This window comes from Anopheles gambiae, chromosome 3, assembly GCF_943734735.2.
Source record: "Anopheles gambiae chromosome 3, idAnoGambNW_F1_1, whole genome shotgun sequence".
Taxonomy (NCBI): Eukaryota; Metazoa; Arthropoda; class Insecta; order Diptera; family Culicidae; genus Anopheles; species Anopheles gambiae.
Window position 1 is genome coordinate 15,453,008 of NC_064602.1, and position 64,286 is coordinate 15,517,293.

General features: G+C 41.1%; 2 protein-coding genes across 5 annotated transcripts; both read right to left on the minus strand.

The window, feature by feature from the left end:
- Positions 1–424: 424 nt before the first annotated feature.
- Positions 425–44,914, minus strand: LOC1275552 (trissin receptor). 4 transcript variants are annotated; one of them, XR_009766068.1, is made up of 10 exons: positions 44,122–44,914; positions 21,200–22,046; positions 15,005–15,149; positions 11,388–11,547; positions 8,217–8,414; positions 7,950–8,111; positions 7,525–7,736; positions 5,229–5,430; positions 4,550–4,905; positions 425–3,087 (listed from the first exon to the last, which is right to left on the minus strand). XR_009766068.1 is itself a non-coding variant. In XM_061657500.1 (9 exons), the coding sequence occupies exons 2-9, from the start codon at positions 21,645–21,647 to the stop codon at positions 3,027–3,029; spliced, it is 1,554 nt and encodes a 517-aa protein (XP_061513484.1). In that variant the 5' UTR covers positions 21,648–22,046; positions 44,122–44,913; the 3' UTR covers positions 425–3,026. The 4 variants fall into 4 exon arrangements, 3 of the variants coding, with proteins under 3 accessions (XP_061513484.1, XP_061513483.1, XP_061513481.1); XM_061657500.1 differs by lacking the exon at positions 4,550–4,905 and having other exon boundaries at positions 425–3,053; positions 44,122–44,913; XM_061657499.1 differs by lacking the exon at positions 4,550–4,905 and having other exon boundaries at positions 44,122–44,913.
- Positions 44,915–59,217: 14,303 nt separating this feature from the next.
- On the minus strand, positions 59,218–60,928 carry LOC1275553 (uncharacterized). Its single transcript, XM_314809.4, has 2 exons — positions 59,809–60,928; positions 59,218–59,735 (listed from the first exon to the last, which is right to left on the minus strand). Exons 1-2 carry the CDS (start codon positions 60,598–60,600, stop codon positions 59,478–59,480), a joined length of 1,050 nt encoding a protein of 349 aa, XP_314809.4. The 5' UTR covers positions 60,601–60,928; the 3' UTR covers positions 59,218–59,477.
- Positions 60,929–64,286: the final 3,358 nt, after the last annotated feature.

Here is a 64,286-nt window from a genome sequence, read left to right on the forward strand (position 1 = left end):
CACATAATGAACAACTTCTCTCGTCTATTCATCATTGTCCTGGCCTGGAATGTAGTCTGTTCTATTATTATTGAGCAAATATGTTCAAATATGAAGTAATGTACAGTCGTGTGTTTGTTTATCATTTTAGAGTATATTTTTGGATGCATTTTTATGTTAAGCAACTGCAATCGTTCATCAAAATCCACTAAGCGATCATTTAACAATAAGCCATTGGAATAATCTATCAAGAAGATAATCCCTAGTTAACTCTAAGACAAGAGAGAAAACCAACAGACAGTCGAAAGAGGTGTGAAATTGGAACGATTTGGTAAAATAGTACTAATTTAGTAAATGTTGAATATTCCTTTTTCTTTCAAAGTTGTCTTTAAGTTTATTGTATGAATCACAAAAAAGGAAGATTGAAACAACATGAAAAACAATGTACATATACTTTAGCACTATAATTTTATTAATCTTATTCCTGGGGCATACAATAAATTCTTTCTGGTTTTGATTTTGCATTGAGCCTCACTCGCGCCTCACCTCCAATCGTAGAAACTACAATTAAAATTCGAATTGTTCTATCTCTCGTAAAATCTCTCGTCCCCGCTACACTCTTTCTCGCCTCTTTCCTTAGGGACTCGGAACATTTTGTTAAACAATCGATGCTTTCCCGCCTTTCTCCCCATTCATGTACTTATCTCATCTAACGCATTAGCAAACTCTGGTGTAATGGTTAATGTGTGAAAAAATATACTTCTTTTTATTAAATATAACCTTTATCTTCAGCGACAACATTTCCGTTAGAAGAGTTCATTGTTCAACAATTCGACCTGTTTGGCAAACTTCCATCCGTCTGCTCTCTAGTACCGTGGCTGGGCGTTTGTTCCCCACGTGCTCGGTACGATTTTAAGTACGTCCTAATGCGTATGCGGATGATACTGGATTAAAATATGCTTTGATTTACAGTATTTCTACAGTTTACAGTGCACGCTGTTTGCTTCTATCTCGCAAAATCGGAATCGATTCGATACGAAAACGAACTGTAATTGATTCATCGCTTAACCGTTTCGCTAGCGTCGCCAAGTGGTTTTCTCATACATGTATACATGAGCATCGTTCCATTCCCGTGCCACTTTCGTCCATCGTTTGTTCAGTACTTTATCACAGTATCGTTATTTGAAATAATTTGAGGGCAAATGAAGTATACATAGAGCGTAGCACAATTAGTTTATGTGATTACTTAAATGTTTGCTCAATCAAACATTAGCAAAAGGAGGTTAAACCATTGGGAAGTTTTTTGAAAATCATGGATGTAAATAGTTATCATATCCGCTTTCTTTATTGTCTGTAATTAAAAAGATTGTACTAAAACGTGTGAAGTTTTCAGCACAGTTTAATTAAAAATGACAAAATGTTGGTAAAAAGAAGTTCGATTAATTCAGATCAGACTAATGGCAACGTGCCATAAAGTTAAAACAAATAAATGATTGTAATTATAGTTTTTTTTATGATTGGTTCCATGAACAAACATAAAATGGCGAAACTAATTTTCACAACTTTAGCGAAAATAAAGACTTTTAGAAAATTAAAAAAAAAAAAACATTATCATCTTTTATATTTTATATACTTGATTTCTTATGTGGCATTACCTTAAACTTAATTGTAAAAATTATCCAAAAACAAGCTACAAGTTGTACTCAAACATAGCTCCCAAGTTTAGGCTCAAAATATTTGCTTTTAAATTTTAATTCCTCGTCCTAACTAAGCAGTTCCACAAACATTCAATTCCACAGTCGCTACTGTAAAGCGTACAAAGAGTTTTACAAGTCAAATATTCAAACCCCAGCAGAAAATAGTTCAATGCTCTCAAAAAAAAAAAAAAAAGTGAACCAAATAGTCTGTTCTCAACACATTGCTCTGCTTTCTTTACAAAAATATGTTCCGTTCCGTACGTGATTCCTAATTGGTTTCTGTCTGCATTACATTCTGCCGCCGCGGGACTATGTTTTCCACTATTCTGCTCTGCTAGGAAGATCTACTGTGGTAGTATTGAAATGGTGACTCACTCAACCCTATACGTTCTTTGGTAAAAATGGTGCGGGGAAAATAAACTTTCAGCATTCGGCGGCAAATCTCACTAGCAGCCGGAGGAAACGGTAGTACATCATTGCTATTAAGCGAAACTTTCTATTGTCAGTGCTAACAGCTTCCAGTATTCGGCGGCAGCTACTTAATGCTCTCTTCGCCCCATTTCTTTCGTCTGCAATTTTGGCATCATTTGTTGTCTCGCACTAGCACACAGGCACTCCCTTTCCACGACACGAGTAGCAGGAAGAGTGTGCAAATAAGGATGGCAATAAGCGAATCTAGTAGCAGTCATCATGGGCGTAATTGGGCCAAAAGTTTCCATTCGGAACCAATCACGCACACACATACCAATAGGATTGGGGAGGAAAAACAACTTTTGGACGCGGGTACGCTATACAAATTGGCATACGTTTCGTTGTGGTGTGAAATTGAACCTGGCCGGCTTGCCTACTGCCTTGCACTCAATCGCTTGCTCTATTGATTGACACTCATCTGACTCTGGGATCTCTTTAATTGTTAAGCTTTCGTTGTGCGCCACGCTTGAACAACGCTTCGCTTTCGATGTCGATGGGAAATAACATAGAATACTGTTTGTAACACAGTCGTGGACGTCGCGATGATGACAAACCGCTTTACCGTCCACTGCCCAGCTCGATGACGCTTACCGTCAGCGGTGGAGCCATCGTTGCGGTGGACAGCGTCGTTGCCGGTTCGTTCAGATCGTCCTCATCGTCCTCGTCGTCGTCCTCGTCCCCGTTGCTTACCAGCTCGTTCGTGCGGCGAAATAGCAGCTCGTTGCGCCGGAAGAGCGGATGCTGACGGAAGCGGTGCACCCGCGACCGGGTGCCAGTGGTGCCGGGTGCGTTAGCGGTGCTCTCGGCGGCGGCGGAGGCGGCTGGCCCTACCCGTGTCCCGGCCGCTGCCGACGCACCGACTGCAGCACCCGCGGTCGATCAGGTCGTGGCATCATTGGGGAAATCCTACATGGGTCGAATCGGTCGGTAAAGAATGGTTCTGAGGTTGCGTACCGGTATCGGCAGTCGATCGATTTTGTTTGTTTGATTGGTCGTTTTTTTTTGTTTTTTGTTTGTAATTATTTCAAATTCACGTGCACATACGCATACGAAGCAGCAAAATGGGGCCGAGGGGGAAGTTAGCATCGGCACGCATCGGCAGTCCACAACCAAGGGAATGCCCCCCCGGGGTAACGCATCGCATCGCAACAACACAAACGAGTACGAGCAATGAAACACACCAGAACCAGAAAGAAATGAAAGAAAAAAACAGATGGAAAGAAAACGGCTACAATCAATGCATCAATTTTGTCACTCGCCACTGGTCAGCCATTCTAATTTACACATCAACAAACACACACACACACACATACGTATATTTAAACGGGGAATACATACAGAGGTTTTAATGGATAATACGATATTGGTTAGTGGTTGGCATATAGTACTAAGGCGGCCAATTGATTGCTCTAAATGTTTTCTCACTAAATACTATGCTAAATGAGTGTAGGGGAAGGGAAGGTGATAGTGTTGATGAAGGGTAAAGGTTGTTGGTAGTGAGGTAGGGTGTGGCTATGCAATGCCTTTTGTTTGTGTCGTATTAGTATTGTTTTGTTTAAACAGTATTTACTACGTCCGGAAAGTACTAGTAGTTGATTATTTACGAGAGAATGTAAAAACATAAACAAAATAAAGAAAATTGGGGAAGTAATATAGTGGAGAAAATTTAAATAAGACATTCAAAAAGTAAAATTAATGTAATGCAAATGTTATGAGACGGTCAGCTCATGACTAAAGGTATGCAAGCTGGAATAGTTTTCAAACAATTGTACTTATATTTTGCAAATGCTAGGAATAAAAGCGTCTGAAATGTCGTATTAAAGTTGACAATCTTCTATCTAATTAGAACTATCGACAGGTTTGCATACCTTCAGGCGTACAATTATTGGAACACATTTCAACCAAGGACGACGCATAGTTGTGTCAATAAGGATGTACAAGTCGAAGTAGAAGAGTACATTTAAGAGAAGTAGTAGGAAAGTTTATAAGTAAAATAATTTGTTTACAATAAAGCTAATAAAACCATGAAAAAAGGAAAAAAGCGTTAGAATAAAAGAGTATAGTAGCGAAAAATGGTAGATTAGAGACTCAATATTGAAAACAATAGCATGAAACACAGAGAATAAAAATACAAAGCATAATATATGAACGAATTATGAAACAAAAAATGACTATAACACAAGCAGAAGGATTAAAGAGGGCAAGAAATGAAAAAATAGTATTAAAGTAAAGTATTAAAGTCTTGATAATAAGTTGTAACGAAAACAATAACTTTAAAGGATGTTTAAAGGATGTTTAAACAGGGATTGCTAATATGGTTAGTGCTGGTAGGATATGGAAATCGCTACTGGTGACCTCCGAAGGTACGTTTGCATGCATTTTATTAACTGACACCAATTTACCCGTTCTGTTTTTAGCTCGGTCTCTTTCATGGGTTTAGCACGGCATCAGACACCCTAACCAAGCGGTTCGAGCGACTTTCGAGCGTGATGCCTCTATGCGAGCAAGACAACGAACCAACCGAACCGAGTCAGAGCCGATTCCTACTCCAACCGCGTCCTGGCTTTGGCCTGACACATTCAGTTTCGCCGACTCATCTCATCCTTGACCGGTGCTCCCATCACAGCATCCGCTCGTCGACGCCATCGAGCGAGCGGGTAGTCGGCGAAGGGCAATGCGTCGCCAGGGAGACGGTCGGTTTGTCCGTGGCCCAGCATAGCATGGCATGTCGCAGCAGCACTAGGACGGATCGTGGTCGCTAAGCATTTCGGTGGAGATGGAGAGCGCGAGGACAGTGAGGTGGGGAGAAGGGAGGAAGATTGTGGGATGAATGAAAGAAGATGTTAAGTGAGAAAGCAAAACATGCAGCAGAGGCACAGAGCAGTAACTCAGAACAAAACTCGCAACGCTCGGAATAAACAGGCCGTACAGGCCGGAACGCTAACGCAAATGGCGCTATGTAACGCTTTTCTAAGAAAAATAAAGGATGCGAAAAGGAGCTTGTAAAGGTGCGTGTTTGTGTGTGCGCACAAGAGGGAGAAAGGGAGGGAGTCGAGTCGTGGCTCGCTGGGTGCTACTTACGTGCAGCGGGATACGCTGGTTGAGCGATTTGTTTTTGTTCTTCTTGAAGGAACACAGCAACAGCTCGCGCATGCCTTTGCGAAAGTTGCGGCTCAGGAAGGCGTACAGCAGCGGGTTGACGCCGGAGTTGAAGTACGTCACCAGGAAGGTGAGCGGTGTGAAGAGTGCGTTGAAGTTGGAATCACCCTTGTAGTCGGTGGACCTGGAATTACGAACACGAGCGGCACGAGAGTGTGAACACGAGTGTCTTTTATATGCCGAAAGTTACTCTTTAATGGGTAGATGCTGGAATTAGCGTGGTGGTAAGGTTTAAATGAATAAACTGATCTTGAATTTCGGTAAAACCTACTTTGTGTGTTTTGTCCAACTTAATGCCAGTTACGACACTTATTTGGAAGGCTGCATAGCGGATGTAACGCATAATAAGGACCAAACATCATTACTCATTAATAATACTTCTCAGAACACAAATGATTTGTTCAATTCCTTTAAGTTACCTTCTAGGAAGAGGCAGACTATAGCAGTAGGACATGCTGTTCTGCTGTGCGTTCAGAAGAAGTCTAATAGGAATTTCAAATAACTACTTGGAAAGCTACCTTCACACACAATAAATCAATTTAAAGGATGGAATTTATCTACATTAGCAGCGAGCAATGGTGAATTTTCCTAAAACATATGATAATCTTGTCATACACCTATAGCTCTAAGTTGTCTTGAAAGTTTGATGTAGTAAAATTCTATATCCGTATAATTACATTATTTCCCGCTTTCTCTGAGTATGGCGCAATAATGAAGCAGACAAAGTCCTGTTTTCACTTCTACTATTTATTGGCCTTCAGTGGCGGATCTAACGGTAGGCGGACTAGGCGGTCGCCTGGGGCCCCGCCGACTTAGAGGCCCCGTAGATGGCTAGTCTATAGTATGCCGTATGGACAGAGTACTAGCGACAAGAGCTCCCGGAAGGAGGAACGTTGGGGCCCCGAGGCTGTCGAGTCATTTGCACCCCCCCCCCCCACCCCGCCAGAAAAAAATAGAGCTTGAGACGTATCGTAGGGGCTTCAAGTTTACTGTTCAATCACCCAACCCAAGTGCCGGTACCACTCCCCCCCCCCCCCCCCAACTCCATTTACCATTTACAGGGGGCCTCAACTCGTCTTACCGCCTAGGGCCCCCGATACCCTTAATCCGCCACTGTTGGCCTTACTGTGTTTTATGGAAATAAACCAAAATTAATTCCTGGATTTGGAGAGTTCAATTCAGTCTAGAATAGAACCAGTAATGAACATGTGTCTAGGCCGCACACCTGTATTATAAAATAGGACAGTGTAATCAGAAAAGGTATGTCTACTATTAAATCTAACAAGAACCACAAATTGGGAATTCTTTACTTTAAATTAGTTCTCACAATATTCCTCCAATCAATTCCTGGGTTTGGAGAGTTCGGTTAATTCTAGAATTGAGCCAGCGATGGGCGTGTGGTTAAGCTGCACAGCTTGATGCCAGTATTATAAATCAAGACAGTATAGTGGAAGATAATATGGCTACTGATTACTCCAACAAGTACCACGAATTAGTAATTCTTTACCATATCTCATTCCTCACAACATTTTCAACAAAAAGGGTTTTCCGAAAAATTGTAAACTACTTGTTATATGTGAATTCTTTGCGCTATTCTACTGTGTACCATTCAATACAATTGACTCGAAAATATTTTAGAATCCACGCTGCTTCAGAATTAATTATTTTCATTATCAACTAATTAAATAACACAACTGAACCTTACGGATGCTCCAATAACTTTCTCTAATTTCAATTTTCGAAAGCAGGGACGTAATTTTGGGCACGGTATGCCCCTCGTGCTATCATCAAGCGTGACCGTTAACACGCGTTAAAAGTGTAATTCAATCGACTGGAATCACTTTGAAGGTTTCATATAAAAAGAATCCCACGCAGCCTGCTAGCTTCACACTTGCGTTGCGTTTACTGCTGCAGGGGAAGGCAAGCATTAGACTTTCTTCACTCGCGTGATATTTCAATTAAATGTTCATGATAAGGTCATTTTCTAGGCAGCTTTTGCCACCCTCCAAGGCTGCTTAGTATGTGAAACCAAACTGTGAATGTGGTGTGACTCGCTTCGATACGATACACTTTTAGGCGTATCATTATTCTACCACTGTTCTTCTGCTGCGTTCTTTTCCGTTGACGTCAAAGTGAGTCAGAAGATGAGAACCAATGGTCGATAAAAATGAAATATGAAGTCACTCTCGCTATCCTAGCAAGTGATACCACTACTCACCAATATTGCCACATCTTTCGGGCATGAAACGGTAGGTTGCAGAGGGCAAACGTTAGCACCACCACCATCAGCATGCGAATAACGCCACGGCGCGCCCGTAGCACGTTGTTGGACGAGTGGGACACCTGCGTTAGCTGGGTGCCGTGCCGTTGATGAAAGCTGTTCTGTGCCGGCCACGTTGTTACTACCACCTTGTCCGACTCTACCGACACCTGGGTGGCGAGAATCATGGTCATGAGAAGGTTAGTATTAGAAGTGTGTGTGTGTGTGTGTGTGTGTGTGTGTGTGTGTGTGTGTGTGTGTGTGTGTGTGTGTGTGTGTGTGTGTGTGTGTGTTTGCATTTAAGGTATTTCCGGCATTTAGACGGAAGTGGCGACACCTTACCCATCCCCGGCGGCAATTGAAGGCTTCGGATGGACACTTACCTGGCTTTCGGTGACACCTGTGGTTCGCTTGTCATACTTGCTGCTCGGCTTCCGGTGGAAATTGCTCGAGTAGCTTGACGAGGTCGTATTTTGCAGCGCGATGTGCCGCTCCAGCCCCCGCGAGCTTTTCCACAGCGCTATCGCTATTCGGCTGTACAGGACCTGTGGAAAGGGGGACACGATATGATGGCAGCGGTGGGACAGGAAAAGGAAGAAAGAGAATAGAAAAAAATGGGAAACATTGCTACGCCCGTAATGGACACTTACCGTCATAACCAGCAGCGGAAGCAGGTACAGCAGGGCAAAGTTGATAATGTCGAACAGCTCGGAGTTGAACATTTTCCGGTTGACGATGCAGATCGTTTCCAGCTGGTCGTCGCCCAGGTTGTTCGTGATGGTGCGCACGAAGATAAACTTCGGGATGGAGTAGACGGCGGACGTTATCCAAACGGCAACGATCACGAGCTGGCGAGGGAAGGGCACACATGAAGGTAGTATGGTGGTGTTAGTTTTTACATTTCTGTTGCGTTTCGTCGTGTCATTTTGTTTACTTCATTGTTCCAATTTCATAGCTAGAATCCTTATAAGTGAGCTCAAAGTATAAAATATGATTTAATTAAACATACGTATTTTTGTTGTTGTTATTATTTCATTCCATTTTCTGTTAGGATGTCATAATAAATTTTTTTAATTTCTTTGTTCTTCAACTAATCAATGTCATATATTTATGTCTTAATGAGCTGTTGAATTCCCACTCTACTTTGGAAAATATTGGATATTGAATCAAGGCATCTAAATAAACCACGATAGCTTATCAATTGAGCCGGTCTCGTAGTACAGTCGTCAACTCGTACGACTGAACAACATGCCCGTCATGGGTTCAATCCCCAAATAGACCGCGCCGCCATACGTAGGACTGACTATCCTGCTATGGGGGGAAATCAATTAGTCACTGAAAGCCAAGCCTACAAGTGGGCACAGGCAGGCCGTTTGACCGACATCGGTTGTTGAGCCAAAGAAGAAGCTTATCAATTGGAAACATCAACATTTCATTATCATAAAACAGTATTGAGTTGTATTATTTTTTAAAACTTATGTTTGTGTTTTTTACACACTTGTGAAAAAACTTTGTTTGTTTTGTAAGTTGTGTGTTAAATGTTTTATGGGCTCCTAGTTAATTGGAAAAACATGAAAAAAATATCGAAAAAATATGAAGTTATCTCTAGGAAATATGAAACGCTACAACAAAATATGTTTTTCAATATTGAGTTGTAGCGCTCCTTGAGAGCCCAGCTGTAATTTGACCTTATCCAGCCAAATGCCATAACAATCAGTTTGTGCCCCCTTTGGGCATGCTTGATAAAGGTTTATTATTTTAATATTAGTTAAATATATTTAGTTTATCGATAAGCAGACACAATTGGACATTAAAGATGAAAGAATTGGAGCTTTAAAGTAAAACCATCACCCAAGTGTATACAAAACACCATTAAACGACGGGAATCAAGACAACACAAAGAGATAATCAAAAAGGTTCTTTCCAAAAGCTATTTCCCAAGTATATAATTCTATTATCTGTATTTAATTCAAAGAATCTCTTTAAGTTAGAGCAAAGGCCAAACTTCTCAAGGTACCCCATTTCTTAATAATATCAACACTTATGTGAGAAATATTAATTATGCTGCTAATATTTGCACAAATCCAAACAGTTTGAAAACAAAATTGAATGTTTCCTTCAATATTAGATGTCCTTTTAGGCACTTAGTGGATCCTGAATTCAACGGAAATCTTAAAGTTAAGACACTGTTTATGTTCATTACTATGGCTTTTCAGATGCCCGTGATTAACTTGTTGTACACATATTTTTTTAAATTTTCTATACGTTTTATTTCAATCACTTTTAGACCAAATTATACAAAATGTGTTTTCATTCGGCTTGAACTAGATCAAGTCCCATCGAATTGATAAAACAACTCCTTAATGTTTCAACAAAATCAAAACAACACAAAGCTTCCGAGCAAGCTTTCAAGCGCTAATCAGCTTGCACGGATGTTTGCCCAAAGGCTTGGTACCACTTGTTGCCCTCTGTTCCACAGATTGCTGCAGTGTTGTGCAAAACGTTGCTCGCTTATCTTACGCCTCACCGGTGGCCGCCGGTACACAAAGTGCACCTATGCGAAGGTACTTGCATGTTTGTTGTGCGTGAAAGTATCTCCCCTTGCAGAGCCATCTCTCACACGCTAAAGCAAAGTGCAGCAAAGGAAGCGAGAGGCGTTCATTTTTCATTTTTTTGGCCGAGTGTTCAGTTAAGCGGATTATTTACCCCTAGCTTGTACGGGACGCTCATGCACGCAACGGGGACGAAGAAAACCCGCACAGAAAAGCACACTGTTTGCTGGCGAGATTAAACTTTCGGAGGGAGTAAAACCGGGACCGGGGGTACCGGGGCAGCAAGCAAACAAAAGCCCGTTAGCTGCATCTGGCTGCTGCATACAAGAAGCGGGCAAAGCATTCCGCCAATGGAACATCGCCGAAGCCATATTGTTTGCTCCGCCGCTTATCGATCTACGAACAAAGGCAGCATACGACCCGGTACGCTTCAAGACATCGATGACGTTTTCCTTTTGTGTGTTTGAACGATCGTTTCGGAAGGACAAAGAGTGCTGTTGCTGCTGCTACTGAATGTCCCTTTTGCCACGATATCGATTCCGCTGAATCGTCTGAGTGGATACGCCACGGTATCGACGAGAGAGAGAGAGCGCGCGTGAGGTGCCCTTGGTACTGCTTATTGGTCTTGCGGTAGTTGAATGGGTCGTGCATGAGTGGCTCTTCGAAGGGTAATTAGGGAATGGTTCAAGTCGCATCGCATACACTCGACAGACTGAATAGAAAGTGCAATCGATCGGGAACCGTTCGACAGGATGGTCTTTTCGTGGCAACAGGGCTGTGCTTTTACGGTGGAGCGTGTTCCATAGCGCGTGGTCTAGATTGAAATCGATTGAATTAGGCTGAAATATTGAAGTTAATTTTCGTGTACAAGAAAAGCATAGAAAATGGATTTGAACAAAGAGCATTCATCTTTGTAATTTAATCTACTTTGACATATGCTAAAGCATCTAAACCTTTTAAAGGAAATAATAAAAATCTGAGATCAAATATTAAACAAACAAGATAAACCCACTTCATCTGTTTTACATTGTTGCAGTTCCATTACAGAACTGCTGTCGATGGATGCCTTCAACTAAATGTTTGACAGGTACGCCATACTATCCGGTGAGCTGCAGCTTCCCCTCGGGATAAATCCACTACGGTGTGATTAATCATGCCGTAGCTCGGAGCACCGAACACACACACACGCGTGCGTCTGTGTACATTTACCGTGTGAGTTACAGCCATCATGGGCGTCGGAATGTTTGACATGCCGCCCAGCACACTTACCCTTAGGCGGCGCGAGGTGAGGATCTGCTTGCACGTGATCGGATGGATGATGGCGAAGTAGCGCTCCATGCAGATGACGACCAGGATGAATATCGAGGCGGTGTAGCTGAGCGAATGCACAAACTGGTACATCTTGCACAGGAAGTCCCCAAACACCCAGCTGAAAGGGGAAAGGGAGGGAGTGAGAGAGAGAAGGAGAGTGAAGAAAACGTACTGTTATTGACGGATCGTCAAACGACGTTGGCACGTACCGGAAAGTGAGACGTGTGTGATGTGTGTGATTCGACAGGAGAGGAGAAAGGGACAGTGGGCACGGATGCCATTGGCGGAAAAGTGAAACGACACACGACACATACCGATCGATAGGGGTAATGGGGACTTTATCGTGCCTGAGGATGACAACGAGACTGCCGTCGTCTTGGTCGATTAGATCGAGCGCTAGGGCAAGGAGTTTAACTTTTCGAACTGAATAATGATGTTGTAAACGATCGACGGGTTTTCCTTTTTTTCTCGTTTTCAATGACGCAACATTGCTGTGTGATGTACCTCTTTTCTATTCACTATCATGTAATGGTACAGTTTGGGCAAAACAAATCATCTCAATACCAATGCTCTGTACCAAAGGCGAAGGCAACCATGTGTTTATTAGTTTAAGCATATTGTGGAAAACAGCAGTGCGTGTGTGTTTGTTTGCAATTGTGTATCCTGCTGGTTTTGGATGGGGGCAGTTTCTCATTTGAACGATGGGTTGCTGGCAACATTTTATAACCTGCTGGGAACATAAAACGTATTTTTTTTTCTTCTCAGAGCGAGATTGTTCGATACGGCTAGAAGCTTAGAGTAAACATTTTCCCATAAACATCGCAAAGGAAGGGGAAAAACAATCAACAACATCGATGGACTTCAAGGTTGAAGATGAAGCATTTTTATTGGTTTTAAATTAATTTATTGTTTGTGTCAATTGAATGTATCTTTTGAAGCATTTATGTGAATTTTCAAAAGGAGGTCAACAGATTTAAGTTGAACAGATAGTTGATGTTACAGTACTGTCTCGCTAAACATGTCAACTAATAAGTGAAAGACATTTATTTTTTTTATTGCAAGGCTTTAAGTGAATGTTTACCATTTCCTCATGTTTTTTAACCAGCTTTCTGATATTTTCTTATCGGATTTACGGCTTATTGGGTTAAAGCCAGTTAATATTAGACAAAAGTAAAAGATAGCAAGTGATACTAGAATCAGTCAAATTTGTTTAAAACAAAATCTTTTTAAATTAGGGTTTTCAGTTGTGTTACTTGTTTAGTTTTTCTTCAAAATTGTACTATTTTAATTTTAAAATTATGATTCTAGAAAGATTTTTAACCCATTTTTAACCCAACAGTGAGGCGGGGTGCTCAAATCACTCGGCATTGAACTTGTGTATGTTTTTACCTATAGTGTTTGTGTGTTCGACGTCGCTTTTCCCTTTCACTTACATTCTTTTCGTCTTCTTCATAACCTCATACATTGTTAGTATGGTCTTTTCGGTCGAAATTATATTTTTAGGAGTCAAAAGACAAGCACTTAACTTTTTAACATTGTAAGCGTGCGTTAAACGTTTATTATGATTATTTTTGAGGATATGCTGAAATTCAAATGAAGGATTTTACTGGAAAATAATATGATCCAAAAGTACCTGAATCTGAATTAGAACAATATTTTATACATTAAACTTTACGGGAAGATATAAAAATCATTAACAGGCTCTAGTTTCCTTAAGCGCACTATATTGATAGTTACCAATCAGAGGAATAAACTGAATGTGTTAATTAAAATTTCAAAGTTTTTAAAGTATGCATCTCAGCACCGTGTGAGCTCTTCTTCTCTCCCTCGCTTTCGGTACACTAAGAAGCCAAAGCAACATTCCAATGCCACTGGGAAAAGCATCTTATTTTCCCTTCCTTAAAGACCACAGAGAAGTGGCAGCTTTTGTTGCTTTCTCAAAACGTTCCTCTTACCACACGTTTCCCTACTTCCGAGAAAAGCTCTTCAAGCCTCTGTTGCTCGTACGTCCAGATTGACAGCATGAACCGTCTCGATCGTTATTTTCCTTCACTGCAGCGTAAGCTATCACAAAGAGGTGCTCTTGCGCTGCTGCACGACCATACAGATGCCTCGGCACGACTGCAAAACACATTCCCGAGACACACCCAAACCGCCCATTCAACGACAAACGAGGGAGACTTTGAGAGGCGAGGGTTTTGATTCCACTCGAAAATTTCCCTACCAAGTGCAGTATGCCATCCATACTTGGGGCAGGATTTGGTGGGATTGTATTACGCTTTGGGACAAGTTTTGTCGAAAAATGGAACACGCGCGCGGGCGCGCCTGCTTTGGTGGCAGACGCGCATAAACTTTGTGCGAACATGAAACCCCATCTTGGGTGCGGGAAATTGGATGCCACACATCGAGTTTCTGTTGGTGCAGGAGAAGGGGCTTGGCAGCTGGCAACTAACCCCTTTACGAGGACTTTAATTATGCTCGCTAATTAGGTAAAGGGTGGATTATGTTTGCGGTGTGCTAGGAGAAGTCACGAGGGCTGTGAGACATGTATGGCGCTAAGTATGTGATGCGGTGTTTAAATCCTATTTTAGTTCAAGCATTCCCACATTTCATAAAGCCACTTGTAGTGCTGTTGAGCTTAAAGAAAGGCACACCCGTAAGCTTTGTGGTAAGCGGCGAAGGGAACAATGGTTGCTTTACAAATCATTCCTGTCACGAGCGGATGGCCCCGAGGGGGAAGTTTTGGACCAAAAGCAAAGGCGAACCTCGGCGAATCAATAATTAAAAAGCTGTCCAGAAGTTGTTTTTTATTTCACTCCCAACAACACAAACGCTGCTTGACGGGGTTTTTTCTTCTTTCTTCTTGTGCTGCAAACGTCACCATCGAATCACAATCAGCACCATCATTAAAGATTTATAATTGACGTTCATAATGGTAGCTTTCCACTTCATTGCGAATGTCCTTGGGATATTTGAGACGAATTGGAATTGACAAAAAAAGAGACAGCATAAAAATCGCTCGATCCAATCGTTTGTATTGGAACACGAACGGGGCGGGACGCACACACAAAAAAGGCAAATGAAATGAGCTGCCCATTCAGCAGTTTTGAGGCAACGGTAGCCATCGCCCTCGTTCAATGGCATCAAAAATTGTAATTAATGTCCCTCCATTAGCAGCATCGGGAAATGATTCGCTATTTCTTCCCCTCCCTTCCCCCTCCCCGCTATTTCTTTCCGGTTCCTTTGCTCGTCCGTTCCATTTCGGGACGCAGGAATTTGCGTCCAGCGGTCGGTGATTTTTGGTTTGGTTTTAGCTTTTCCGCTTCGTTAATTGCTATCGATTAGGTACGGGGATTGTGACGGGGATGGATGGGACGAAATCTCGGGCTAAAGGTCGGAAGGTGGAGTGTGGTGTTGTGGAATGTAAAATCAATTATTGTCCCAAATCAAATCTCCAAACAGTGAGCTTCCCAGAATACGTTTGCCGAGCGGCGCACAGTGGCGTTGGCAGTGATGGTGTTGGTATTTTTATATCGTCCAAAAATGTCTTGGACAGTCGTCGTCGGGAGTCTTACCTTTCGATCAGGTAGATGGTGAGGTTCTGCATCACGCAAAACACCCCCACGCACAGGTCAGCAACGGCCAGGTTCGCGAGGAAGAAGTTGGTTATCGAGCGCAACCTTCTGGAGAGTGTCACCACGAGAATTACGAGCAGGTTTCCTGGAGGGAAGAGAGAGAGAGAGATAGGAATGGTGCATGAAAACACAGAAATAAAGATGACGTCCTTTGGTGTGCGGTTGGTTGAGGAACAATAAGAGCAAAACTTCGCTGGTGATGGTGATTGACGGAGGTGAACGGAGGATGCCGATGAGAACGTGTCCCGCCGGTGCTGCAACTGACACGTTCTCCGAAAGCTAACCAGCCCGCTAAAACCCGAACGAAAAGGGTTCACTGACGTTTTGAAGAAGTAGCTTTGGGACTGAGGGGATATATCCTTATCCTTACTGCTGAAAGAATGCTCCCCCACCCCCCTCTCGTGTCTTGGAAAATCATCCTTGGAAATGGAACTTTATCGACCTTTCGGGGATCGGGATTTGGGGGGCGGGAGCGCGCGCTACACGCTTAGGGTGAATGATGATGGCGGTGTGTGAAGGAGAGTTATCTTTTGCCTTCCTTCTCGAATGAATGCCTTCGAAAAGCCATCCCAAGTGACACTATTCACAATAGCTGGGGTCGTTCAGAAGTAATGTCCCGGAGTTGCGTAAAGCAACGAGTAAAGTAGTAACACACAAAAAATACGTACAACCATTAAAGCATGCAAGGCATGCGTAAATTGTGTTGTGTCCTGCGATGAGGTTCGTTTGATAATGTGTGGATGGGATGCGAAAACAGGGACAACAGACACTAGTTTTTGGAGGGAAACGGATTGTGGAAATGGTGCAGGTTTTGCCACGAAAGGGAATGTTCTCTTATCTTTCCCGTAAATTTAGGGATATCCCTTTATGCCAGAAGACTGAGTAGGATGTGAAGGATGTAAATCATATCATGCATCAAAAATCCATCATTCCACATTAAATTTGAGTCTCTTGGGGGACGGACATTGTTTTCCGTTTTTGCTGGATGACACGCTTACTTTGAATAATATTCATTTAACGGGCTTACTTAAATATTTTCTTACAAAAATGGAAGAGTGGTTGAAAAAGTTTTGCTATTTTGCATGAGATCTTTGAATTTTCTATTTATATAATTTTGAGTTGCCGAGTGTGCCAAGAGACCGATTAACTTCATGTTTGTTTAACAGCCAGTTAAACTCAGAAATGTAATTACAACATTTTGCTAATGTTAAGGACCTTTAGCATTTTTTTTAAAATCAAACGGGTTATTCTAAGCTTTCAAAAGAATTTACGTATCTTTTTAATCATACAATTAAAAACTCACCATCGTTAAAAAATTCAGAAATTTTTAATGAGTTCTAATATTTATTTGTTTTACGTAGAAGTTGGTGTATTTATTTATTTTATGTATTAACGATAGGATAGGCCTAAGCGGACGTATTTCAAGCATAGGCTTCTTAACTAAGAACTTAGCCAAAAAGCTGATCAAAAATAAAATTTGTTTTCAATATTGGTTTACACGATGAACGTAAAAACTGCTCTAGTTTCACTTAATACGTTTTTCAAGCTGGTTATTTATTATTTAGACGATATAAATAATGTTAAAATAAAACATGTGTCAAAAATGGCTTTGAAAGAATAAAATAAAACAACTTTCTGGTCTTATTCGCAACAACTTTACATTCGCCACATTGACAGGTCTGTATGTTATTGTCATATTTAGTCTTGAAAATCTTATGATCGTGATCGTTAACCGTTAAATAAATCTACATTATAAGCTCTGCTTGCCCGAACAGTACTATATTAACCCGCTAAATGAATTGATGTCATTCAAAGGTATTTAAAGACATAACAACTTGTTTCTCGGTAATCACAGATCAGACATTCTTAGAATCCTTTCCGTTCAGAATCCAATTTTTCATGGAGCGTCTTCAGCCAAAATGACTGATTCTCAGTCTGACCAATGTTCGTCGTATTTCCAACATCAACCAACTCAGTACACATGTGATTAGTGACTGATTAGATTCAATGTTCTTCAATGTATTTGAACATGGAATTGATGTATATCAAAAACGCCGAAGGCTTTTAATCAGGACATTTAAAAAAATAACCATGATTATGTGCTTTATTAATAACATATTGCATGATCATTTGCTGTTCGCGTCAATGTACAAAAATACGATTTCCAATTATTACAGCTTGCCAGTTGTTACGCTTGATGCAAAAAAAGCGTCATTCTAACACGACACATCTGTGCCAAACAATATTGTAAAACACACTGGATTATATACTCATCATAATCTAATTTATTGTCCCGTTCATTATTGTCCCACGCATATGATCCGATTATGATCTCGGATGCAACAAAAACCAAAAAGAGGATAATCGTTTAATTAAAAATGCTTCAATAGTAAACGACCAATTAAATACTTTCTCTCCCAAGCCACGCATCCAATCACGGCCGTTTCCAAACCGCACACCGCATGCATCCCGTGTTTGGTGTAATTAAAAGTTCACGTTTGCACCGTTCCACGCGAAACGCGAACGTATAATAATAATTTTCAAGCTCACTTCCCCACTCGTTGCAATAAATCATGCCCGTGCGTTTCGGTACCGGCGCGGTTTGTAATTGTTTTATCGCATCTCGCCATGGGAGTGTTCCGAGTGTTTGTTGGGTCATAAATCAGCACGAAACCATATTTGGTCACCGTGAAATTATTGTTTGCTCAAGCAAAAAGCTCATGAGCTCGCGTGTGGCGGGGAAAGGGAGACCAAATCCAAACGCACGCACATAATTGGCAGCCTCCCCGCCACTAAAGCATATCGACGACACCCACCGGCAATCCGGTACGCCATAAATCTGCTTATCTGGGGAAGGGTCGCTCGGTGCAGCCCTGGCGGAAGTGAATGATTTTTGCTGCTGCGAGTGCAAAGAAGCTGGAAGCTCCTTCCGTTTCGATTATCGAGTGGTGAACGGAGTAAACGGAATCGATTCGGAAAAATAAGCCCGGGTGAAAACCATGGTATAAATAAAATAACAAACATAACGAGTCAGCTCGACAGGGCGTCGGTTAGGAGTTAACCGGCTCGAACTGGACTTAACCTGGTAACTGCTTGATTAAGCGACCAAGTGGAATTGTGTTTTCCAAGAACTTTCAATGACCGCCCGCTTGAGCTGATGAAAGTTATTCCCAACTGCAATAGCTGTACGATGTGCGTAGTTAAAAACTTGTGAAAACACATTTCTAGGTGAATGACTTCCCCGTCCCTAAAGAAACTGTAGCGCTTCCCTGGGACTAAACGGCAAAAAAAAACAGAAATCCAGGACACACAAACCGTCTTCTCCCTCTCACATTAAAAAAAGCACCCTATGGAAAGGGGGAGAACAGGGGCCCGTGGTAATAAATAATTCAACCGAGACTTTGCCGTTGCGGGACAATTTCTTTACTGTTGTGAAGCTGATTGCTATCAATAGCAGTACGCTTGCGTAGCTGCGAGCCGAGCAAAGCTCATTGGCGGAGGTTGCATGAAGAAGTGTTGTTTTTCAAGTGGTTTCCTAGCGATGGGATAAAACCATCCGGGGACCGGGCTCGATGGTGTATGGATGGAACGAGAGCAGAAGAAACCTACCGATCGTTACTGTTGATTTGTGGAAAGTGTGTTCACGTATTTGCGATATTTCTGTTCCGTGGATGGGGAACATCTCGCCGCTGGTTGTTATGAAAGCCAAACAAATGATGTGTCCCACAACTACTCTGGGTATGGTTTTCCACGAAAATTATTGTGATGTGCTCTCGAGAAGCTGGGCATTTGCGCGATGGTTGCTAGTAGTTTTGATTGAACGAAGTCATTTGCAATGTGAAGTGGTCGACGACATGACAATTTTGATTTGGGGGAAGAAAGGTTAAATTTTGTCACATCAATCAACTGTGAGGCATTTTCACTTCTAGTTGGTGTTTTTTTTGTATTATGTTACAAACCAACATACCACGGCATATAGTTTTAAAAAAACTTAAGTGTCTGTAACAAATTTTGAGTAAAAGAATGACTTACAAGTTAGCATAAAGAAAGTTATTTTGTTGTATTATTTTGACTTATTTTTTATAGGTAAGTCTTTTAATGCTATAAAATATAAAATGTTTCAAATAACACACCTTGAAGTGATTTTATTTTAGACCAGCGCTCTCCAATCATTTTACGATCGCGGACCACTTGGCTGCAGCGGCCCACATCCATTGTGAACATATTTTTTTTTATTCTAGTTTAAAGTTTTTGATCAAAAATAAAATTTAATCTTATTTTAAACATACCTGTTGAAAATTAAATCATGATTGTGGGGGAAAAAAATGCACGATTTGTATAGTAATAAGCTTTTCTTTTCCAAAAATAAATTCATTTGCGGACCAGGTCTGTTGACGTCATGAACTACTAGTGGTCCGCGGACCACAGCCTGGAGACAACTGATATAGACAACTGATCTATGGGTCCCCTAAATCGACGGGGCCTTAGACGACCGCCTATCTCGCCTACGGTGAAATCCGCTGCTACCAAGAAGTAGTGTTGGGTAAATATCAACATTTTCATCCATCCGACTCCGGTACAGATCGACGACTATAATACGTAACTATCCCCTCAAAAAAATTTTTATTGTTAATGCAGGAAATTTTATGTGTAGCGAAGCTAGAAGAATACCTAATAATAATAGTAATTATTATTATTATTTCAACGTTCAAGAGCTACGTGGAGCAGCTCTAACACTTTTCATAAAAATTCGAGAATTTTAAAGACCTAGACTACCGATAACAACGCATCAGATGATAAAGTACGATCACGGATGACAAAGTATGGTAATTAAATACCAAACACAACTCCAGGGTTTCAACTAAAACTCACGTTTGTTCCAGATGGTTAATTTCATGGAATGCGAAGAAAGTTCCTCAATTTCTGCCGAACTAAAATTCATGCCGTAAAGACATTCCGAGCCAATTTGAGTTACAGGCGTTCGATATTTGGACGAAACGAACATTGATTGGTAGCCTGCGCTATTCCGGGATATCGCCATGAATGTAATGATGAAGTGAGGTGACCGAACTATCTTACCGATTTAGCAGCCACCGGCCCCTATCGTTTATCGAAATGCCCTAGGAGAGGGTTCTGGTTGCAGAAGCTTTAACACTTTGACCGCTGGCCTGACGTCACAGTTTTTCGACTGAGCACGTAGCACATGGCAAGAGAGCGATGAGAACGATAATTTCGCGTGCGATTGTTATTACTCTTTTGTTTCATTGCGATAAGCGGCGTAGCACATGTCGTTTCCGTTCTCTCTTTCCTACCTCATTCGTTATCAATAGAATTGCAGAGCGTCAGATACAAAATTGAGCGGTGAACAAAGCCGTCATGCGATTTCATACGACGCGGCGCCTATTAAGTGTTAATAATACGCACGCAACTTGCTTTATCATGTGCCTTAGGCAGTGACTCTTCATGTATGCTTCACACAATATCAATAATGAATTCCACACACACACACACACGCTGATAAGATGTATATCATGATGACGTTTTACGAGCTTTCAGTTAAAATCATAAAATATAGTTGCTACAGCTGATGAATACAGCTGCTTTAATTATTATGAAATATTTTCGTATACATTTTTAGTTTTTTTTCCCTAACTATTTAACAGAAATCCTTTGTTTAAAAAAAAGGTACTGGAAAGTTTAATGACTATTTTAAACATTAAAGAAAAAGCATTCCATAAAGCAATGTATAAATGATCGTTAGAAGGAAATTCTACTCAATTGTCGGAATAAATGTATAAGATTAACATCATGATTTATGATGACTCGTGTCAGTCATCTTTATGGCGCACCAGTTCGTGCAAATCCTTCCACAAGCCCATGAAAGTACATAAACCAATGGAAAGGTTAAGTCGAAATGTCATTATATGATGTTTAGTCCAGCCAAGGAGTAAAGAATCATGTAAAGTGTAAAGTGTAGCGCTACTGATGAGTGGAAAACAGAAATGTCTGCTTCATATGCGTACAAAACCCGTCACTTTGTATGAGACAATCAAATATAACTCGTTAAGCTACTATTGAACCAAATATAAACCTTTAAAATCGTTAGGTGCATTCCAATAACACCTCCCTACTTACCGAAGAAACAGCAGCAAAACACCAGCGAGTAGAGCGTGATGAATATTACTCGCACATCCGTCCGGTCGAAGATAAACTCCTTGTGCACGAAGTTGGTGAACGAGTGGGTCAGATTGCTGCCCGTGTCGCCGTACTCCAGCCCCGTACCGTTTACGTTCAGCAGGGCCGTTGTAAGCAGCGGTGCCATCGAACCGTTCGCCGAACCGCTCGACAGCATGGTGGCCGGTGACGGCGAGGAACTAACCACCGACGAGTAGTTGACCAGTGGCGACACGCTTCCGCCGAGGGTGGATGAAGAATTTCCCGCGGGCAGCAACGCTCCACCACTGTTGACCGCTGTGCCGCTAAGGCCATCGAGAAAGGTTGCACCGGCGGCGTTAAGGAAACTCATCACACCGGGATAGTGGGATGCGGTGGTGGAAGTGGTCCCTTTGGGAATGTCTAGCATGGTTTTCACAGAAACGGCTCAGTCCCCTTCACCAATACTGGGCTCACTGGGTTGACCTGGTGGATTGGATTTTGTTCCCTCCAGTGGGACGTTTCACGTTTCACTTACACCGCTTGCATCCACTGGGACCACGGGGGAAGCAGATGATTGATAGGTTTTCGTAAGTAGAGAGTGCCCTCCATCCGTACGGCCACTTGTGTGTGAGTGTGCAAGAGAGAAAGAGCAAATGGGTGGAAAAGGGAGGCAAGAGGGTGAGGGAAAGGAGAGGGCTTTTTAATCAGCAGTCTGTATGCAGCACGTGTGTGGGAATTGATTTTTCATCGCTTCACTTAAACACCATCTGTGATGGGTTAATTGCTGTCTTCCGTCCGGTGGATTACCGATAATTGAGTAGATTATCTGTGGATGGAACGGGTGGAAAAAAACAGAGACATGAGTTCGGCGGAACGAAAACATTAACAATCGGTGTGGTAAAGCCAGCGCCTTCTGCGATGGAGACGCATGGTGCCGTTGCCTCTCGGCTGATGGAGACGCATGGTTAACCTTCGAAGCAGCAAAAAGGTAATGAAAATGTGCGACGATGAAAAAAAAACAACCGCAGAGAAACAAGCAACTGTTTGTGCCAGTGGAGCATGTGGTGACGTTTATAATGACGATAACAATGCCTGGGGCGGGTAATGAAAATTTAATTTCATTATTTCACCTCCGCTCGCAGGCACTGCGGTATCGGTTTTATTTTTATGCTACTTTTTTTTTTATTCTCGCGCAGGTTCTGAGCTCACGATGAATGAAACCGAATGAGGATGGGTGTTTTCGTTCGCTTTCTCGCTCCCCACTCCTTGCTTTCCACATACACTCAGAGGGAAGCGGCGCGGGGACTAGGCTGAAAAAATCCCTGCCACCTGCCAGCCATCTTCAAAGAGTGTGCGGAAAGAATGATACCGGCTTTTGGGGCGAGTAAATCATTGTACGGAAATAAACGAATACAACAAAAAGAAAACAGCAACACAGAACAAAAAGACAGTAAAACCGACCTGGCAGGAAATATGAAACATAAACTTCAATCTGAAGTTTCCCACCGTTGTATGGATTCCACGCAGGCGTTATTGGGGTGTATGTGTGTTGTATGTTTGGGGAAAGAAAGAATGTGAACTCATTGCTCAGGGTTAAACAATCTTTGGGGGCAAAAATGTTAAAATTATTATACTAAGTGGAACACCATCATCACCAAGAAGGGATTGAATGTAGCTAATTGTATGACTATTTTAGAAAATATCTAGCAGCTAAGTAACTTACAAGTTTTTGCTTGGGAAGGTAGAAATGTCAATATGTTATCTTTATATGTTATCATAATCATTCATATTAACATCACTGATAAAAAATAATCATTAGCTGCTTCTAACGATAACAAAATACTACTTATGGGGATTTTTACGATACTAGCCAGCTGTTTTATATGGAGTTTGACTGTTGGTGGCTGAAATCATGTCAACGGAGTGTACAAAATCACGCGCTAAACTAGCCTCAGTTTGTTAGCTTGAAAAATATGTAAACAAACGCCAAATCGTTACAGGGTTATTTTTTAAAATACAATAAAGTATTATAACTCATTTCAAACCCATTAATTGTAAACAAAACAATTTTAAAATGCATTTTTGTTTGTACACAACTGCAGAATTCCAGTATGGTGAAGCGTAATTGTTAATTGGGTACAACCTGGATGACAAATATTGCTCCAGTGACAGACTGAAATTTCTGCTCGTTGGCTGCAAAAAGAAAAGGCCTGAATATGCAAACCAAACAGTGCTCTATAGTTCGTCGTACCTTTGTGAGCGCCTGAGGGTATGCAATATGTAGTATGTAGATTAATTACCACCAAAATTGTACATCATCTCACAAAACAATGCATGTAACCTTAAAAATTACAAGCATTTTATTCGTTTTTTTTAACTGTAATGTCATCAGTCATCAATGACATAAAAAAAATACTTGAAACTCATATAGAATATTGCGACAAGTAGTTTAAAAAATACTGAATTTCAATCTTCATCGTAGGATGCAAGAATGAACCTATTTGACTCCGTCATATATAACCCCATGTAACTTATTTATATCTGTGGTTCTCTCCAGTTTTTTTGGAGTTTACTTGCTAACGTTTACATGTTTGATAGACTCCAAATTTAAGAAATTTTGTTAAAAGAATTTCAAATAGCAGTATAGCGAATTATACAAACAATTAATAATAAAATCTCACAACAAATCTTCAACAGTTTGTTTCTTAAAATTCAGTCTTTTTTCACAATAAGATAATGTCATAAATATCTTATCAAAATTAACGCTCAAACTTGTATGATTAATGAGAGTTTAAAATAGAAGTTTTATCTGTTTTTTCCTGCAATAAAACTGATTTCTGTTTAATTTTTAAAATATGTTAAAAGCAAAATACATGAATTATGTCGATTATGCGAGTTGATCATCCCTGTGGTAACGTGTCTTTACCATTGTTTTATCGGAAGAACGGAAACTTTTCTTTGTCGCCAAATGAAATATGTTACTATATAAGCAGTTTTAGAATGTCCACCTCGGTGAAAGTTACGCACGATATTAAAATATTTGAATTCGTTACGCACAATTTCGGGTTTTTCTTTGTTTTTATTCTTTTGGGGACAGTTTCCATCTTGCTGCTTCAACGCATTGCAGTATGCCAACAACCTCATCCCTGTGTACCAGCCTGTCAAAAGCATCAGTGCCGCTGGTGAAATCGCCCCAAACCACTGCAGTGGGAGGGTTTGGTTTGCACCAAACAAAGGGGAGTTTCATCCCTTCCGCTAACGCAAAGCGTTAGCAAAACATCACATAAAAAAGCAACAATGCTGGTAGCATGACACTGGTTCGAATAATGCGTAACAGTTTCAGTGCTCCCGCAAGCGCACCATCATTTAGATACGCATATCATGCCACAATGATAGTATGCTTTCTGCTCCAATAAATGTTTGCGTACGCAAGTGCGTCCTTGAACGAGGGAGTTGTTTTTTCTGGTAGGTGGGAACGGGACCGGCATAGATAGGAGCAAAAGCTAAAAGCTCACCGGCTCCCGAAATAGGAGCATGATTTATCTTTAGGCATCGTGGGGCGTTTTCCTGGGTTGTGGTTGTGGAGCAACGACAACCGCACTAACGATCAACGAGCATGGGGACGCCGTTCTGCCTCCAGATGAAGTGCCCTGGCGTCCAATATTTCATCGTCTTAGATGGCACCCGACCTCGGTGGTAAGAAGCGGTGAGATGGAACTCTAACCCGCTCCCTTCCAGTCCACAATATGAAAACGGGAAGGGGATGGGTAAGATTTTACTTCTGGATAATGATTTGTGACAGATCAAGGAAGCCCCAGTCCCACTGCCTGTAGTTTTCGACTGCGTGAGATTTAATGGGAAAGATGATGATAAATTGGGAGTGGAAATTGGTTGTGATGCTGCTAAAATGGGAAGGAGCAAAGTGCCACCAAGAGCGGTATATAATCCTGAAACACATCGTTCGAGCAATGTTCTTTGCTGTAGAGTGGGTGTGTGTGTGTGTGTGTGTGTAGCATTAGAAGCGTTGATTTGACATTTGGTGCACGATTACAGCACGCAGTAAAGCTTGTAGTTCGGGACCGTAAAGGGACACCTGGCTCAAGTTCTGGAAGCCATTCCATAAACAGGGATCATCCTTGACATTAAGAAATCCATCATTAAAAACGATAGCGATAACGTTCGTAACTTTGTGTCCATAAAAGTTGTTTTACCACCGTTGCGAAAGTTGATCGTGTGCCGTTCCCGTGCGCCCATTAGGATATCTTTTTAGTCTTATGTTGTGTGTTTCGCTTCGTGCAGGCTTTTTAGCTGTAAAACGGGAGTGAATTGTGGGATGAAAACTTTGCCAACCGACAGCCTTCTGCCTTTACGGTTATTCAACAAGGGCAGCACAACATCATTAATGCCATGGGACGAGTCTTACGTGGGCTAATGCTAGCGTGGGAGGATACAAAAGAAAATAAAACAACAACCGATCCATTACCGCCATTTCATTGAGCAATGTATCATTCCGGTGACTTTCCCACTGTAGTGATCTGTTTTATTTTTAGAGCATTTCTTTATAATTCATCGTTGGCGTTATCTTCCGCAGCACTACCACAAAAAGAAGGTGGTCAAGTTTGTGTGTGTGTTGGTCCTCCCTTTTGCCTAAATCTAACAGCTTTCAGCTAGTCCAGCTCCTGCTGCTGCTGCTGCTGCATCATTAGAAGTGATCAGTTTTCATTTCAATTTAAAACAAAATGGTATTAAACGACAAAAGTTTTCCCTATCGCTTGTTGTTCTTTCTTGCTCTCGCTCTTACTTTCCCTCTCTCTCTCTCCCCCCTAAACTGCTCCCAAATGTGACAGACAAACGACTCTAATCCATTTTCCAAGCAGCGCGTACACACTCGGTGGACAAACGATTTTCGTACCGATTTGCGGTTGTGTCCCTCTTTTACGCTTCATTTCAGCATCAAATTGCATCCTTTCGGTGGGGCAGCTGCTATGTGGCTCCATTGGTTTGGCAATCCATTTTCTGCTGACCGTGCCCGATGCGAAGTTGTGAAATCGATCGTTAAATTTACCAACCCGTTCGGTGCAGCATTTTGTTTTTTGTTTTGTTTTTGTTTCATCCGTTTCTTTAGGGTTTTCGGGGGCGGGTCGGGGCTCAGATGAATGGAAAGTTAATGTTGGAAAGAATGGGGTTTCGAGGAAGAGTAAGAGAAAGGTAGTTGTTGGTATTCTGCGTACGGTGAGTTTGTGCGAGGAAGCATTCTTTGCTGGGGATGTTTTCGACTTTCGGAACATTACCGAGATGATTGGTTTAGATTGTTTTAGAGATGCTATTGGGATCGTTTTGTTCATGGTAGTTTCAATCATTACGTGTAATAGTGGGACCACGTTAGAGATAACGTTAATGTGTCCAATGTGAACTCATCCTTATCTAAAATTGTTATATTTCATTGAACCTTTAACTATTGCACTAGATGGTGTAAAATTGTTTTGAAGTTAATATCAAGAAAGGCTCACTAATAATTTCCTTATGGTAGTTAATCTGATATAAGATGCAAAAAAATGTATTAACATACATAAAATTCAATTCACTAATCCTCAATTTATTTTGTTGGTCATGGAGTAGACGAAGTAAAGCTTTAAATTCAATTTACACCTCATCATAACAATACCATAATTAATTAGAATTTCAAATATTCATTAATTATTCCTTTCTAGCAATGCATGAGCTTTATAGCTGCTTACAGCTTTACAAGGAAAGATAGCAATTGCCTGCATATAAGAAGAGCAATGCATGTAATTCATAAATAATTCCCAATGTTTAATCAAAAGCTTCAGGAATACTAAGGTGATTTCTATTGTTTTACGAATAGCAACCAACCAAAGCTCTGCTTCTCAAGCTTTACTTATCAGCGGTTTGCCTTGGAACGAAATTGATTATCCTTCACTACTTAACAGAATACCGCTGTACGCGCCTGCTCGCTTGCTTCGACGCCGCATTTTCCTTGAAATTCCGTCGAGAAGAACGCTTTATGGCACCAATGATCCGTTTTTTTGATCCCTTCATCGCTTTACCAGTGCCTCTGGTGTGTTTGATTTTCATATCCCCCCTCAATCCCTTCGCCCCCTTTTCATACAGTTCTTTGACTTCCATTTCGTTTCCCCATCCTAATTCTATCATTCTACTTGTGTTGCCTGTGTTCCAAATTGCTTGTTGCCTAGAATATGTTCGTCTAGTTAGATTTAAGTACTTGTGGTTATCATTAATTTTAAGTTTTAGTCATTAAGTTTCCCTATATTTAGCCCTCTGAGGCAGATATTTATATCTAAATGAAATAAAATAAAATTAGGTGGGCCCGAAGTAAAATGAACAGAACTGGCACATACAAACAGACGTATCCTCTAAATACCTGCTCAGTTTTAATTTGTACATTAATGTTTTTAGGTATTATGAATCACATTACATCCAAAAACGTAAAAATAAGTTAATAAATGGATCAAAAGGCAAGCAAAGATAGATTCCGGTACACCAATCGAATCTTTCGAACATTAGATTCCAGATATTCAGGAGCTTAAACGCGTTTTTTATGGAAAATTGTTTCCTTATCAATTGATTGAGTGATTGTTTGTGACCTTGATACTTTAAGCACCTAGCCACTCCCATTTATAGAATGAAAAAAGATCCAAGTTTGAGACTCCAATTGTATTACTGACTTCTAAAGATATACAACTGAGTTAAACATTGGCTTTCACGTCGAGCCGATCTTATCGCTGGTTTGCAAATCTCACTGACATAGCTACAATCCGGAAATGACATTATTAGAGTTAAAGCGAATGTTTTCAATAGAAAATCCAAAAAAGACAAAGGAAGCTGAAAGAGCAATATGGTCTCAGTGCTGCTGAAGCTTGCATTTGTTTATTTTAGACAAAACTTAAATTGAATTCCACGTTTAAGTGTCTATAAAAAGGAAAACACAACCATTCGCTTCCAAAAATACATAATCGTTTTTTGGCAATTCTTTATTACAGCAAACCGAATCAACGGATGCAAATGCGTTGCTGGTGAAATTGCTTTACAATCGTAAAATCATCCCTTGAGCTATAGAATGCGGTAGAAAGGGAACGGGAATGAAGCGCTAGAAGAGAGGCACTAGAGGCCAATAAACTTCCGCTCTAAAGTGCAGCAGACTGGGGCCCGAAGCAAACACACCGGAGCCGTCCACGAGCATTGAGCACGGAGTGTTTAATCGTAAACATTGGCCCACCCGTTCCCAATGGGCGGGCCGTCGCTGTGAAGTACGACCAAAAATGATCTGTTTACTGTATCTCTCGCGATCGCAAATAAAAATCGAAGCGAAGGTTTCGCACGATCGATGAATGAAACGCCCCTTGCTGGGTTGTACTGGAAAACGGTTGCATGTTTGTGTTTTCTATAGTTACAATTTCTTAACCCGCGTTTGAGCGCTTGGCTGTTTGTGTCTGGCGATCGTGATGGCTTATTGTTGTTGTTGTGATTTCCGTTGTGAGGTCATAATGAACGATTCTAATCGTACAACACAACAAAAAACCTCGTGTGTCAATGTTTAAATTTATAGGATACGTTACGATCGACGTTTAAAGGCGCTGCCACGCTGTCAGCTGTTGCCGGTCGTGCTGGTTCGTTTGCTACCACACTCGAGGCGTTCGTTGGAATTGATCGATGCTTTGACGGGGTGCGTTCTTCAACTTTGGCACACAGTTGTGTGTGTGGGGGTTTTTTTTCGTACAAAATCGCTCCATCAACTCGTCACATAAATTTCCTACAAGAATAAAACAAAGAGTGAGGTGGAACGAGCAACAGTCTACCGTGGCGAGGATTTTCGCTAGATGTTTTAATCAACTTTGCTAGTTTTGTTTAAAGCGTGTGCAAAGGCATGCATTATGCAGGTTCTAGCAGCTGGACTAATGGGTTCTTCCCAGATGTAGGAAACGTAGCCGACGTTTAACAAGATCGGTTTATTTTGCGGGCAAGGCGCCAAGTCAAACGATTTGCTAGCTTGCTAACACACTTGTCATGCTCGCTGGTCAGTCCGCTGCTACGAGCCATTTGTTTTTATTCGTGCAATAAGTTAAGCACTTAGAGCGAGGAGCTAAAGCGTAGAATGGTGTGTGTTTGGTTTGAAATTATAGTTTTTTTAAATAAATTAATGCATGAGAACAAAAAGAAGATGTGTTAATAATTGAAGAACATAACGCTAAAATACCAAAATGGACAGACTTTATCCATGATTGAATATCTGTATTCGGTTTTTGAACTTTCATACTGAATTAGTATTTTCAAATCAGAGATTACATTCTTCAATTGTAGCTGTAATAGACACAGCTTGACAACGGCAATCTCATAACTTTACGGGCAAATACTTTAGGACTATCTCAGTCTCAGAATATCAAACATGAAATAACCTTATTGTGGTACATTAAATAATCACAAAAAAAGAAACAAACCAAGACCTAATGCAATCGGATCATGAATGCACTCGAAATATAATGCAAAAACCCACCACCCGAACAAACGATACCCACCCCACTTGTCCCTGATAAGTTGGCCTGCACTATCTCCGTTTCGGCGGCGATGCTCAAACCGAACGTAATTCAGTAAGTAAAAATAGATCCCGCACGTTCGCCCCGTGATGCACTTGAAATTCGCGCGTACGCAAATCCGCTTCTTGAGGCGGCGCAACCTTGCTGCCTCGATCACTAGAAGGCCAACTTCGTATGCCCAGCAAAAACTATACACAAACAGCAATACAAATTAATCCCTGCGCGGTGGGTTGGAAAACGGTGGCAGGAGGGAAATATAAAATTTCATCCCGCGAGTAAAGTGATCTTGCCGCACAGATTAAGCGAAATGCAGCAGAGGAGTTTAAGCTTGCTTTTGATATCGTTTTACTTCCTGCCGCCTGCTCGGACATGCATTAAGCGTGCAGCATTAAATTGGACGGCATTAAATTTCATCCCAACTTTTGCAAGTCTCCAGCAAGCGTTTGGATGGATTTAGTTGCAAGGCTGGACTAGCAAATTGCGGACGAATTACGACCGGACTGTAAATTGTCCTACCCACAGCGAATCGCTTGCAAATGTACGCTGAACCACTCTGTCTGTGGAAGTAGTGAAGCAACGGGAGATGGTTGGGCATAAAAAGCGGCAAAATCACTGAATTCATCCACGTCTAACTCAGTTAGGGCACACCCAAGCAACCCACTACGGTTGCCGCCACTTTCAATCTGCTTCACTGTTGCCTTGCGTTGACAGGTTGCATGTGAACCAAAGCAACGCCTCAAAAAAGTGAAAAGAACGTAACAGAAAATCTCCCATGTGTCAACGAACGAAGACAACGGCACAATACAAAAAAGCGACGACCTGCTATCCTCCTAACTGGAAGAAAATAGTGATTGATAAGCATCTCCACTCGGCTGTCCCGAAGGACATCCCGCCCGTTGTGAAATGCCGAAATGAAATGCTTCCACATTGTTGACTGATTCCATCTGGTTTTGTGTGCTTGATGTGTGGCGCTTTTTTTGCCGAAAATTTCAATTTTCCTTCCCTTTACATATGTGTGTGTGTGTGTTTGGCCTTTGTCTGCCAACTGGCATGCATGTGTGGTGTGGTGGAAAAATCGTAAAATGAAAATCTTCACCACTTCACTTCAGCTTCGCGCGCGTTGATTGACAGATTGTATATGACGTTTGTAGACGGCCCAGTGGGGCCACCGGCAGGCACGAGATTTAGATATTCATTTCGCATTCGGCCGGAACCCTTCGTCAAACATGGGACTGGTCAAAGATGAAGCCATCGAACGGACGCCGGTTGGATGGAGTGCTTCGGCTTTTCGCTTCCACCGTTGAAGTTTCGGCCGAGATGCCAAAAGCGTGACCATTTTTGCATAAAGTACAACTATGCGGAGGCATTTTCTCTCTCCCTCTCCTTTCCCCGCATCTCTACCGACACGTGCAATACACGCACAATATTTGGCATTTACATTTGAATGATCTTTTCACGGGGTGAAAGTAATTTGATCGCTAGCGCACTCGCTAAAAAAATGTATGAAATGGAATATCGTGACCTATTGCAGATTGTGTGACCTCTTTCGAAGTGTGTTCTTTTATTTTTATGAGGAAATAGTTACGCTACTGGACATAAAAAAAGCTCAATTTTGTTGGTTTATTCGCAATGAACGAATTTATAACCTTTACCAGTCCTGACATGCCTACCAACGGAGTCGGACTTCTTCAATCTGAGGCCACCATTTCCTCGGCAATACCAATAAAGGACGGTAGGAGGTGGAGGTCAGTGATGACCAGAACATGGTTGCCTTTATGTCACGCTTGTCATCCAGGAAATAACCATATGTTCCCATACACATTCCGGACGGCACGTGTGCACACGATAAACCACGACGTAAGAACGTAATATGGTTGAATTATCCATCGGGCAACGTTTGCGTCACTCCCGAACACTGATGGCTGATGGATTGATTTGTACGACCTCGGTATTATCATCACTCGGGGGCAGTGTTTTGACAGACAGGAAGAGTCTTGCAAGTAGATTACTTTGCTTATTTATTAACAGTGAAACCTCATAGTGTGTCAGGGCACACAGACGCTGAGGGGAGCTGACACGATCGATGTATCGAACGGTTTGCCACACACCATACACGATCGGTGCAAAACGTACGAGCTTTACGATCGGAAACGAAAGCCAAGCCGTAAATGTATCGTGTAAATATGTTTTATGGCCCAGTTTTTCTTTTTAGAAAGACATACACACCTTCCCCGGATGATGAGATGAGCTGAGGCGATGAGGTGTCCGTCCAAACACTGCTACAGACTGTTCATTCGGAAACGCATAAATCATGAACGAGACGGAGCGAACAGTGAGTCATATTGGAGCATCTCCACCGCTGTACAAGTTGTATTTGCACAGTGAAACCAAAATGCCGTAAATCAATCGATAAAATGCTTCGAAAATGCTTTAAATAGTGAGTACATTGTAAAATAAATAAAGGAACGCGTTTTTGCTTACCAAAATGGGTGTTACATAAAATAAACCGCGTAAATTACAGACTGTGAAGTACACCATTGCCTACCAGGCACGAAGTCGGCCTCCCTGCGGTGCTTCATTTAAGCGGCAATTTGTCCCGCTCAAAGGAATGATTTCAAAGGAACTGGCACAATATCGTAATGGAAAATTCTTCAAACGACTGGCAAGAGTTGACGCGAACGGTTGTTGTGAACGTACCAATTCCACGTATGATGATTGTTCGCGCTCTCTAGTCAGTCCGTCCTGCCTAAAGTGCACTTCACATACTCGATCTGCGTGCTCGGGAAGCACGAGTTCCATTACCCATCTTGCGCGGAAGGACAAAACCGCAAACCAAAGGCACCACCACGGGCAAGCTCGAGGGAAATCTGAAGATTATCTTTTGCGGCAAAACGTAACATTGCTACCGCGAATCCTCATTACAGCAAATGGTGAAACAAATGGTAATGTGTTGTGTGGTGGCGCTAAAATGGAACACAATCACTTAGGATGCTGTTCTGTCAGAAAGGCGAGGGGGGGGGGGGGGATATTTTCTTTGCATAAAATTATGAATTTTGAAACACAAAACTGAAAGCTTGCATGCGTGGCTTTGGATGCAGATAAGAAGTCACATGTTTTCGTTTGTTTTGTGTTCGTGGATAAGTTGTGCATTCATGTTGTGTTAAACAAAGGATTACGAAGGTTGCCTGACAAAGGACTGACGTTAAAATATGTTGGTTGATAGTCTCAGATTATCAGAAACGAAAGAGTAAGGAACGAAACCAAATTATATACAAAAGCTCTAAGTGCTGTTTAATGTCGTGATGGTGTTGTACAGGTAAATGTAGATGAACCAGACTTAACATTGCTTGCGTTGTAACACCAAAAGCATAGTGAGGTTTCTTGCCTCCTGAACCAGAAGATAGGCTTGTCTATCTTGCATGTTATTCGAGAAAACGATTCATGCTATACCAAAACATTGGAGACTATCGCCTGTAAAGGTACTCAGATCGTACTCAGCCGTCGACGAGAACAAAGACAAGAAGAACAGCTACCCAGAAAACCTTGGTCATGTAATCTTTAAACGGAGGCAAAAACGTATAATATTATGCGATGTATGCGCCCTATCAATGTTACAATAAGCAAGTGAGCCGTTGAATAATAAAGTAAACAGATTGTAGTCAAAAAAGGAAAGTGAATGCCATTGTTGTGAGATTGTTCTTCGGATAACAAGGTAATATGTTACTATCTTGTAACAAGAGGTAAATTAAATAAAAATATCTGTCGATTCCCGAGAAAGCTACGTATAATCTCCTATTTTACTAAACTTAATTGGAATCTCACCGCACCATTTAAAAATTTACGGTTGAGCCAGTACAAGACTCAGCATAGCAACCACCTGAAACAATAATTTGTTAATAATAGGTTATATTTAGGAACAACTTTTTTACAATCAATTTATTCCAATGTTTTATTTCTATGGCTGATATTCAGCTAAATTGGTCAATAAACAACAACGAAATATTGACTGGAATGCAGGACACGCGTATAAAAGCCGTTCAATTCATTCCGGATCATGTTCTGTTACTCAATGTTAGTCATTGCTCTTTTTCCTTTTCACCATGTTGTATTTTATCAGCATTCTAAAGCCGCTCAATTCACACTGGCTCGTTGAGTTGCTTTTAGATTGATGCGTCTTTAATGCTGTTTAATGCGTTGTTAACGTATCACGTATCGTACCGTGTTATAGGATATGATGAATTCTCAAATTATCATTGAAAAACCATAACAATTGTCTCACGATATTCGTTAGAGCTTAGAGGTAATTGTAATAAGTAGGTTTTCGGCTAGCTTTCCTTCGAAGACGCGATATTATGGTATCAACATGAGTTCATTTTCCACTAACTGGTACGTCTTTCAGTGATGTTGTGTATGGGTGTAATGTCAAAGCATGATGTAATGCCTAAAGGCAGATTAAAAAGCAACTCATTTACAGCATAAGGCTCACAGATGCTAAAAAGTTGTCGTCATTCGATCTAAACACATTTAAAACAGTTTTGAAACATTTCAAAATAACAGTTGGTGGCAGTGTGTGACATTTTATAGATGGCACAGGGTTTCCCACGTTTTATTGGTACGTTCTCGTATTTTTTTAGATCTGTCTGACTTATTTACTGTTACCCTTTCAATATTTGAATCGTTTGATGGGTAAAGCTCAATAAATCGTGATAACAAACCAATTAGCTATGGGAAGTAACGAAAGGATTTAGTTAAAGGATTTTTAATTAACACAATCAAGAATCAAGAGCTTTCAGATACCAAATATCAGAAACCACTATAACCCTTGTTAACCACTTTAACCTATTGTTAGTGTGATATGTTTAGTTATTGATTAAAAGTTTTTTTCAATTTCCATTCTTAATTTGCCAACTTGTGCCAAACAAAGTAGAGATATTTTGCCAAATTGTGCAAAATAAACGAGAAAAATGATTGTTAAAGATAACATTTGAAACGGGTCGAAAAAGCGAGAACTAAATGCTATGTGAGGGATTTTAAATTATCAATTAATCAGTGCAAAGCAATCAAGTTTTTGAAAGAATTACTTTACACTAATGTCTATTCATTATGAATATTCAATTCGGGAACAGATTCAAGAAAACATTGTCATCCTTAGCTTACGGGTTGAGTGAATGTTTAGCCCTTCTGTAGACTACAATTAAGCTTACTGCAATTAAGCTTCCGCAACTCTACAAATTACAGTACATGCGATCTAATGGGATGTAAACACATACCACATGCTTAACACACTCGTTTCTAGAATTCCGTATAACACTCGTAAATTAAATCACCCTAACTAAAGCACCCCAACTATTACATTAATTCAAACAGCACTTAAGTCAAGCTCTTTCGTATGCTAATTCAATCCAACGTAATGCACCGATGTGTACCCTAACACATTCTCGCCCACCCACCACACACGTACATGTACACCAAGTAATAAAAAAAACTCACCCACCCAATTCTTAAGCCACACGCAGTCTCCGATCTGACAGATCAATCACCTTCCCCACGAATGCCGGTAAATTATTGATAGGAGATTGAATTAATTCATGCTAATGGCTATCACTTGCCACCAGAGTGTCGGCTCTCGTGTCATGCATCTTGAACCGAGCATCAATCTCGCGGCGATAGATTGGCGCTAGGCGCTGCGATGAGATAATTAGATTGCAACCAAAACATCCCCCAACGGGCTGCATCTCACCGTGACCGCCCAGCCTTCCTGTCTCACCTCCATCGCTCTAATCATTCATGGCAAACGAGACGAGGGATGTTAGCGGGCTTCTTGGAACAACGACCGGTTGGGAGGAGAGGCGTGGCCGATACAGTGTGTGGCACATCATTACGCCGAGCTGCAAAATTACACCCCACATCGAAGGATCGGCGCCCGCCCTCTCATCTCCTTTCATTCTGGAAAGGTTCTCGATGCTAATCGATGATCTTTACTGCCCTGTCTCCACCGCGTACGCTGCACTGCGGCGCTGATGCTGAGCTGCGATAGTAAGACGTTGTCATTTACTACACGCGAAGCTCGTCATCCGAGATTGTGAGACACGCGATTAGCTGGCAGTGCAGTTCCATCCGAATGATCAATGTGCTACGAATGAGCAGCTCCGATGTTCACGGATGGTTTCGAGTTAATTTACGTCAATCGTTGGTTTGTGGCAAGCGTGTGTTCTGTAAGCAGCTTACAGAGTGAAGCAGCGAGAGAGAGAGTGAGGCATTTGCAAGCCTTTCAAGGGAAGTTTGTTGCAGTAGTTTGCACATGCACCCGAGGGAAACAGTAGTAATCGAACATGCAGCCATAAATCAGACTCAGGCTGCAGTGCTGTCAACGTGCGGTTGATTGGATTTCAGCTTTCCATTGAATATCGACACAGTTCGGTGTTAATTGTTGGTGAAAAGCTTGCCCGGCGCTTAACGATGTTGATTTATTCAATAACGATCGCTTCCGGAAAACTCTGGCTCTCTTCGACGGCTACGACAGCTCGATGACGATGTATGATGAATTATTCATTTGCTCGCTGCCCGATGGTATGGCCTCGGGCCGGGTCGTTTTTTGCAGCAGTCCGGCCAGCCCCCGATGGTGCAATCTCATCTGCAATCAAACGATCGCACTGCAAATCGGAATCAATTGCACGCTCTAGTTGCGGGTCGGGCGCAATGCAAAACACTTTAATTAAAAGGGAATCGGGACCAAAACAAAGATGAATTGCAAAGTGATGCGGTCAATCGTGTCGGTCCCGTCCGTGCGATTGGAATTAATTGGGAGAAGAAAAACATTATAACGGCTCCACTGTTTGCTTGTTGAAGTTTGAGGTTGTCTTTTTTGAAGAATAGTTTTTGAAAATAAATTGGATGTATAACATTTTAAACAGTTAAATACAAAAAATCGGATTGTACTCTGTATCTCCAGTCTAGTTACATTATTCATTATGTTGTTCACTAAAATAATTACATTTTCCATTTTTAGTTAATTAATATAAATTTGTTCTTTTCTTATTAATTTAAAAAAAAAATCATTTACTTATATTGCTAAGTAATTTTCAGAAGTTAGCAATTTTAGATATTTTTACAATTTTATGACTTTTAGTTATTATCGAAGCATGTTGCATGATTTAATGTACTAATAAAAAATAATAAAAAGCTGCTCATTTATCAGGAAAAGCTTGTTAATAAACATCCCGAACCATGCGAAAGCTAAGCTAAACGAATAAATCACACATTTCTTCCTTGCAACTAACCGTAACACATCATCAACATCAACAGCTGTGAGTGTAACAGTTGCTAGTAATTCTCTGCCTAATATATTGTCAATAAAAGTGGAAATTGATTTGATTGTTCCTTTTCCTTCAACACCATGAGCTCTTACAGGCTGAGAGGAATAAAGGAAGGCATATGCCGAGAGGATAGTAGAAAACATAAGAAATTCAAATCCAGTTTTTCCCATTTTACCTTTAACTGCGCCTCTCTTGGGACCACCGCCACATTGCATAAAATAACCGTAAAAGCAATAATCATACCATATTTGTTCTGCTGACCTCGGCGGAAACTGTGCCTTTCATCCACATGCTAGAAGCATTATGGCTTGCACCTTCCTAGCGCCCAACGGGCTGTTTGTTAGCAATAGTACATTAATTTTCACGACATCGCAACCATCCCAACCACGGCTTTTTAGAAGCGCAACCGCTCGTAAGCCACGTTAGCGACCCCTTTGCATACATTACACCGCAACGCGCTTAGTTTTCCTTCGCCCTTTTTGAAGCTTGAAAAGGACAAAGTTTTCACCATCAAATCCCATCGTTGCAATGGAAAGTTTTTGTTTTTTTTTTGTACAGCACCGACACTATATATGCGTGATTCTGGTTCGTGTGGTGGTCAACCGGTTCGCGGCTGCAGGCTTAAATATTACGCCCGACGGTTGGTTGGCAAAAACCGAAAACTTTTCACCACCAAGCTCCTCCCGGGAGCGCAGATAGGGAAAATATTTATCGCTATAGCGTACCTGGCCCCATCCGAGGGTGAGCGCTGTGGCTGGGCTGTATTGTTGCTGTGGTGCGCATCCAAAAACCATCTGGCGAAAGGATGTCACATTCATTTTATGCCCTTTTTCGTCTAACGCTACGCGAAGAGTGTTTACGGTAGCTCGTAATATCCGTGATCGCGTGCAAAAAGAGGGTGTTTGTGTGCGTGGTGTGGAGCACTCGGTTTAGCGAGAATAGTTTCGGGAAAAGTGTGCAAAAGGTTTCGGGAAAATTTGCTGTGCTGCTGTGAGTGGCTAAAAGCCAAGATGGTTGAGATGCAAACCGATTAAGTAAGCAAATTGGTTTGCTTTAAGGACACGCTACACGGTTTGGTTCATGGGGAATGACGTAAAGAGCAAATAGATTAGATTTGGTGAAAGAGCACAATGCGGTGAACAAAGCGGAGAGAGTTTGTTTCAAAAAGGGCTTTGTATCACTATAAAGACAAGACTTTAATGTTTGTTATTTTTTAAATATTATTAAAGTTTAAGAACGGGTGTTGGTTGTTGGTTCGAATGAATACAACTTTTACGGTCAAACATACAAAGCAAACTCTTTATATTTATTTTCAATACGTTTTAAATCAGTCTGGCTATAAATTTAGAATCTACAAATTTAAGAAGGTTATGATAAACTCAAATCAAAACAACGCTAGCTCATTGTGTTCTGTTTTACTTCTCGTAATAAATAATAGAAACATGTTTAGTCAAGTAGCAGTAATGGAAATAAAAATCATTTGATCTTACTGCTGATTTAATCTGGAACTTCATTCCAATGTCAACATATTGTTATACATGTTTAACGAATTAATTTACGTCTCTAGTTGAACCAGCAATATATTTGCTCTATTTGGCTCTACTTCAGATTTAGAGCCACTTCAACTTGTTTGAACAAGGAAGTAGAGTATTAGAACTAGTATTGTAAATTAAGCGGGTTTTTTTATCGTTTTTGTCGTCGTCTCTAACAGCAGGAGAGCAAGTATATTGCTCTAATAAAACAATACTGTTTCGTATCGCAGGCAGTCGGACGAAGAAAACACTTAATGCAACTTTATACCAGGTTTATTAACATTGTACTACCACTGATGTCCCACTGTTGCTAGTCCGGGAACCTCAGTGACAGTAATTGATCAGACATCTAGATAGCAGGGAACTTTCGCTAAAGCACCAAATACGATACATAAAACCCAGTACCGGCTTTGACGAGACAACTTAAAAAGTATATGCCACGCAATGTCTGCCTCAATATAAACTTAAGTACACTTAAGAAGCGACTTACAGAGGTGAAGAATACCACGTGGTGATATACTGCAGAAAGAGATTTCAATGGACCGATACAAGAAGTTTGTTATTATTATAATTTAAATAATTTAAACTACGTCATAGACGAATTGTTTAGAAAATTAACTAATAACTATTAATATTCATCGAAACTTAACGTTTTCAAGGTTTTGTATAGCTGATGTTTATGAATTTGGCATTATATTGAATATTAACAAAGAATGGGCTACCAAAAATGCGAAATTTAACGCTCAAATACCATTCCGTCAATCAGGCGCAAACGAATCTTACAGCAGAAGAACTCATCGTCTGGATTAAACGCATTCCAAAAATTGTATTCCATGGAACTACATCCAAATAGTGTTTTTTTGTCGTGAAAATATTTCAGCCCAACGAATTAAAATGCTAATCCAACACAATCCTCTTCCACAAACAAATCATCCCCAGACATTGTGGTATGGATCTGAAATATTTACAATTATTCAAACTGTTGAAATTCCTACCATCCACGCTGCCCTGGGATGGAAACAACATTCAGCATTGGAATTTTCGCAAACATCGCAAACAACTCTCCACCACCGGCTGGAAAATCAATGCTTTCGAGTGCTTATCAGTTGGAATACATGTTTTGCTACCGATTTCCACTCTCCACAGCCAACCAGTGCTTCATTTCCCCTGCTGTCTTGTGAATGTTTTCTTTCTTAAGACAACATCATATTTGCTGTCCTCATCCTCCCACGACTCCCAGTAGCTGTCCATCCTGAGTTTCCGGCTATCTTCTTGTAGCCGCTGGATGCTTTCCCTGGTGAGCCAAACCAAACCAAAACAGCGTTCATAATATCTTCACCCCACTTTCTCCATCGGATTTATTATGAGCGCCAGAAGAAAAAAACACACTCATATACCCTTCTCCACACTTTTTCAACCGAATCTGACTAGTTTCAGTGGCTCCGAGAAAGAGAGAGAGTGAGAGAGAGGGGTTGATGTTTTTCCTTCCCGATAACAGGCATAAGGGATTTACACTGGATGAACGGAATTCAATACGGGATCCGTTATCGGATGGGATGCAGTGAAGCTGAAGAGCTGAACAATCGAAGCAACAGGAGCAAAAGACCCACACACACCCAAGCAGAAGCTGTTGATATTTATGGGTGAAAAGTTTCGGGTCCGAAGATTGGGAGGTTTGTTTTTGTTTATTGTAGCTAGCGCTAAGCAGCCTCCCTTCCCCCCCGATTCGGGCTTCAGGTTGATGTGATTTCTGAGCAAAAGTTTCAATCCGGCTTTCTACGCACACACGCATACTATCACAAATACAGTCATCCCTTAATTTTGTGAGTGTTATCGGAGGAGAAAATTTATAGCCTTTTCTAATTCTGGAGGTACCGAAACATGGAGTTTTGGGCTATTGATAAGCTGGTGCCAGCGCAGCATCAGGTGAAAGCAACGTATTGATCATTCCCATGACATTAAGAGGATTAATAGCACGATGGGTGTAAGTGAAGTGATACGTGAAAGACTCATGCGCTGTTAACAGATTTTCAAATACGATTAATGAAGAAAAGACTTACTCGGCAGTCTCTTAACTCTCAACAAAAAGGAGTATCCGAAAAAGTTGTTAGTGAAAATTACAAAAATAGATCAAAACTTTGCAAATGTACTTTTACGATTTTTTTACCAAACCTTTACGAACACTTAAACTGCGCTTTAGGTTCAGTTTAATGCCCTTTCCCGCTGAACAACCTACGCTGCATTTTGGTGTCACTATAATCACCATAAAAAATGTAATAAGCCACTGAATGGTTTAGAGCATAATGTGAAGTAAGTACGCAAAACATCCCAAAAAGCATCTAATCTTCATCGGACGCTGGACAGTTTTGCTTATTAAAACGAGCGCCCTAATTACACACCCTTTCGCTTTTGCACTGATCCGCATCTAGCACCGAACAATAAAAACAGAAGGAAATTATCTCGCCAACCCATCAATCTCACTCGTTGCGCTGGGCCCGAGCCGGCCGTGTTTGGCTTGCTTCGTTCGGGTAGCGCGCGACCAACAAACATCCTTCGCACATTCTTTTGCACCAAACTGTCAAGGGAGATTTATTTGAAGCTTAAGTGTTTTTTACTCCTCACCTTGCCTCACTCCCATCGAACCGGTTGCGTGTGGGCTGTAGTAGCTGCAATCGTTTGGCTTAAAAGTAACCTTTTCCTCGGCTCGTCTTTTCTCGCACCTCGAGGGCTCACACAGGAGACAGGAGGCTCGCTGCGCTAGGTAGGCTTTGGCACAGGTTTAGCCACTCTACTAACGTAACGTATGCTCACACGTGCTCGTACGCTCTGCGTAGGTTAGCTTGTTTGTTGTGCTTTTTTATTCGGTTGTGCAGATTATATTTATCTTGCGTTTTATTTACCCCGTGACTTGGGGACTCTGACTTTGGAGTCAATCAAATTAGGAGTATTTTGCAAAGAGAGGTGGCATCACGCCGCTCACAGCAGATGCTGTGCTGTGATATGATATGGAATGTGTTGAAAGGAAGCTTGGGCTGAGGCTGAGAAAATGTAATTAAACTTGCGGATAAGTCTTCTTTGCGTTTAACTTTGTAACTTTGTACCACACATCGATTTCGCAAACACCTGCGACTGGTTGGGAATGAGTTGCTGTTAAGATAAATTGCATTTAATTTTTAAATACTGCACAATTCCATGAACTCAATTCGGTTGTGTGTGTTTTAGCTTTTCTGGCAAAAAATGTGAAAAAATAGTGTTGTTTACCTCTTTTTTTAACATATTTTTGTTTAGGAATGTTCATGCCTAGCCAGGCCTCACATTAGAAGAAGATTATGCTTTTTGTAGAAGAAATATTGTGAGGAGGTTAGATGGAACTAAAAAAATAAAATAAATAAATAAATAAATAAATAAATAAATAAGTAAATAAATAAATAAAATAATAAGTAAATAAATAAATAAATAAATAAATAAATAAATAAATACATAAATTAATAAATAAATACAAAAATAAACAAATAAATAAATAAATAAATAAATAAATGAATAAGTAAATAAATAAATAAATAAATAAATAAATACAAAAATACATACATACATAGAATAACTAGAGGCTTCTTCTTCTCTTACTGCTTTACATTTGTGGTAGTTTTTTATCTTCGAATGAAAGTTTATTCATTTTTGTGTGCTTGGGATGAACATTTTCACCCACAAACATGTGTTATGTGCTCACTGTTGTAACATAGTCTTAAGAATTTGTTTACAAATTTCGATGAAACAATAACAACTCAGTAATTTCTCAAAAATTGAGATAATAATTTTCCAAGCCAAGTCGCTAGCAGCAAAGTATTTTGAACTAACAAAGTTGATTAATTTCAAGGGTTTGTCTCAAAAGCAAACTTTGAATTATTTCAATTAATCAAAGGATATAGTACATGAAATATTAAAATTTATTCCCAAATTTAATTTTTTTTTTTGAAAAATAGTTAAATGTTATGAATTGTCACTCTTATAAATAAAATAAACATAAAAATTAATATTACAATAAAACACTATTGCACTAACTATTGTAAACTAGTACAAAAATAAACCGAAAAGCTCGTAAAATATATATCATAAGAAGCGTTAAATGTGTGTAAATTAAAATGGTTTATCCATGGAACATAACCTGGCCTTTGTTATGTCATAAAGCATTTTAAAAAAGTCTAGCACTCACGGTGTTTATGTAATGCTTGCGTTAGGTTCTTCTTTATTAAAATAAATCGCCCTTAACGTGTTCCAAAGATTCACAAGCTTTACACAACAATATCTTTTCCTGGTAAAACTGACCATGGCGCTACGCAATCACTGACTTTTAATCCATGTCGCCTCACCCGACCATTAGTGCAGATATACTTCAAAGCGACGAATCAGTTTCAGCTACCCCATTCCACGTATACCCTGTAGAAGAGCTCCTCCTTTTTGACGTTTATATAACAGGAAACACAAATTAAAAATCTATAATCTCTTGCCAGAACGCACACTCCTCTATGATATTGAACGGCATTTGTTGTAACGGCGGCTTAAAAATCAACCCTGGTGCTTCCAGAACACCCAAGATTGAAGTTGAGTTCTGTCCACGTCATCAACGATCCCACTGAACCACAACAACCATGCTCTAAAAATATCAAAAAGGACATTCACATACACACACACACCCTGTGGAGAAAAACAACTCACAACCAGTTTTTGCTCCCCATCAATCGTGCGCTCGTTTACAGTAATCAATGAAACAAGGATGTATCTTTTACTAAAAGTAGCTGGGCGGCTTAGAAACGGCACTGATAAAGGCAGAGCGCCGAAAAAAAAAACAAGCAAAAACCCACCGAATTGACAACAAATCTGTCCCGGCCAGCAGGCTAGCTAGCAACGACCACGCGACATGCGGTACCCTCATCAAAGCCGCTTTGAAGCGGCATCCTTTTCAAACTGTCCACTTGCCAAAAATATATTCATTGGAAAGGGGGGAGGCTAAATTGAAGCGTAAGAAAACGGGCGCCCTTTGCCGCAAAATCCCGAAGCATCGATGACGACACGAGACCTAGCGACCAACGACACATAATGATGATGATGATGATGATGATGATCCATAAACGGAAGGCACGGAAGCGGCTCTGTAGTTGCAAAATTGCTGTCACCTTCAAAGCCCGCTTAATCCATCAATCCCAGTGGCTTAGTTTGTCGCCCCCCCCCCCCGGTTTGCTTTTCACTCGATGGCCCAATTGATTCGTTTCGTTCAACCGTTTCGGAATTGATTTCGCGAACGGGAGTGTGAGCTGCTGCTCCCCCCCTTGGATTAATCCGATCAATTGGGCACCGTCTTTCGGGGCAGCCAATTTAACGCACCGCGGGACCGCGAGTGACGATGACACCGAAACTGGCGCGAACGGTACCATCAATCTGTTGATTTATGAATTGCTGTTTCAAGGGCAGACGTGAGAACTTGCCTCGGTAGTGGTGGTGACGCTCCAAACGGGGAGAGTGAAGAGTTTTTTTTTGTTAACCCACAAAAAACTCAATCCTTATTGCAGCTGTGCCAATGCGTTGTGTCTGCTTTGTTTCATCTCGCTCGCCTTCTGGACGTCTTTCTTTCGCTTCTGTACCTTTTTTACCACTTTTCGCCAAACGCTCACTTTTTGTGCTCAATATTTCTTTACACAACCGCCTTCATTCACGATGACCACCCACTGAGGGGGGAGAAAGATAATGATTGGAACCATCATCACTTACATCTACACCGAGCACTGGACGCGCTAATGCGCCTTCCTCGTAACACTTTCGGCACTTTGCAATTGATTTAATGTAATTGGCACTCGTCGGCACGCTCAATTTTCCTGTTTTCCCCGCTTTACCGTAACACACACACCCTTACACCATAATTCAAAAAACACTCAAGCTGCCACTGTTGAACCGGTAAAATATTTTACACTTCCTCTACCAATCGCTCTGCACTGATCGGAAACTTATGAGCACACACACACACATTTACCACTCGGCTGCTGCACTTTTTGGTGCACTTGGCAGCGCGATTCACGCCAATCACGATTTCATCACGCAAATCACAACCCGGGTTTACATGGCACTCGCCGGGAAAGGGAAGCTTTTCCTTAACCTATCGAACGCGAGACCGACACGGTGTACCGCGTACCGACACAGTACCGAAACGCGCGCTCCGTACACCTTGACGCGATGTTTGCCCGTACGCGTTTGACGGCGGAATTGTTCGCGACAGTGCTCCGGCCCGGCGATGGAGGCGCCAGTTACAATCGTGACACAGGCATGAACTCTCGCCTGAAACCTGCTCCGCCGGTTGTCGTGCAGCGTGTTACGTTCGGATGTGTTGCGTGCGGGATGAATGTTGCGCATGAACAGTACAGTGCTGGCATTAGATGTTGGTTTGATGTGAGGATACAGTGTAATTTTCACAGAGACTCAATTGGACCTTTATATCACATACATATATGAAACACAAAATATAAGATAATTCATTGCTACCTACCTTTTACTCCAATGAAGATGGAAGAAGATAAAATATAGCTACGTTATACACAAAGATTGCAGATCATATTCAACGTATTCTCCATCCTCATTAGTTCAGCATAGAAGCTCATCGCAGAACACTTTTTATGCTGAGTCTGCCCAAAACATGTCACCCCGATGGAACTTCGGGTTTAGAGCCAAGCTACGGAAACTATTTAGCATTCTATGGAAAAAGACACACTATCAATCTGCGTGAAGTACATAACAAAATAATGTTTTGTTGATACTTACAACATTCGTTCGATTGCATAATTTTAAATGTTTTGTGAATTTATCTAGTAACATTTTAGTTTAGTTTGTTCATTTTTAAATTTTCTCTTTAAACATCACTATATCAGCATTTACATTTTAATGCACTAGGCAATGTACCTAATGCTTTGAGAGTTCATATATGTAATCTACGCGTCTTCGCTCTGTTGTGAACAGTTGATAATAAGATTTATCCAAACAAATTTTCATCTGTTTAGCTAATATTCGTTAAAAACATCTTATTAAAACATGTATTTATCCGTACAGTGACTCTCAGCAGTGAGCAGTGTTGTTTAACACAATGAAAATGATGTTTGCATTTGTCGTTGATACTTTTAACTATTTTTTAATTGATTTTGTTTTGTTTTTCTTCAGAAGAACCAGCCAAAAGCCAGCCTTTCCTATACCAAGTAACCTTTGTTGGTCTAGGTATGGCTTTATACGCAAATAAGCTTGTTTTTTATGACTACTGAATCTACCCTCAGCAGGATAGTAAGTGAATCTCAGTTCATATGAGAGTTGAACCCATGCCAGCCATGTTTTTTAGGCATACTACTTGAAGACTGTACCACAAGACCATTCATGTGTCATTTTTTTACTGAAAAATTCAAACCACAAAGCAACTATTATTTTCTACCAAAGAAACATATTTTCCTATTGTGTTTGTTTCTAACGGCTTTGGCAGACAACAATTACAAATGACAATGTATCTGTAATCTGCGCTCGTATCAGTTCATTGTGTAACAAAAGCTTCCGTTGTGCGACAAAATTCATCCGAAAGGTGCAGATGTTTCTTGTGTTCATGCAACGCGTGTTTACTCAATTTGATATTGATGAGGGAGAAAATTGGTATAAAAAAGGATTTCGGTTGATTATTTAGATAATTTTTAATTTTCTATACCACAATTGATACATTTCCAAGAACTCACCAAAGCTGATCCAGTCCCTTGCAACATAGTAGTTTAAAAGGTTATTATTTTTATATATATATTTTTTTCAAACCTTTCAACCACAACAAAAGTAACTCATTTCGTTCGAAAACATCTGGGTTTTTTCCCCAGCCAGAAAAGATTACAATTCTCATTCGAGACGGAACCGGCCTGGGAAGGTGTCCAAGAAACGACTGTGTTTAATTATCTCCGACACCTTTGGCACCGTGGCAGATGGCGATGGAAACGTGCCCCAAAAGGCCAACGACCATTGAAACCGGCACCCCCGGGAAGAAGATGTACCGATAGTGACAAGTGTGTGGCGAGGAAAGGGGTGGCAGCATCATTACAATCTCACGCCATTGGACTTGCAAAGCTATTCTAATGCTCGGTGCAACGACGCCCTTACTGTCGCGCTCGTGGCATTAGTTCATTCGACTATCGTTGAAGACCCGGTACGTTGTTTGTGGTTGTGCGCAAAGTGTAGCCCCGAAACATGGCCTCACAACTCACGACCACGATCTTTTGTGGAAGATTTTTCATGAATGAGTACGAGCGCTGCTAGTGCTGCTACTACAGTAACGTTTTGCATGGGCTGAGTTGGCCGTACTATAATGGTGTGTGGTCATGGTCATCTTCTAACGCCCTGCCAACGCGAACACCGGTCTGGCTATAGTTAGAACAGCTGTACGCGTCAAACCGGTCTCAGCAAAGTGCTCTTTGGGATTCTAAGAAAATCGAACGAAAATATATTGATTGAATGAATGAATGAAGGAAGACAAAATCAGTAAGAGGTTTACATCATTGTACAGGCAGTATTAAAGTGCAGCAAAAAAGACCATCCAACAAACGACTACAATCTGTCTGTATCAAAATGTCAAAGCTAATTTTATGTTGATGGATAATTGATTGTGTGCTAACAAATATTTCAAATGCTTTGCATTACCGCATGATGAATGCTTTCGATATTGTCATTCAGTGTAATGCAATGAATGCTCTCTCTCTCTATCTCTCTCTTCTGATTATTATGTCACAGGTACGAAAACCGTCATTCATAATTTGTTATGATTTGTGCTTCGCTGATAAGGCTTGATGTTTCATTTATGGGGTGGGACTAACTGGCATCAGGATTTACCTCTACAATGGCTCGTGCATCAAATATGAGCCGTAATGGGAGGGCATTTGTCGGGGAGAGCCGGCTAGCATTTTGTGGATTTTGTGCTTTTGTGAGTTAAAAGTGGGGAAAAAAGATACAAAAATGAGCTTTTCCAACCATATGGAAAAGGAAGGTTTTGTTAGAAAAAAAGGTCTCTGATAGACTGGTGTTTGAATTGGAGCAAATAATCGTTAAGTGTATTGCAGCTTATCCTCACAAAACCATATACGCTGAACAGTTGCTTCAGATAATTTCACCTACTTAAGCACCTTTCATTGTTGGTCACACAATAAAACAGACGCATGGAAGTTCATTCCAACAATAAAAGGTTATCGGTATATTTATCCACATTCTACACCCATTACACACACACACACACACGCATCGTGTGACGAGGGTTCACCTACCGAGACGCACTCCAGAACGGTTGTTTATGAGGAAATTAAGGATCCTATCGGCCCATCTTGGTACATACCATCGCTTCTCCATTTGCATAAACACCACTGCAAACGATAACGTACCACGCCATGTTGTTGATACCCGACCGTAAGCAAACTACCCGCAGAAGGACACGGAGCATGGGCACATATAGTGGCACAATTATTGATTATTATTTTCATATGTCCCTTTGGCAAGGTTTTCGACTTGAATGTCAACGCCATTGCCGTGCTTAAACCTCTCGCGCCAAGCACCTTCCCGCACCGTGTGTCAATAGTGCTGCCGGTTCGCTAATAGAGTCAAATCCCAGTGCAACAGGAGGAAATCATCTTCGGGTGTGTGTACGATTGTGTTTACTGCTTATGACGATGGAAAATATTACACCAAACTTCGGTGAGAGCCATATTTCTCAGCTGCCAGAATGGCAGAAGGTATTGATTTTATGTAAACGATCATCAAGCTGCTCGTCCCTGGGAGGAAATTAAATGCAAATAAAGTGCTCGGCATCATTGCTTGACGTAATGGCGGTAAGCTTACGGTGGTTGTTAAAGTTGAACTTCCGTTGCTTAAGTTTTTCTAAGCTTCTCCTTCTTTGCCATTCTTGTCATTGGTGAGCATAAGAAATAGTGTTCGGAACAGCTGTGTGGAATATCATACCTTAAGCACTAACACTGCCGTAACACTCAACAGCTTTGATGGAGACAGTGTACAGAACTCGAATAGCTTAATTGTAGTAGTAGTAGTAAACTTTCGCTATTCTTGTTTTAGCTGTTGCTGTTGTTTGGTTGCTATAAACCTATCGTTCCGCTTATTATGTTAGTAACATCTTTCGTCTTGATGCTGCAAGAAAATATCGGTTGTTTTCACAGTGACATTATGATTAATTATGACTGACTGAATAATTAAATTACGACTAATGTCATAATAATCAATTTTTTTTTTAGATTTAAGAGTTCCCAGAACAGTTCATGAGTAAGTAACTAAGTAATTAAAGTTTCGGAAGTTACTAAGTATTTATAGTTTCGGAAGAATTCAAAGAAAAGAAATCAAAGTTTGAAGCCATAAGCAAACATTTGACATCGATTAACAAGGAAATAATTTACTCATTTCATTTATCACCCGATACCGTGTGATATGGCAGGAATTTAAGGAAACGTTCACTATTAAGCTCAGAGTTTAAGTCGATAGAGTTTATATTCGTTGTTTTATGTTTTACTTCTTATATTATATTGATGTAATTTTTTGAATTATTTAGTATTGTATTTATATATTTATTTGTTTATTTATTTGTTTATTTATTTTTTATTTGTTTATTGATTTATTTATTTATATATTTATTTATATATTTATTTATTTCTACGTAGGCGTGATGTACAGATAGGTGAACGCACTTTTGAAGTCGTCCCAGAATTCACCTATCTTGGGTCAAAGGTCAGCAACGACAACAGTATGGAAGTTGAGTTGCGCGCAAGGATGCTGGCTGCCAACCGGTCATTCTACAGCCTGAAAAAGCAGTTCACCTCAAAGAACCTGTCGCGACGGACGAAGCTGGGACTATATAGTACCTATATAGTACCAGTACTCACATACGCCTCTGAGACATGGACACTGTCCAAATCTGACGAAGCCCTCTTAGCCGCGTTCGAGAGGAAGATGCTCAGAAGGATACTTGGCCCCGTATGTGTGGAAGGACAATGGAGGAGCCGCTATAATGACGAGCTATACGAGATGTACGGCGACCTCACTGTCGTACAGCGTATTAAGCTCGCCAGGCTCCGGTGGGCTGGCCATGTTGTACGCATGGAAACGGACGACCCAGCCCGTAAAGTCTTTTTAGGCCGTCCACAAGGACAGAGGAGGCGTGGTAGGCCCAAATTGAGGTGGCAAGATGGCGTGGAGGCGTCCGCCATTAACGCCGGGATAACGGACTGGCAGACGAAGGCGCGAGACCGTGAGCGGTTTCGGACACTCCTGAGGCAGGCCAAGACCGCAAAGCGGTTGTAGCGCCGGATAAGTAAGTAAGTAAGTATTTATATATTTATTTATTCATTTATCTATTTATTTATTCATTAATTTATCGATTTATTTGTTTATTTATTGATTTATTTATTTATTCATTTATTTTATGTTATATTATTTTGTTTATGATATTATTTTATGTAAATTTTTGTCATAACTGCTTGCTAGTATTATGTTCATCTTTGAGGCTTGTGAGGTCCATGGTTTGCAGCTTGGTCTAAAGTTTGTTCAAATTTATGAAAAGCAGATTTATGCCATTTTGACAAACGAACCGGCTGAGAACATGACAGATGTGTCCGGAATCGCACCGTCCTTTTTTTTAATGAATTTCAACGAATCATTTATGCTACAACAACCACTAGAGTGATTGATCCACCGTAACTAAAGCAATACCTTTACATTGTTTGCCTGCCTAAATCTTTTCCGAGTACAAAACACTTCAAGCTGCTATTTTCCAAATCTACCACCACTTCATTCTTCCTGCCGACAATGACGAGCCCTCCCGAATCAATCACCGTTCCTGTAACCCTTTTATGGAATGTTTTCACACAAACACCACTCCGGGATGCGTTCATTTTATTACACTTTTTAATCAAACTCGATTCCGGGGGCATCAAATATCTCGCCAAAATCCCAGAAAGGTGAGCAAATGGATAGCGACCGGAAATCGGTCGTGAAACAGATTTCCAAATCTAAAAATAATCCACCATCCACCCCGCACGATGAAACGATGGGAAAGCCTTCAAATTTTCCATCCTAAAACCGTCGGGTGAACCATATTACAATATGGACAGTTTTTCTTTCAGTTTTTTCTTTCTACACGCCGCGGTTTTAACTGGTCGAAAAAAATGTGAGCGACCTGCCGGGAAAGGATCCTTAACCTTGAACATACCCGACCGTGTAAAAGTCGGGAAGCACCGGTAAACACAGAGAGGGGTTTGCAAAAATTATCATATAAATTGTTGTACCGCCGGTACGTACGCCCGCACTCGCTGTTTTATGTGTGCGTGTGTGTGTTTTTTTTCGGGTAGGGCATGTACCACTTGATGGTCCTGTCAAAAAAGCATCGTTCGTATCCATTTTTATTCAACCTATACTTTGGTGGGTTTTTTCTTCCTCTCCTTCTATGCAATAATGCCATTCGAGGCCCGCTTCTATCCCAGCGGGTTGAAGACACTTCTCCAGGCGGCCCTGGTTACAGCGATTTCGTGGAATATAAATCCAGTACCGCGGCAAAAATCAAAATAAAAGAAAGTGCTTGATGAAATTATGAACTCCCACAACTATTTGATCGTTGCCATGAAGCGTTCTCCTCCGTGCTGCAAAGTATCAGCCCCAACGACAGGCACTTGGGTTGAGCAATCGCGAACTTGACATTCATATGACGCTCGCGTAAGGTGCAGCAGCCGGCTTGATGATGCTGTACGCTCGGTGAAACAGTGAAACTTTATCTCTTTGCAGGGGTGGAAAAGCAGTTTTATGAAACCTTATCGATTCCAGGAGGCATCGTAACAGTGCCACGTGGCGGTACTTCTTCACGATTCCAATATGCACATTCAAAGTGAAGCGAAACGCTACTCCATTGTACCATTATTGAAAACTGAACTTGCATGTGAAGTATTTGATCTTGGCCTGATATAGTCGCCTCTTGCGCTGGCCCTGTGCCTTCGTGGATGAAATTGGGTAAACGGTGTGCAATGCTAGGATGGTGTGCAAAATAAGAAGAAACAGAACTCCAACAACTAACACGAACAATCGAGCATCATCCGGCACGATGTAAGTAGATTGCTGTACGGGCAAAAGTTGAACCCATTTGCATTGATATGATCGGTAAAATGCACTCCCTTCGTGTGCATGCGTTTTGCGGATTGCATAGCACAAGGCGCACAAAAAAGAAAGCTCCGTAAAGTTGCCTTGTAACACAGGCTCTGTAGTCGAGAGCATTACAACACTAAGGGATGGTTGTAATTTGGCTTCTGGAAATAAATTCACCCTCGTAACGTAGCTGTACATGCTGCAAACGGATGCGGATCGTGAATGAAATTACAAGGCGTCGGCGATGTTGCGGGGAGAAAAAATAATGGCTCGTGCAACGCAAGATCATGTTACGGGAAGAGCTACATGATGCATAGAATAAAACACCTGTCTTGGGGTGCGATGTTCTAGACTGAGAAACTTAGTAAGGGCTGCAGATTCTAGATAGAAAACTTAATAAACAGTATCGTAGTATCGATTTCCTTTAACATGGTAAAATATATATTTTTTTAAATAATTTAATTAAATATTCAACAATGTCAAAATAAACTACATAAAAAAAGATAACTTATGCCATTCATTTCGTAGCGTTTGAAAGGGATTTTTTCGAATTAAAACTACTATTGCAAAGTTTAAAATATATTCCTTCGTCAATAACTACTTTTTTCATCTTAATAACATAAAAAGGTTCTGTAGTTAAACTGAATCGTACTGTTGTACTGGTGAACCAGATCCAGATTTTTTTTGACCATAACAGACAGTAATCCGGAAGAGCTACGTCTGGGCTTTACAATGGATGGGATCGAAATTTTCATTTATGTGTTTCTTAGTACTTTTTAACAGTTCGTCGTTCTTTCAGCTAGTGAAGGAGTATCTAATCTTATAGATTTCCAGGCCTCATTGCTCTGAACATAACGTTGTTGAGGGTCATTTTGACTTAAGCTTTAGCTAAAGGATAAATGTTTAAATTTCGTTTTGATAAGAATATATTAAATGAATATTTGTATACAATAAAATTCTGAACTTTTTATTTTAAACATCTAAATATCCTCGACACGTCGCGTCGTATCTTTGAGGGTCGTAGTTTGACTACGATTGGCTTTTGGCGGGACACATCCTGTTTGTCAATAATGAAACAGATATCTTTGCTAAATCACATTATTTGTAGTATAATTTTCCATGGTTGGAGCTTTCAAAAACAATGTTGTATTATATGCACTATAAAACATCATAGAAAGCTCAAACATGAGTCTTTGAGACTAGGGTCCATGAAACTGAAAATTTAATATCATGAAAAAACATGAAAATTTGAGACTTGGAGCCTGATTAAACTAACGTGTAATATAGCTATAGAATGTTAAGGTATAATTTTCAGTATTCATTTCAACATTTTTCCGACTAAAATATATTGTTTCGTTAATTATTTGCTAGCATTTTTCATTATTTAATTTAATTTATTTCGTAGTAAATATAACATGAGGGCATACAGTGTAGTTTGTTTAGAAAAACAGTATATGATTTTACTACAATTCTATTTTTGGTCGCATTGAGTTGTCGCTTATGAAGTAATACCATTAATAAAAACATTGCTTTTTGAGGAGAATAAAAGAAAACAATAACAAGAAATTGGAAGTAGTTTTTTCCCATCAAACGAAACCAACCGTTCCTGATCCTAGCACTGTACAGTTTTTTTTCCTAAAAAAAAAATAAAAAAAAAACATAAAAGGATACAAACCGTTGCTTCAGCGTATGACTTATGCTAGCACAGCTCTGCCCCAAAATAGTCGGCCCCTGCCAACACACGGAAGGTGATTTATAGAACGATTTCTTTCTTACCTTCGTTCCACCACGCGCACACTTTTCACCTAGCAAACGCGGAAAATCCTCCCAACCAGTGCGTGGATGCGGTTTTGCGGGTACCAGCGCTACGCTGTTGTTCGTCTATGTCACCCTGAATAATGGTCTCATCGATCAAGCAACGCTACCGCCGATAGCCGATGGGGATCTCGGTCGGAAGGATGCGCCGGGTAACCGATTAAGCGAGACACGGCGGTGGGCCAGCATGCTCGGGTAGGCCGTTTCACTACGCACCAGCGCGATCTGGTCCGCTGGTAATAAATGATGAGTTCATTGGGGCGAAAAATTAAGATCGCCTTCGCTGGTGTACGGTGCGGTTAGCGTTCGTGTTGGTCGTGTTGGCCTGAGGATGGTACGGTGTCTAGACGTTCGTTTAACCTTTTCGGGTTCGGATTAGCGCAGTGTTGATGTTTGCCCTTGCGGTTAACAAGGTTGGGGCACAATGCCTGGGAATGTGAAGACAGAGATGTTTCGTACGATTACATCATAATCCTTGTCAGTTTTAATCGTGGTTTTAAATTTTACTGATTGTTGAAACTTCAATTTGTTTTTATAGTGCAATCCTTGAGAGGAAAGTATTATTAATTTCAATTCAATCGCTCTCGATCGTAAACACTTTGGAGGACTAATTTTAAACATTTTTAGAACTGTTTTAGAACTTTAGTATAACAGAAATAACATAAATTGCATACTTTTAGGCGGTGTCAATAAATAGAGAACCTTACAAAAATTTGTCTTTTTCCTCGCTAATTGCTCAGAAAACTCAATCAACACACTGCACAAAAGCCAAACCTTTAAAAAAGCCCATTTAAGCTGAAACAACAAGCACCTAATTGGCACGCTAGCTGCGTAGTTTATTGTATCCTTTCCTGCCATTGCGAAAAAGTTATAAAGCGATGAGTCAAGCGCGAAAATTGAGTACCAAACTTCAACACAACACGCAACACAGTACCCCGGGTTGCGCTTCAATACGCGCGTACCGTTCAGTTGAAGTTACCTTGCGTTATAATTTATCAAATTTGGCTTCGCCCTTTCGCCTCAACCCATAGACCACCCCTTCCTTGCGGTATTGATGAATAGCGAGTGTATCTTTTTCATTTATTCCGTTTATTCTGTTCCCCGTTGTTCCGTCCGTGGGTGGCAAAAAATCTTGCTGAAAGAAAATCTCCGCTTCCACGGTAAAGATATTTTTGCACCGCGTCAAACCGATTCCAACGCGGGCAGGAAGTTTGATCAAAGTTGGAAGATGTTATTTTCTCCCCGTCCCGGCCAATTCAGCTATTTTAGCGTTTATTTTCCTTTCGCGCGTAAACGGGCGATGGGAGGAAGAGCAAAAGCTAACAAAAAGCAGACACTTGTGGAAAGTAGGTACGAAAAGAGTTTGGTGCGCACCCTCCTCGAGCAAAGCAGGCGAAGAGATCCGACCCAAAAGCTAACAATTCGTGGCAGAGCGTGTTGGTTCTCAAAGCTAAAAATAATCAAACTTCTGCTCGATTTAGCTTGAGTGAGGTGGATGAATCGGTGGCACTTGATTGTGTCTCTGGAATTCCCGGTTAATGTAGCACGTACTGCGTGTGAGTGGTTCAGCAAACCGCCATGGCTGCGGTGTCTCGGGCCTTGAACCGTCGCCACAGAAGATGAGGTGAATGAAGTTGTGAGTGTCACCTTTGCCGGTGTTTAATTTTGTCAAACTGTTTTCCTCCCGCCTGGTGTTGAGTAAGTATGACAGTTTTGAAAGCTATTTTCTATTCGTATTATCATTTGGTTGAGTTTTTACTTCCCTATGCATGATTGATACGTTCTTAACCAGGTAGCCTGAAGTTAAATGTATGCTTTTATCACAGTACGACGAAGAAAGGAAAGAAAAATTAATCTATGAATACACTTTTGGAGTCCATTTAGGAAAATAACGAGAGAGACTCCAACTGTTCCTTTTTTCACTTCACGACGTTTACGTAAACGTTGTAATCCGCTTTAGCTTGAACACCGCCTAACAGTATGCAAACCGCATTACATACAGAGAAAAAGTGTATAACTCATACCACACAGTCAATCTAATCCACGGTGCGGTGATCCCCAACAGCTGACAAATGAAATTAATTTGCCTCAAGTCGATCATAATCATCATCATCATTCTGCAGCTAGGGCGTAATATGAGACTATGCATCATTAAACATGGTAATAGGTTTGCAAAACGTTTGGCTGATAGTTAGGATGCAAACAGACAGCAACAGCAAGGGAATTCTCGTGGGCTGTGGTGGGCTGGTTAAAGGTTTAATTAAAATTTAACAACAAAAACTCGAATACCAAGCTACCTTTGCCTGTTCCTATATGTCCCATAGCTAAACATATGTTTTAATTAATTAGTTTAACTAACTGCGAGTAGCGTTCCCTTACAACGATCGGCTTTGTTCGGTGCCAAGTTTATCAATATGTTAATTAGAGAGAATCTTTACGGGTTATTACACTTTCATGACAAATCGCAGTCAACTGAACCGGAGTGGTTTTGGTGAGTGGTTTACTAATGCAAAAGGACGGCATTTCTGCAATCAAATCAAGCGTATCCACATCAAACGAACTGCCCACAACATGTTTTGGAATAGTTTTTAGAGAGCAAAACTGCCTTTCATGTTTGATTCCGAAGACGGAGAAATAGATTCGAGCTATCAAATCTCGCACTGGAACCCTTTCTTCCTTTCCTCTACCCTTTAAAGCAACATTCAACACATGTGGCAAAGGTCGGGCATTATTATGCGAGGTTGGCATGCTGTGGCTTCCGGCAGGAATGCCGGCTACTGAATAATAATCTCGATCCATCCTGCGTGTCTTCAGTTCCATAGACACTTGACACGAAATCGATCGGCGAGTCGGGTCGGTTTGTTGACCCAAAATTCTACTTTCAACCCAGAGGAGAGCTTACGTTTTGATTGGAGGTCCGTTCTTGAATGTTTGCTTTCCATAAGGAAGCCTTTCCTTTCCATCTGGAGCTTGATATCCTCTTGTGATCTTTTCAAAACAGCTATGATGTCAGCGAGATTACAGACAAAGAAAGTGCACTGTTCTTGGTTTTGTCGGTGACGCCGTTTCCTGTCAGCACAGTGACAGGCGCAGGGACACCGAAAGGCGGCTTCTTAAATACATCAAACTAACATTATGGGGCTGGCAAAGGATAGAGACAGAGGAAAAAAAAAACACAACCCCGTTCTGAATCTGAGTCCAAAAGCATAAAACACATGACAGGGCTGGCACAGGAAGTGTTCCAACGAAATGGCACCGCGACGCATACTGACATCTGAGCACGTGCTCGTAGCGAAGGCACGATGGTGCGATGTAAGAAAGTCCCAAAGAACTAAGGATAAAGCGAAGGATTGTATAACAGCATGGAAGCGAAGGAGAGAAAAAAGGAGAGAGCGAGCGAAGGGTAAAAACTCTGCTCACGCACCGAGTTGCATCGTGTTACGGAATCGGTTCCTGGAATACCTCCAAGTGAAGTAAGGATCCGTCCGCTTCTCTTGCCTCTTGTTTCCTTCCTACCAAACTCAAGCGCACACAAGTTGAAAAACACAACAGAGTCTGGCACTTAATCGACGATTATGGAAACTATGAAGCCGGCCAGGGGCACTAAAGCGAGGGAAACGCAAACAACCTAGGCATGGCAGTGGTCCGGATGCTTAATCTGCATATTTGTGCTGTTGCATTCAACTTTTCGAATTGGTGCTGTAAAAACTAGGACCAAAGGGCTGTGTAGTTGAAGCCGGGAGGGGCTGGATCCGAGTTGTAAGCAACAAGAAAACACTTTTACAAAAACACGACATGCTGCACGGCGCTGGGCTGGGCAGGTGGGGCAGCAGGCTAAAAAAATGTAAAGCACTGTCTGTAATGAAGAACAAGTGAACTCTGGAAGGTGTTTCAGAAGGGCAAAAACATGCCTCACAATGAAGCTAGCTAGTGAGCTCATCCTTCACGCTGAACAACAAATCACTGCAGCGACGTGAAGCGTTGGTAGAAAAAGAAAAACAGCCCGACTATTGCAAACGGAAGGTTTGTTTTGTCTGGAAAGTAGTTAATTTAGTGCACAAAAACACTACTGAGGGAATGGTTTTGCATACGCTCTTTTGGAAGCGCTTTGTCAGATATGTTTCTAGTTGTTCAGGTCCTTGTTCAGGGAGTTTGCCGACAGTTTTTGCCCCACTCCCGTGTTGGCATCGATTTGCTGCTTAATCGTTCGTGGTGTTTATCCGACACCAAGGATAATAAAGATGTCTTCCTTTTTTTAAATAAAAAGATCGGATGTCTGCCAGTGCATCTCATCGTAAGTTTTTTTTCGTATTGCATTTAAAGGCTTCAATCGCTTAAATCGCCTGAGAAAGGAAACATTATCCAATGAGGAAAGCGTGTCTTTAAGGTCTCGTCTGTGTCACACGGGACAATGTGACAGAAAAAGCTCACAAAAATGAAACAATGGCAGAGGCGGGATGGTAGGAAGCAATGTTCATCCATACCATATACAATTGATAATTCCAGTCTATTTACTGCTCAATTCAGGCTTAAGTTGGCGTAGTCTTCAGCCATTTCATATTATTGAAGTCAATTCAACGACTTGTCCACTCAGCTATAGATCTCTTATTGGTATGGTAAGTTATCGGAGTAATATCCGGATTGATTGATAATTAATAATAACACTTAGGAAATGTTCAAACATCATTTGGATTCATGGCGAGAATGATATTAGGTCGTACGATTGAACGACTGTACTCTGGAACTGACCAGATGAAATACAGTTTAAAATATATAGTTGTAAAAGGTCCTTAATCAAGGAATGGATTCCATTAAGTAACATTCCTGCAAATTAATGGAGAGCTACATCAGATGACATTGAGCTCAGCTTTCATCAGTTACAAAACCACTTATTTACAATACGAATTGTAAGAATATTAAGGTGAATTGGTCTTCATCGAATGTTTCCAAAGAGTATCTATTTCCTTAATGGGAGCCGTAAAGTACCCGTCCCTGATAGAAATGAAAACGACTTCCAAATTATTTGAGTGACACAAACATCGACCTGTACGCAACTTTAAGCGCTGTCTGAGGGCCTCGAGGTGGCGACCCTTGACCCTTGAAAATACAACCTATTTCCCCATCTCACAAGCCATTTTTCATCTGCATACCAATTCGGTTGAGAATCGCTAAATCAACCTTTCCATTGGACAATTCAGCTGACCCTACATTAGTCTCTCCGCTGAGGGCCCTATATTCATGCTAATCCTCCTGTTGTGTAACTGCTGTTGTGACTTAAAATAAAAGTGACCCACAAATATCTTCAAAAGTAAGTGTAGACAAGTCCGAAGAAGATTTAGGTGCATTGCTTTGGTTTTGTATATATTTTTTTACACAGCATCTCCAATAGTTTCAAACTTTGCCATCAATCCCAACATTATTGCTAACTGAGACACCTCGATATCATGAATCAAGACTCATATCATTCCCAAGATTGATTGGCACTGTGTGTTTCGCGCAACTGTGCTGAAGAAGAACCCAAAGTTTTCAGCTTGTCATCGTGAGCAGTCCAACGTGCTATAACAATCGTTCAACGCCTCGAGTATCTTATCTCTGGATCTTTATTTATGGGCATTCAACCCCTCAGAGAACCCCCGTTTGGGGGTACGTCTCGTACGTAGAGACCATGTAAAGTGCTCCACGCCAGCAGCACACCATCGAACCGTACTGTTCCTAACGATGGAATCCCGCGCATCACGCATCAGATCGACCAAAGGGGTCCAAGATCACTTCCGGATGCGGTCACAGTTGCAAACAACGCGTTTCACAGACACTGTGCGCGATGCGCGGGAAACGCATGCGACTAGCTCCCGAGCAGATCACGGTACGGCTTCATCAGCCTCAGCAGAGTGGTGAGCGGGAACTGCCGCGCCGCATCTCCACCAAGTTTGGCCAGAAAGTCCGCCAGCGCACCGTGGTAGTGGTGCAGCAGGCTGTCCATATTGTCGCGCCGGAACTGTTCCCCGGCCGAGATGAAGAAGAAGTAGCACAGGTCGAGGATGGGCGAAGCGTACCGGGACGATTGCCAGTCCGTCAAGATAACCCCCGTTGCCACGTTGTTCTGCGAACGATACGTTATCGTATCAGATGAAAGGTAATCATAGCGGGGCTCTCTCTCTCCCGATGTGACTTACCTCATTATGCGAGTAGATGAGATTGTTGATCCAGCAGTCACCGTGCGTGACGACACAGTACGGTTCGGCGGTGGCCGGATCGCAACACTTCTTCAAGCTCTCAAACACTGCATCCTTCACGGCGACGATACGCTCCTGTTCCGACTCGAAGCGCGTCCTCATCGTGATCAACGCCCGATCGAACGATTCCTTCATCAGCGTGATCAACGCCGAGTCCGGCTGTCCGGTCCGCTTGTACTGCTCGAACAGCTCCGGCCGCTGCTCCTTCATCGCAAACGAGAGCGCATGCAGACGGCCCAGCTGCTCCATCACCAGCCGCGTATGCTCCACGTTGATCGGTTCCAGCTTGTCCCAGTCCCACTTCTCGAACGCTTCGTTGTACTCCAGCATGATCAGTGCTTCCGGCTCCGGCGCGTCCGTGTTGCAGTGTGCCAGATAGCACTTGGGCGTCGCATAGAACCCGTCGCCCGACTCCTCCGACAGACCCTTCTCCGCCTGGAACTCGTAGAACCCATGCAGCGTTTCGCGGTAGAAGAAGCACTCGCGCTTGAACAGCTCGAGCGAACGTTCGTCACCGTTCGGCGGCACCTTACACCACAGCGTAAACTCCCGATCGTCCCCGTTGATGATGGCCTTGAAGACGAAGCTCACGTACCCGTCGCACTCCAGGCGCGTCTCCTCGTCGAAGTCGACCGAAAACAGATCCGGCGTAAAGCCCTGCTCGACCGCGATCCGGCGGATCGCCTCGTACACGTAGTCGTTGAACATGGGCGTTATCTTACGGTCGGCCATGGCGTTTGGGTTTCTGCTGCACTGGAGACTACACCGCACTGACGCACTTGAGACACTGCTAATGATTGAATTGACACAATCAGCAGCCGTGTGAATGGTCTTAAATAGGCCGGGTTGGAGTATGCGTTCCAGCGCCAATTCTCCCCGCTATTAGGGGATGAATGTGGTCGTGTAATGGTATTGGCACTGGAGAGCGTCGAAAGGGAGCGAATAGGGAGAGAATTTTTGGGGGGAGAGTTGCTGAGAGCTTCAGATTCCCGTATGCGAGCGTCTGGGTTTATCTTATCTCAGCGCTGCGTGTTCGGTCCACACCAGCGGTCGATCGGTGCGTTTGACGCATGGGTTGATGGAAAAGTTGAAGAGCTTTATATTGACGAGATTTTATTCACCGAAGTGGTAATTAAGCTTACTAATTTATAATTAAAAAATGCATAGTACAATAAAAGAAGATCACTGAAAACAAAATGTAAATAATACCAAACAAATCAAAAATCGAGAAATACAGTTACCTGTTTCTTTCATCATTTATTTCAACATTTATTCATTTATCTATCTATTTCTGTATTGATTAACTCACTTTCTAATTTATATTTATGTTCTCATCTTTTGTGTCATATTTTGTTTTCTTGCTCGAATTTTTAGTTTAATAATCATGAGTTTATGTATCATGATAATTATTGATTAATTTACCTTTTTATCTATATTCATGTTATTTTTGTATTTCTTGATCACGTTGTTATTCCAATAACTATACGTTTATCTTACCTAATGATTATTTAATTGCTCATTATTTTATTTTTCATGGAGTGTCGACCGACATTTTTCATTACAGCAATTGTGTTGACCCAAATAAAAAATGTGATGTACCACTTACTGTTACACAGTTGTACTATATTTGCAACGCTGGTTGATTTCAGGACATACTCAATTACTGAAAAGAATCACATTCACGATAGAAACAATTCGAAACACCCTAAACAAACATCCGCAATTGAACATGTACTCTCTAACATTTGTTAAGCTCACTCACACCGATTCCAATAGAGGGGGTGTGTTCGACGGAGTAATGTTGTGCAATTACAGTCCCAACATTCCTAACAAGCTGCAATCGATAGATATTGGCCAAACTGGTGAAACTTACCAAAAAAGGGGTTGTAAGAAAAACAGATTGATAGCTAAATTTAGCTACACGCTATCTCCCACAACTAGCAATCGTATCAACAAAAATCGGCTGACTCATCCGTCAGCGCTGATAAACGCTGCCATCCATCGCAAACCGGCGGTACAGCATCGTACAGGCCTGGTCGGTGGGCTGGAGGAAAATTAATTACCAAACAAAACTCCCAAGCTCACTGTCGGGAGTTAAGCGGTCGGCTGTAAACGGTCGGCAGTGCTGTGTGCAGTATGCGAACCGGAGCGGCTGCATTGTGCACCCGGGAAGCCGGGAATTATATTTGCTTTTATGGGACCGATTTACATAATTCTCCCGTTTTGCTTACAAACATGGCGTGAAATGCAGCCATTTCACTGCGAGGAGCGCACACAGCACAGAACCGGGCGGTGTAGGTGATACATTTTTAATCCTTATTTTCCATTTCCGGTTTGGGAAGCGTTTATCTCCCGATGGGAGTGGACGTAGCGTGGTTTGTACGATTTTATGTTTCCGTCCTTTCCGCTTTTTTCTTGCTTTCTACGCTTCCATTCATTCCCAAACGCGGAATGCACAGCACCAAACGGGGAGGATTTACATTTCAATGTTTTGTTATTAAATTATCGTGTTTATGAAGTCCCGGCACGGTCCCACCATGGACCCGCGCACGAATGCATCCTTTCACGGGTGGTCTCAACCTTCGGAAGGATCACCGGCGCATTTATTTGTTTACATACACACGAACGCGTAAGGAGCGAGCGGTCTGCACGTTTGGTTGTTTGTTTGAAATCAACAGAACGTTGTATTTTTAATGCTGTGATGCCTGCCTGTTACAATGGACGATTGTGATTGTGAGCGTTATTGCGGGACATGAGCATTGTGGATGAGTGTGGTTGTGTGTTTTTTTTACATTTTCTGCTGAAATGTCAGTAATTTATGATAAAGGTAGTGGGAGAGAAACGTAGTCAGTGAATTAATCTTTAATAAATCCCCCAAAGATTATCTGTACGACGTATAACGTTAACTGTATAACGTTCAAAGGAGAATAAAAATGAATTTATTAACACAAACAATGCACGTTAATGAATGTTGCTAAGATTCCAATAATGTTTAATTAATGTCGGTGTAATTAAAAAAAAAACACTTTTAACATAAATTCAACCATTGATCTAATATTTCTGTACTTTTGATGCCATATGATGCTTTTCCACATTCCCGCAAGGAAAACATACGCATATTCTTTCAAAGACAAGGAAGCATTCATTTTAAAAAATGCTGTTAGTGAAAAATCTGTTAGTGAAAAAGAATCGAAAGAAAGAAATATTAATAACAACACAAAACTGTTCTCAGATGTTCACAAATTGTCACAAACGAATGAACTATTCTATTCTGACCTCAAAAAGAACGAACAGAAAAACAGAATTAAATGGCATTGTTTTCATTTTAGAATAAAAAATCCGCCTTTAAAAAGAACTTCAATCCTAAGATACAAATTCCATTGAGTGTTTCTTTCGTAAATGGATCAAAATGTGTTGTGAATGCCATAAAAGGCAACATAGTTGGTGATAACACGGAGTTCAATTTTTTTGTATTTATTTTTGTAATTTATTTTTGAATATCAGTTTTATTTCCGCTTTGATGTAACGAACTAACTGTAACAACAGCAATCAAAATACACCATCAACCTTAGCTAAAATAAAACAAGTACTACAACAACTAAATCAGGTTACACACATAATTATAATTTTTACATTTGCTTATTTTAATTTTTTAATATCATTATAAGATAAGAGTTTGCAAAATTTAGCATCATTGTTTTTCACCGTTAAGTTCAAATTTGTCAAGAGACAGTGTATATTTTCTCTTTAGGTTTAAACATAGTAAGGCTTTTGCCGTTTGTTAACATAATCTAGCTTAACCTAACGAAAGATAAATTATGAACTACTATTTACATCAAAAAGAACCTTTAGAAGAAGGAACTCAGATTGTTGAGTTTTTTCTTTGAACCGTTCGATCATTTCATAGGCGATTTACATTTACAGTTACAGGTTTAGTACCAGTTGTATCATACAATTCTTCGAGCCTCATCCAGCGTGGGGCATTCGCGATTAGTCACAAAAAACGCTTTAATTTCACCTCGAGTAGGTTACAAACATAACTAAAATAAATTGTATTACTAAACTTTTTAAACTATTCCAAAGCCATTGTCGTCTGAATGATCTTTATGGGATACTTCAACAATGATCTTATAAGAAATATTTACAAATGATCTGAAAAGAACTTCTGACGTCCTACGCGGACATACCGGTCTATACTACAGGTCTTCGTGGCTTTTTCAGTACAACACAACCTGATAGTTAGTCCTTAGACCGCTCCCTGTAAAGAACATATACCAAAACCAACACCTAACAATTGTAGAATATTTTAATATCGTCGGTATCGTCGGTTCGTGGTTTAGGACAGTAAAGTTATTAGTAATAGATACGAGGAAACTATCAATCATCTTTTAATCACTATTTAATCTACTTTCAAATGA

Excerpts from the sequence above, each read along its gene's own strand:
- LOC1275552 (XM_061657497.1), bottom strand. The coding sequence starts at position 21,647 with ATGCTAGACATTCCCAAAGGGACCACTTCCACCACCGCATCCCACTAT. Across the intron at positions 8,415-11,387 it reads TCACCTCGCGCCGCCTAAGG|CTCGTGATCGTTGCCGTTTG; the intron begins GTAAGTGTGCTG and ends TTCCCTCGCCAG. Across the intron at positions 7,737-7,949 it reads CAGGTGTCACCGAAAGCCAG|GTGTCGGTAGAGTCGGACAA; the intron begins GTAAGTGTCCAT and ends CTCGCCACCCAG.
- LOC1275553 (XM_314809.4), bottom strand. The coding sequence starts at position 60,600 with ATGGCCGACCGTAAGATAACGCCCATGTTCAACGACTACGTGTACGAG. Across the intron at positions 59,736-59,808 it reads TCATCTACTCGCATAATGAG|AACAACGTGGCAACGGGGGT; the intron begins GTAAGTCACATC and ends TATCGTTCGCAG.